A 72,089-nucleotide genomic window follows, 5' to 3' on the forward strand; every position below is an offset into this window, starting at 1 on the left:
GGTGATCAAGAAGTCAGTATAAATTTGAAAACTGAATAAATCACGGAATAATGTAGATAGAGAGGTACAAATTGACACACGTGCTTGGAATGACATGGGGTTTTATTAGAAGCAAAAAAAAAAGTTCAAAAAATGTCCGACAGTTGGCGCTTCATCTGATTAGAATAGCAATAATTAGCATAAAAAAGTAAGACAAAGCAAAGATGATGTTCTTTACAGGAAATGCTCAATATGTCGACCATCATTCCTCAACAATAGCTGTAGTCGAGGAATAATGTTGTGAACAGCACTGTAAAGCATGTCCGGAGTAATGGTGAGGCATTGGCGCCGGATGTTGTCTTTCAGCATCCCTAGAGATGTCGGTCGATGACGACACACTTGCGACTTGAGGTAACCCCAAAGTCAATAATCGCAAGGACTGAAGTCTGGGGACCTGGGAGGCCAGGCATGACGAAAGTGGCGGCTGAGCACACGATCATCACCAAACGACGCGAGCAAGAGATCTTTCACGCGTCTAGCAATATGGGGTGGAACGCCATCCTGCATAAACATCGTACGTTCCAGCAGGTGTTTATCAGCCAAGCTAGGGATGATGCGATTCTGTAACATATCGGCGTACCTCTCACCAGTCACGGTAGCAGTTTTTCTGTCCAGCGCCATCTGTCGGATATTTTGTGTTTTTTTTTGTTCTAATAAAACCCCATGTCATTTCAAGCACGTGTTTCAATTTTTTCCTCCCTATATATATTATTCCGTGGTTTATTAAGTTTTCAAATTTATACTGACTTTTTGATCACCCGATATATCTCTCACTCTCTAACCACACTACTTAGTTCATGATGAAGTCATAGTCTTTAAGTCGATTCACACGTGAATTTAAAATTCTTATCATATTTGTTTAATCCCCTTGACCATGCAGAGTTACTGTAAAAAGGCATGGTAACTAGCCCTTTCTGGTCAACAAGATTTATGATAAACTTTTATACTGTAAACGAATTTGGCCAACTTCAACATAACTTTTCGTTTAAAAAAAGACGCGTATCGGCAGTAACACCCAACCTCATGTTATACCAGTTCACAGAACACAGTTCCGTATTACGACATCAACGCAGTTGACATGATGTCGGACGGATCAAATGGTACAATCTTAGTTCGAATCGAACTGAGTAAGTACCTTATAAACAGCTCTGAGAGATGAAATAGTGAAGACAGCAGAGGATGAAGTAGGTAAAAAAACAAGGTCTAGAAGAAATCCTTGGATAACACAGGAGATACTGCATTTAACTAATGAAAGGAGAAAATATAAAAATGCAGCACATGGAGAAGCCGAAGGGAATAAAACGTCAAAAAAATGAGTTTGACAGGAAATGTAAGGTCGGTAAGCAGATTTGGCTAGAGGACAAATGTAAGGATTTAGAAACATATTTTACTAAGGAAAAGATAGATACTGCCTACAGGAAAATTAAATAGCCCTTTTGAGGAAAGAGAAGCATCCGTATGAATATGAAGATCAAAGATGGAAAGCCACTACTAAGCTAAGAAGGGAAATGTGGGAGGAGTATATATAATGTCTACACAACGGAAGTGAACTTGAAAGCAACATTATAGAGATACAAGAGGGCGTAGATAAAGATAAGATTTCAGATATGTTACTACAAGAAGAATTTGATAGAGCGCAGAATGACGTAAGTCAAAACAAAGTCCCTGGATAGACGACATCTTATCACAGCTACTGATTGCATTGGGAGAGACAGCCATGAGAAAACGGTTTGAATTGGTGCGCTTCAGGTATGAGAGATACGAAATACCTGCACTCTAGAAGAAGAGCGAAATGATTCCAATTTCAAAGGGAGCAGGTGCTGACAGGTGTGAATATTACTGAAATAACGGTTTAATAAGTCATGGTAGCGAAACAGACACTAATTCTTAACAGAAGAATGTAAAAGCTGGTGGAAGACAACCTGAGGGAAGGTCAGTTTTGGTTCCAGAGAAATGTAGTCACACATGAGGCAATATTGAACCTGCAACTTACGTTAGAAATTACGTTAAGGAAAGGAAAACCTACGTTTATAGCATTTGTTGACTTAAAGACTACTTGTGACAATGTTGACTGAAATACCATCTTTGGAATTCTGAAGGTAGCAGGTAAGCGGAAGGGTATTTACAACTTGTAGAGAAACCACGTGGCAGTTATAAGAATAGATGGCCATGAAAAACAAACAGTGGTTGAGAAGGGACTGAGACAGGTTTGTAGTCTATCCCCAGGGTTATTCAATCGGCACATTGAACATACACTAATAGAAACAAAAGAAAATTTTGGAGAAGGTATTAAGTATCAGGAAGAAGAAATAAAAACTTCGAGATTTGTAAATGACATTGCAATCCTGTCAGAGACATCAGAGGACTTTGGAGAACAGTGGAATGCTGTGTCTTGAAGGAAGGATATAACATGAACATCAACAAAAGTAAAACAACGGTAATGGAATGTAGTCGAATTACGTCAGGTGATGCTAAGGGAATTAGATTAGAAAATGAAACTCCGAAAGTTGTAAGTTACTTTTTTTTCTATTTGGGCAACAAAATAACTGATGATGGTCGAAGTAGAGATGATATAAAATGCAGACTGGCAAAAGTATGAAAAAAGTTTCTGAGGAAGTGATATTTGTTAACATCAAATACAGATTTAAGTGACAGAAAGACTTCATCATCATCATCATCATCATCATCATTTAAGACTGAATATGCCTTTCAGCGTTCAGTCTGGAGCATAGTCCCCCTTATAAAATTCCTCCATGATCCTCTATTCAGTGCTAACATTGGTGCCTCTTCTCACGTTAAGCCTATTACTTCAAAATCATTCTTAACCGAATCCAGGTACCTTCTCCTTGGTCTACCCCGACTTCTCCTACCCTCTACTGCCGAACCCACGAGTCTCATGGGTAACCTTCCTTCTCCCATGAGTGTAACATGACCCCATCATCTAAGCCTGTTCGCCCTGACTGCTACATCTACAGAGTTCATTCCCAGTTTTTCTTTGATTTCCTCATTGTGGACACCCTCCTGCCATTGTTCCCATCTACTAGTATCTGCAATCATCCTAGCTGCTTTCATATCCGTAACCTCAACCTTATTGATAAGGTAACCTGAATCCACCTAGCTTTCGCTCCCATACAACAAAGTTGATCGAAAGATTTAACGGTGCACAGATAACTTAGTCTTGGTACTGACTTCCTTCTTGCAGAAGACAGTAGATCGTAGCTGAGCGCTCACTGCATTAGCTTTGCTACACCTCGCTTCCAGTTCTTTCACTAAATTGCCATCCTGTGAGAATATGCATCCTAAGTACTTGAAACCGTCCACCTCTTCTAACTTTGTTCCTCCTATTTATCATTCTATCCGCTTATATCTCTTTCCCACTGACATAACTTTCGTTTTGGAGATGGTAATCTTCATACCATAGTCCTTACATTTCTGATCTAGCTCTGAAATATTACTTTGCAAACTTCCAATCGAATCTGCCGTCACAACTAAGTCAACCGCAAATGCGAGACTGCTCATTTTGTGTTCACATATCTTAATCTTACCCAGCCAGTCCATTGTTTGGAACATATGATCCATAAATAATATGAACAACAGTGGAGACAGGTTGCAGCTTTGTCTTACCCCTGAAACTACTCTGAACCATGATCTCAATTTACCGTCAACTCTAACTGCTGCCTGACTATCTATGTAAAGACCTTTAGTTGCTTGCAAAAGTTTGCCTCCTGTTCCATAATCTCGTAGAGCAGACAATAACTTCCTCCTAGGAACCCGGTCATATGCCTTATGTAGGTCTATAAAGCATAGATACAATTCCCTGTTCCACTCGTAACACTTCTCCATTATTTACCGTAAGCTAAAGATCTGGTCCTGAGAACTTCTAAGAGGCCTAAACCCACACTGATTTTCATCCAATTTGTCCTCAACTAATACTCGCACTTTCCTTTCAACAATACCTGAGAGGATTTTACCCACAACGTTGATTAAAGAGATACCTCTGTAGTTGTTACAATCTTTTCTGTATCCATGTTTAAAGATTCGTGTGATTACTGCTTTCGTTCAGTCTGATGGGACCTGTCCCGACTCCCACGCCATTTCAGTTATCCTGTGTAGCCAATTAAGACTTGAAATTCCACTGTATTTGATGAGTTCCGATTTAATTTATCCACACCAGCCGCTTTATTGCACTGCAATCTATTGACCATTTTCTCCACTTCCTCAAATGTGATCCTATTTCCATCATCATTCGTATCCCATTGTACATCGAAACATCTGAAATATTACTGATCGTATTTTCACCTACATTGAGCAACTCTTCAAAATATTCACTCCATCTGCCCAAGACATAAAAAGGATTCGCCGTCAGTTTTCCTGACCTGTCCAAAATACTTGTCATTTCCTTCTTACCTCCCTTTCGAAGTCTGCTAATTACACTCCAGAATGGTTTTCCAGCAGCTTGACCCAAAGTCTCCAACCTGTTTCGAAAGTCTGCCTTTAGATTTATTCTTGGATGCTGCAGTTATCTGTTTGACTTTCTTTCTTTCTTCAACATAACTTTCTCTGTCTACCTGAGTTCTAGTATGCAGCCATTTTTGATACCCTTTCTTTTTCCTTTTACAGGCTGCCTTGACTGTGTCATTCCACCAAGCTGTTTGCTTCATCCTAGTCTTTTACGAAAGAATTTCCTGGGGTTTAGCCGTGTGTGGAAGTGAAACACGTACGATAACTTAGACAAGACGAGAGTAGAGGCTTTTGAAATGTGGTGCTGCACAGTAATACTGATGATTAGATAGATAGATAACGTAACTTACGAGGTGGCACAACCTGATTAGAAAAAGCGATCGGCTGATAAGGCACATTCTGAGAAATCAAGGTATTACCAGTTTCGTAATGGAGGCTAATATGTGTGTGTGTGTGTGTGGCGGAGGGGGGGGGGGGTAAGTGGGAAAGAAATCGTTGAAGGAGAGGAAGAGATGAATACAGTAAGCAGATTCAGAAGGATACAAGTTGCAGTAGTTGTTCGGAGATGAAGAGGCATTAAAGACAGAATATCATGGAGAGCTGTATCAAACCATTCTTCGGACCGAAGACCACAATAGCATGTTACTATACAGAATTCAGAGTCAATATTGCGTTTGACAAATAAGGTTCTAAAATTTACGAGAGCTTAAGCGGAGAAAAAATAATGGTGTGAAATTCCACGGTAGACGCTAGATACAACATTCATCGCAAAACAACAGCGTTGGAATAGGTGGTATTCATTGAGAATGCATGTAATAAATTCACCTTGCGCACGGTATGCGACAAAATACGAGAAGCATCCTCATGCCGTGCGTCACATTCCGTTGATCCCACAGATAGGATGCCGGTTGAATATCGACCTCTGCTTTTATTTCCTAGCAAAAGCCGCTGAAGGAATTTATGTCACTAATACTTTTGTATTACCGAGAAATAGGAGAGAGGGTCACGCACATAATACAGGATTTGGGGTGGACATCATTAAAATTAAGGAGCTTCTCGTTGCGCCGGGACCTTCTCACGAAATTTCAACCACCAGCTTTCTCCTCCGAATGCGAAAATATTTTGTTGACAGAGGCCTACACAGGGAGAAACGAACGTCATAATAAGGGAAATCAGAGTTCGCATGGGAAGGTATAGCTGTTCGTTTTTTCCACCCACTGTTTGAGAGTAGGGTAATAAAGAATTGTCGTGAAAGTAGTTCACTGAAACCTCCGTAAGCACATAAGTGTGATTTGCAGAGTATCCATGTAAATGCGGATGTAGATAACGATATGCAGCAAGGCATAGTTTTGAATACCGTGTTAGTCATTCCATTATTTTGTTTCAGCTGTAACATTTACGTAAACCATTGTGAAGCTAATAGTTGTCGGCAGACTGCCTAAACCTCAGGAACATCTTCTGCAGCATTGTTCTATAAGGCTTACTGAAGCATGATGGGTTCTCTTTGATAGACGATTATTTTCCTAGCCTCTGGTGGGACCAAAATAGCTAACTATTCCCTCACACACAAAACCTGCAGTGGCGCGGGTGTGCCTCTGGTTGGTATGGACACTCGGACACCTACGAGAGCTTGACAGGCTAGGCCTCCAGACTACTCAGTGAAAGAAAGGAAAACTATCCGTAGTAACAGGTAGAACGGTAACAATATATAGTCCCTGTCATTACACAGAATAAATAAACTTTTCAGAACGTACAGACCTTTTTCAAACAAAACGCACTATAACCGGTTGCTATAGTCTGTAAAATGTCTCCAGAAAGGAACACTTTTTATGGAAAGAATGTAATGCCATCAAGCACAAGGAAGACTGAAATGTCGTGTGGCTAGGGCCTCCCGTCGGGTAGACCGTTCGCCTGGTGCAGGTCTTCCGAGTTGACGCCACTTCGGCGACCTGCGCGTCGATGGGGATGAAATGATGATGATTAGGACAACAAAACACCCAGCCCCTGAGCAGAGAAAATCTCCGAACCAGCCGGGAATCGAACCCGGGCCCTTAGGATTGTCAGTCTTTCACGCTGATCATTTTTTTTTAACTTATTCCATCTTTCGCGACTGCAACAAAAGTGTGTCTGCACAGGCGAGCAGTGCAGTGACAAAATCGCGCACAGCGCGGAATGCGGGGAGCACGTCTCTGTAGCAGCGAAAGGCTCAATGCGGCCGTGGTGGCATTACTTCATGAACTGCGCGCTCCCCCCCTTTTTTATTTTTTTTTATTTTTTTTTATTTTTTTTTTTCCAAATTAGAAAATTACAGCCGTAGCAACAACAGAACAAGAGTTTCTTCTAAACTATGAAAAAGAATTTGAAACTAATAGTGTGATGATAGATAATAACGAAAGAAAAATGTAACCAAATCCCGCACGCCATTCCATGGGCATGGCACCTCGGCGTACAGATGCCATGTTCCAAATTGTTACAACATTTCGCGGCGTGTGGAGCCCCATGTCGGCGGTCATCCTCTGCCCGGTACTCCCCAACTGTGAGGGGCGTTGTCGAAGACACTGCGCAAATAGTTCGCGAATAGCTGTCGGTATCGGGGTGTACACTCAAGTGTGCTATGACTGTCCTGGAGAAATTGCCAGTAATCAAGCACCATCTTCTCATCATCGCGAAAGAGGTAGTATATGGACATGCCTTTAAACCATGTGAGAGCGTGAGTCTTCGCAGGTGGGAAATAAGTATCCTCTGGACAAAGGAGGAGCCGTGGCTCAATTGTGCGAGGCGCGATACGTAGGTAGCAGGCGAGGATCTTCTGCACTAGCAGCCATACCTCTAACGCCGATCCACATGTTAAACGGTGTTCGTCAGTATCCACGAGGTGGCAACGTGGGCAAAGGGGGGAATCCGTCATCCCAATAGCATGCAGCCGTTCTCGTGTTACAACCTTCCCGTTCACCACCTGGTACCACGCGGCTCGTGCCCGCGTGGGGAGGAACGGCTTCTGGACCGCTCTCCACACTGCCGGCCATAGGGTCGTAGGGCTCTTCCTCTCAATCACATTCCGAGGTATGGACCTTAGGAGCAGTCTGTAAACGTCTCTCACCTTGGGAGTGCGAGTGTTGGGAAGGTCTGGGTGCGCGTAACTGTATTCCAGAATAAATGCCGAGAGGTGCGAGAGTGAAGGTGTAATGTGCGCAACCGTGACAGGTGGCAGAAGAGACGCCGGCAGCAATTCCTCTAACAGACGTCCCGTAAGGGAAGCATCTTTGTGGGTCCACAATTTCATCATTGTGCACAAGTATAACGCTGTAGCTCTTGCTCGTACATTTATAAGTCCCAGTCCGCCATCACGCGGAGGGAGGGTGAGTGTTTCGTAGCGGACTTTGAATAGGTGTCCGGCGGTAAGGTAATATCCAAACGCTGCTTGCAATCTGTGTGCCATCGCTGTCGATATCGGTAGGACCTGGGCCATGTGGATCATCTTAGTCGCCACGTGAAGGTTGAGGTATTCAACACGCTGTAGGAGGTCCATCCGTCGAAGTAAGTTCCGGCGAACTTCTGTGCGTATGGCCTGTAGTAATCGTGCATAGTTCATTGCAGCCGCGCGGCGCACATCCTGTGTAAATGTTATGCCCAAGAACCGGATCTTGTTAACTAGTGGGAGTGGGGCTAAAGCGTCCTCCTGTAGATCTCTCCCAATCGGCATCGCTGCCGACTTGGCCACATTCATGAGGCTGCCCGCTGCCAATCCATAGCGATTGATCCATTGTATCACCGATCGTACCTCGTCACCAGATCGGACAAGTAATAGCAGGTCATCAGCATTTATCCTGCAGTGAAAGGTGTGATCCCTCAGTGACATTCCCGAGAGCCTGTTTTTCAACCCTCCGACAAGTGGTTCGAGTGCGATCGCGTAAAGGATCAGGGAGAGTGGGCATCCTTGGCGAACTGACCGTCGGATCGGAAAGGGACCCGCAATCCGTCCATTCACCAGTACACGGGATGCAGCTCCACGGAAAAGGCGCTGAAAGATGTCGAGAAAGTCAGGCGGGAAGCCCATGCGGGCCATAACGGACAGAAGGAACTTGTGGTGAACTCTGTCAAAGGCGTGGTCGAAATCAATGGAGATCAGAGCAGCTCGAAGGCGACAGCATGTGGCGATGGCTATTAAATCCCTGCATTTGCTGGTTGCCGTTTGCATGTTGGTCACTCCGCCCTGTGTCGTTTGCTCCATTGAGAGGAATAGGGGCAGAACCTGCTTTATGCGGCTGGCGAGTAGGCGGGCGAAGATTTTATAGTCCGAGTTGAGCATTGTAATGGGCCTGTAGTCCTCGACCGTCCGACCTCTGGAAGGCTTGTGTATCGGTATAAGGAGACCTTCCACGAATGCAGGTGGCACGTGGGAACCGGGGGTCATCAGTTCTTGGTACATGCTGATCCATTGGGGCATCATTAGATCGCGGAAAGTCCGATAAAACTCGAGCGGCAGTCCGTCTGGCCCGGGAGATTTGTTGAGTGCTCCCTTGTTAAGCGCGTCCTCGATGTCGTCCCGTGTAACTCCACCTAACAGCGTCGCCGCTGCTGCATTGTCGAGGGTGTGCGAGACGTGCTGCAGTATGTCGTGATCGTCCGCGTCCTCTGCCTCTGTATTCACCTCGTCGTAAAACTGGCGATAGTGATCTGCAAAGGCTTCTGTAACCGCGGCCTGAGTCAGTACGACCCTACCACCTGGCAATACGAGGTCCGTGATCAGCTGCTGTCGGCGTCGGCGGCTGTCGAGCACGATGTGATGCATAGACGGGTTTTCTCCGTCCGCTCGGTCGTGACGTCGCGATCGCACGACGACCCCCTCCAAACGTTTCCTCGTAAGAGACAATATTTGACCTTTAATTCGGCGGCTTTCCATTTGTCGGTTTGGAGATGGTGGTTGGCCGTCGAGTTCGCGAAGCATCGTGTAATAAAAGTCCAATGTGTGACGATGCCAAGCTGCGATATCTTTACCGAATTGAGTTAGCACACGCCGAAACGCTGGTTTTGCACAGTCCACCCACCATGCTAGAGTCGAAGGATATCGGGGAAGATTCTCGCTTCCCACGCCCGGGTTCCCGGGTTCGATTCCCGGCGGGGTCAGGGATTTTCTCTGCCTCGTGATGGCTGGGTGTTGTGTGATGTCCTTAGGTTAGTTAGGTTTAAGTAGTTCTAAGTTCTAGGGGACTGATGACCATAGATGTTAAGTCCCATAGTGCTCAGAGCCATTTGAACCATTTTATCGGGGAAGACGACGTTCGTAATCCAGCCATGTGTTGGCGATAATTCGACGGCATTCCGGGTCTTGAAGATGTGCCACATTCAGCTTCCAGGGTCCTCGGCTGCGCCATATTCGCTGCTGTTGTAGAGTGAGTGTGCATATGAAAGCGCTATGATCGGAGAAGGCAAGCGGCCAACGTTCAGCGTCCAATACTCCCGGCGCTAGAGCTCGTGAGACATAAATGCGGTCTAGGCGACTGGCCGAGTGACTAGTAAGGTATGTCGGCCCGGGACGGTCACCGTGCACTGTCTCCCACGTGTCAGTGAGAAGCAGATCACGAACCAGGAGCCGAAGTTCTTGACAAGTCGAGAAGTGTGGGACTTGGTCTTTTGGGTGGAGCACACAGTTAAAGTCGCCGCCGAAGATATATTGATCGTAGCGGCTGATAAAGAGGGGGGCGATATCCTCCGAGTAGAACAGCGATCGTTTGCGGCGTTGGTCAGTTCCTGATGGAGCGTAGATGTTAATGATGCGTGTGCCCAGTGCTGTGATCGCCAGCCCCCTTCCTGACGGAAGGTAAGTCACTGCTTCGATGGCAATTCCGTCGCGCACTAGTATTGCCGTACCGCTGCCATTCCGGTCCGCCGGTGACATATGTGTCACGTAACCGTAGAAAACGGGGAGGGCCGCTATATACACTTCTGCAACAGGGCAATGTCAACATCCGCAGAACGAAGCATCTCACGCAGCAACTGGATCTTCACTGCCGTTCGTATCGTGTTGAGGTTAAGCGTGGCGATACGATATGCTTGTTGCCGAACCGCAGGTGTTAAGTTATCCATTAAGACTGGAATTGCCTATGACGCTTCTGACTCTATTGACACCTCCGCAACCCCACAAACCGCACCTGCCGTCCTTTCTAGAGAGCCGGCGCCAATGGCGTGGGCCCTGTTGGCGTAACTTGCATGGTTCCGTCGTCGTCGTGGTCATCCGCCCACGTCGGGGAACTCAATGCAAGATCTGCTTCCCTAGCGTCCTCAGGACTCGGCATGGGTGCTTGCACTCCAGAAGGTGGTGGGCAGCATCTGTCCTGCATATCGGCATCCGATGTTGCCACTGTAGGTATATGTGGTTTGTCCTCAGTTCCGTTCGGTGGTGCCACACTGCAGCAAATGGCGGCTGCCTCTGTGGTAGCGTCGTCATTGAAGGTGGAGTCTTCGCCCTCTGGAGGCTGCGTCGCATCCCGTTCGGAAGTTGCTCTACGCCTCCGCTTCCGTCGCTTCGGGGAGCGTTGGTTCCTGGAGTGTCCTTCAGTGTCAGACGACGGCAAAGATTCCCGACGTTCCGGCACAAAGGCAGCTGTAGGCACAATAAGCGAGTCTACGCCCATGCTATTGTCATGTATGTTGTTATCCGTCGACGGGGGTGGCGGCATCGGAATTGAATCCGTAGCTTGTGGAACGGGTGTGTCGTCATCGCCCTGTATTGGAGGATGGAGCCGCGACCCAACAGTGGATGTCGGCCGTCGTGGTGAAGTGGTAGCTGTCGTGAGGGCTGCTGCATAAGTCACGGGAAGCAGCGTCGGCTGCGATGGCGGGTCTGCGTCAGCTGGCGGCAGTTGCGTGATTTGACGTTGGAGACATTCTGATCTAAGATGTCCCTCCTTCCCACAACCAGAGCAGGTCTTTGGTTGCCCATCGTAGATGACGATGGCACGGCAGCCACCGATAGTCAGATATGAAGGTACATGTCTTTTAAGTTCTATTCGGACCTGGCGGACTCCATTCAGCACAGGATATGTCTGGAATTGCGTCCATTTTTCCGCAATATGATCATGGACCGTGCCGTAGGGGCGCAGCGCTGTCACGACGTCCTCCGCCGGTAATTCGAAAGGAAGTTCGAAAATTCTGACCGTGCGAAGTCCCATGCCAGAATAATCGACGTGTACAGTCCCCACATTGCCATCAGCATGGCAGAAACGGAGGCCCTGTTTCGTGTCCCGAAGGATCCGTTCACATGTTGCGTCGTTGATGATCTTGACATATACGATACTACTCACAATGGACAAGTGAATGCCGAGAATGTCGGTCGCCGGGATTTTAACTTCTTCTCGTAGAAATCGTTCGACTTCGAGTGCTTTGGGCCGTGCGAATTCGTTGCGGAACGTAAATTTGAGCGTCGATTTTCTGTATTGGTGCGCCATGGTGATCTATATGCTGAGTACGGCACGCGCGAAACGGCCGAGTACGATGTAAACAACACAAGTGCTCGCTCCGCGGCAGGAACACAAACAGCGCGTCCTCACCGCAGCACAGCCAAAGGCCAACTATCATTTAGCTACCGGGGTCGGGGACAAGCAAGACTGAAACGCAATAACTTATGGTTGGGTGCGTACTGCAGAATAATATTGACACAGAGAACTTACAGCATGAATGGTCTGATGATGGAGAGACGGAATTCAGAAATATTATGAAACTAATAAACGGCGCTTTCGAAAGAAACTTGCTCTTTCACAATAGACTCACATACCATGCCGGTAGGCATCCTACGTCTGACTCAATTTTTTGCGGTGCTTCAGCTGTGAACTGGATCTATACATGAAATTTGCACGTAAGGGACAGGCTACATATGGCAGCTGATGGTCCATGAAGCAAGTTCCTGGTCGCTCCAGTCAGTCAGTCCTTCAGACATATTACCCGGATCCTTGACTGCATTTATTTTTACGAAGAAAATATGACGGAATAAATCAAAATCACCGAGAGTATCTTGTAATGAAGCGAAGAATATTTTTAGCTCGTTAGAACAGCCCATCTTCATCATTCAGTGTCATAGTACAAGCAACGTGAAACCAAATCCTATAAAATGACAGAGAGACAAACTCGAAGCACAAACGCAAATAACTGTTCACGACAGAGTTTCTATTCCAGTAGCTAGCACTTACCTCTAGGATTCTTTTACAGTATTAAAAACGTACAGTCAACCGAAACAAAAGAACTGTCCGTGCTTGGCAGAACAAGATAATAATATAGAAAAGGAAAATGTTTTTAATACTGTAAAGAACATTGTACGCAGGTGTTCATGGCCACCAACGTCTCCACACAAGGAAAAAAATGTCCAGAGTCTACATGAAATCCGTTCTGAGCCCTTCGATCTTGATTGACTGTTGTCGTCAAACGAATTCGAAGCTGCAGAAACAATGAAATATGAAGTCTGCCAGCGGGAAACCAGTCGCTGCTCAAAAACTCCTGTCGAAGATATCGCAGTAGCGCGGGAACAACCTGAAGAACGTAGCGCGCATTGGTTACTTTGCACTGCATAAACACCAAATGTGACAGCGAGATGCAGCGTAAAGGCTCCAAGAGGCCTAGCATATGATGTGTGTGTGTTCGTCATTCGTATACAGACCAAACCCGCCTCGTTACTGAAGACAACAAAGCGCCATCCCAACCTCCAGTTAACTCTTTCATGTCGTCAGAGTATCAGTGCTCGGAGGTGTCGTGGTGTCGATGGCTGCCTGGCCAGAGCCACACGTGACCTCGCTACTGCCACTAGCAGACGGTTCCCAGTTGTCCTCGGTGACCCAGCAGGTCTAGCATGTGCTCGAATTAACTATATGAATTACATTCTGTCGGCCAACATTGATCGAACAATGCGTCTATCATGATGTGCGCCTGTGCTAGGTAGACGTTCAGAACCTGGTCTACAGGTTTGGAAAAGTTCCATAGACTACTAGGGAAAGCAGCGATACAGCACTGTGCTCATCATTTGCAGCAATCCGTCAATGCGTTCATCCAGATTCCTGCCGGGCAACGTCGAGGCCCCGTCCTAACGCCTACAGCTGTTCGACTGCCCACTCGGCGATGGGGCATGGTTGTACGCTAGAATGAATGTTACAAACACTGTTCACCTCTAAATTCAGCACAGTTATTTCCTGCAGAGAAATAGCAAAGGTTGGACAGACAAGCCTCCTGAGTGCTATCTGACAGCTGATGACCGTGACAAAGGAATCACTAACACTATAACCCCTCAGTATACACATATCATAGACTGGTGCGACTGAGAATGTTGCACTTTTTCCGTCAGTGTATTACTTACTACAGGTCACATGAGGTGTAATAACATTTTCCGATAGCATCTGAGTCGCTGATTTACTTATCACAAAGTAACAGAAAGCGTGACAATCCATCCAATGAAAAGTATATACGGGGTGGCCAGATACAGTTGGAGAAGTTTGTAGGGGTGTTACAGGATAGGTTTTCTGAGAAATAATTGTTAACAAAAAAAATTCTATACGTTCCGTCGTTTCCAAGATGATTAGCATTGACGTTTGCCTGTAACGCCGTACTGCGCGCATGTTCAAACGGCCCCAAGATGCAAACAGTGTCAAATGTTTTCGTAGCCTGGATGATAGCGCATCTGACTGCTCAGCCTTTGGATAGAGTTCAAACATTTCTACCGCCCCACGCCCAATTTTTGTATCGTCCTCTTCTTCGGTTTTGGGAAATTAAACGAAGCACACGCTTGGCGACATCGTCTCTGGCGGGCTGCTTGAATTTGCGCGAGCAACGGCTTCATTTGCTGACGTCAATGTTGATTAACTCGTAAACAGCGGACCGTATGGAACTGTTTTCTTAACAAATATTACTTAGCAAAATCTATGCTGCAACACCTCTGCGAGCTTTTCAGACTGACCTCTCTGTATAATTGCGGTATATATAGTACTTTGAAATAGTAGTCAGCTACCGAAACGGTTATATGAACCCGAGAAGTCTGGTTATCTCCTATACAACTGGAGACGACAATTTCGTATGACTGGTACGTGCCAATACACACTGTTAACCAGAACTACACCAACAAACTATCACAGATGACAGTATGGACAAAAAAAATAATGTAGTAAACATATGGTCCAAAACGCATACCTTAAGAGCTTTGAGCACTTATTCATCTTTGCTACTGTGCATCACATCTCTTCTACGGTACCGGTGCTCATAGCTCTTGAGGTGTGGATGCAGCCCTTGCTCCACATACGTTTTTTTCTTGTTTTCGTCCGTATCTCTGAAAGTATGCTGGTGAAGTTCCCGTTCACCCTGCACAGGAGTGTATGAGATAAAGTATACACGGACTTCCTTGTCTACATGATGGCCATTTACATTTGATTTATTAGCTACTATTCGTGGTATTCAACCTAGTGGCACGTCTGTGCCTCAGTACGGAGTGTTTCTGACAAATATTCCCGATCTTCAACCTCTTCCTTCAGTCTGTTGTATCTCCTTTCATGTTTCATGTCATCCAGATGTTGAATTCTTCTTCTTTGTCCTGAATTTTCTTTCATCTTCCCTTCCATGACGTCGAGTACAAGCCCCTCGTGTCCGATTCAATTGGTCCTCTGAAGAACTGTATTCAGGATATACACTGTAAGTATTAATTCAGAAACGCTTTCAGTCACAAATTTTATTGTTTCATTAAATACACTACGGATTTCGGACTTTGTCGGTCCATCATCAGCTGTAAATCGTCTTAGTACACGATTTATTTTTGCACTTGAATGAGGTGAAATGCATTTTCCTGTCACGAAAATGTTTCATCTTAGGTTATGAAATCTTTAAGTCAACTGCGGAAAATGTGCGAAAGAGTGGAAGAATAAACAACGTAAACTTACCGCACAATAAAAAAAGGGCTTTTAACTATTTATCACCGTCACACAATGGTTTCTCCACATGCTCATGCACCTTACTTCATTCAAGAGGCACTTTTGTACACACATTTTTGTAAACACGACAGGTGTTGTTTAACATGGTGCGATGAAAGATGAATTTATTCGTAGTGCCAGAAATCTAATTATTAAAAAGTTGACATATACAGGGAATAAATTAAGTATGAGTCTCTAAACTTACTAAAATGGCGGTGGATTGCGAAATCTGACTTTTCATTTAACACAGATTCTGGTATTCTGATTTTATGGAGATATATCTCCAGTTATTCTAACAGATTTAGGATCTTACCATTGACTTCATTGGGCAGTACTATCAAATTGTTTTGTAGACTGTTGATGATAATTTTTCGATTTCAACATATGTTGTGCAAAGCTGATATTGTGGTTGAGCCTGAAAGCATTTGTGTGTTCCCGAAGACTGGTTTGGAAGTTTTTGCTGTTTTTCCTACATAGTAGGCAGGCCGACTGCCACTGCTGATCAATTTTTGTGTATTTGATTTTATGTTACGAATGAGTAAGTTTCCTACTTATTATTAGTTGAGAATGCAACCCTTACACCTTTCTTTTTTCGAAGAGGTTCCCGATTTTTTGTGTTATGGGGTGCAAGTATGCGATACTTACAAATATCTCTCTTCTTTCGCAGTATGGCCATTTATTGTCTTTCTTTAGTGTATTTGTCTGCGTAAACTGTCAGTTATTTGAGCTGCGTAGCCCTTTATTGTGGCAATACTTTTCATTATATCTAGCTCGTTCCTAAGGATGCTTTCTTATGAATCGAGAGAGTGTACTCTGTGTAGCATGGACCTAAATGGAACATGTTTCTGTGTGGTGGGGTGGGATGATGAGAGGTCTAGCGTTAAGTTTGTGTATGTTTGTTTGCTGTGTGTGATGAACTTCTGTTTTTGTTAGTGGTTGGTGATTTTATGATCCAGCAAATTGATGCCTTTGTTGTCCTCGTCTTCTATTGGGAATATCACGTTTTTGTGGAAAGAGTTAAATAATGCTAATAGTTCTTTAGTCTCCTCTTTTGTTCCATCTAATAGTAGCGTGGTATCATCAACTTGTCTCCAGTAACACATTATTTTACTTTCAACTCTATTGTTTTCTTTAAAGAACTTAAGTTGCAGATGAGTGAAAAATATGATGCTAGGTAAGTTGAGATGTCACTTCCCACGGCAACACCCGTTTTTTTTTGGGGAAGCTTTCCCATAAAATGTAATGGTTCAACAGCTTTAGTTGCAACATGTTTCTCAATCCTGTTGTTTTTTAAATTGACAATTTCTTATGTTTTACTAAGTTTTCGAAGATTATTTCTGTTGTTTCTCCAGTTGGTTCATTTTTAAAAAGCTTACTTACATTAGAAGAGGCAAACCTGTCACCTGTAGGAAATTCGATATCTTTAAGTTTAGACGTTAAGTCATTTGTGTTTTTAACTGAGTATGACTTATTAAAAGTATAGTCCTGCTTCAGAATTTCACACAGTAATGACTTTGAAGGCGTGTGTATTTCTAAAATTAACAAAAGCCCCAATGAAACATGAAGTTTATAGGTCTTGGGTTGAGCTCAGAGTCTTGAGGATGTGGGATTCATTAAAATGCATGTTTTTGTATGTTTTTCTGTGAAGAGGAAACTGAATTTATTAACTATCTTTCTGATTTTATTTTTGAATTTTATGGTTGAATCTTGTTTAAATTCTATTATGTTGTTATCAGAAAAGAAAGTCAGTGTTTTAATGATGCATTCATCTTTTTTCATAATAACTGCATAATTACTTTTGTCGATTTTCAGAATCATGGCGTTGTTATTATTGAGTTTCATGTTTACCCCGTTTACTAGTTTTCTTTCTTGAAAATAGCTTCGCGTGTTTATTTACGGTTACTTATATTTTCTGAATAATTTTATTTCTGTTGTGAGCTAGGGCGGTCTGTTCACTGTTGTTTGGATCAGCTAAATCAACTGTTTGTTTTGTGTATGTTGAGGTATTTTAGGTTATTATCACTTAATCTGGGTTTTACATTGCGCTTTTCCTCTTTCCTAGGAAGAGTTGCTCTCTTTCACTGAAGGTGATGTCACTATGGCTAATGACTCTTTCATAAAACTGTGTTTCTTTGGCTGATTGGTTGTCCTTTTACTGATGCAGTTTTAATTCCATGATTACTAATTTCTTTTGGTGCTTGTGTGTCATTTCAGATTGCATTTTGGTTAAAATACTTTCAACATAAGTTTCAGCAGCTTTTAGTTTTAATGGGTGTAGTTTATTAGCAAATTCTAAATACACTTAAGCGCCAAAGAAACTGGTATAGGCACACTTATTCAAGTATTCAGATATGTCAACAGCAGAATACAGCGCTGCGATGGGCAACGCCTGCATAAGAGAACAAGTGTCTGGCGTAGTTGTTAGAACTGTTACTGCTGCTATCGTGGAAGGTTATCAAGATTTATGTAAAGCTGAACGTGGTGTTATAGTCGGTGCACGAGCGATGGGACACAGCATCTCCGAGGTAGCGATTAAATGGGGGTTTTCCTGTACATTTCACGACTGTGCCGTAAATATCAGGAAAAGCGATAAAATATCAATCTCCGACATCGCTGCGGTCTAAAAAGTATCCGGCAAAAGTGGGAACAAAGACGATTGAAGAGAATCGTTCAACGTGACAGAAATGCAACCCTTCTGTAAATTGTTGCAGACTTCAATGGTGGGCCATCAACAAGTGTCAGCATGTGAACCATTCAACGAAACATCAACGATAAGGGCGTTCGGAACTGAAGGGCCACTCATGTACCGTTGATGACTGCACGACACAAAACTTTACTCCTCACCTGGGCCCGTTGGACTGTTGATGATTGGAAACATGTTGTATGGTCGGACGAGTCACGTTTCAAATTTTAACGAACGGACGGTCGTGTACGGGTATGGAGACAACCTCATGAATCTATGGAGTCTGCTTATCAACAGGGACCTGTCCAAGCTGGTGGAGGGTCTGTAAAGATGAAGGGCACATGCAGTTAGAGTGATATGGGCTCCCTCATACGTCTAGACACGACTCTGACAGATGACCCGTACGTTTGCATCCTGTCTGATCACCTGCATCCATTCATATCCTTTGTGCATTCCGATAGACTTGGGCAATTCCGGCAGGACGATGCGACACCCCGCACGTCCAAAATTGCTACAAATTGGCTCCAGGAACACTGTTCTGAGTTTTAAACACTTCCGCTGGCCATCAAACTTGCCAGACATGAACATTATTGACCGTATCTGGGATCCCTTGCAACGTGCTGTTTGGAAGAGGTCTCCTCCCAATCGTACTCTTACGAATTTATGGACAGCCGTGGAGGATTCATGGTGTCACTTCCCTCCTGCACTACTTTAGGCATTAGTCGAGTCCATGTCACATCGTGTTGTGGCACTTCTGAGTACTCGCAGGAGCTCTACAAAGTATTAAGCAGGTGGACCAGTTTCTTTGGCTCTTCAGTAGATATGTAATAGCAGCACTGAATAATATCTTCTTTCTTCTTATGCAGAGATTTTACTTCTGACTTCATCCACAGTATCTTCCATTTCCTTTTGACAATCTGGGCTGCAGCAGGCCTGTTTTTTATCATCATTTTGTCATAATTAGGACGATAATCACACGCTAGACGTTATTTGGTGAACTTGATACTAGCACTGGATTTCATAACTTTTATTTTACAATTCCTATATGACTTTAGCGCTTTTAGTTCCTGTCTGGGCAAATTCAATTTAATTTTATCCAAAATTTGCGGCTGCAAACGTGACTGTATTCAGTACACTGGAAGTATTAATTAATAATCACCTTCAGTCACAAATTTTCGTTTTTTATTAAATAATCGACGCATTTGAAGCGCTGTGAGTCTATCATGAGGTACCACTCGTCTTAGTAAATGATTTGTTGTAGAAAACAGCCTCAGGCACGAGATAATTACAATAAAAAGCATTGCGATGAACAATGGCTACACAGCCAAGACAACTGACTATTTAAATAGACAGATACACAAAAAATAACACAAATAATGGCCTCGCGTGAAAGAAGAGATTTTTGCTAGTGTCCTATACCTGGGCCGCATATAACGAGCCGGCCAGAGTGGCCGAGCGGTTCTAGGCGTCTGGAACCGCTCTACCGGTACGGTCGCTGGTTCAAATCCTGCCTCGGGCATGGATGTGTGTGATGTCCTTAGGTTAGTTAGGTTTAAGTAGTTCTAAGTTGTAGGGGACTGATGACCGCAGAAGTTAAGTCCCATAGTGCTCAGAGCCATTTGAACCATTTTTTGAACCATATAACGAAAATTCGCGAACATTCTAAAAAAAGTTTAGGGCTTGCCTTTCTCAACTAATAGTGAATTAAGAAACTTATTCATCCATAACATAAAATCAAATGGTCAAAGTATCATGCCCTGTTGGCCTGCCTACCATGGAGGAAAAAGGGCAGAGACTTCAAAACCAGCTCTCAGGAACACATAAATGCTTGCAAACTCATCTGAAAAATCGGTTGTTCCAAAACATGTTTTGGAAACGAACTACATCACCAACAGTCCGTAAAACAATTTGGCAGTACTGCTCAATGAAGTCAGTGGTAAGACCCTAAATCTATTAGAATAACTGGAGTTATACTTCCATAAATTCTAAAAAACCGGAATCTGTGTTAAATAAACAGACAGATTTCGCAAACCACGGTCATTTTGGTATATTTAGAGACCTATACTTAATTTGTTCCCTGCATATGTGAACTGTTTCATAATAAGATTTTTGGCACTACGAATAAATTCATCTTTTATCGCACCATTTTGAGAAACTCCTGTGAAGTGTTTACAAAAATGTATATTCAAATGTGCCTCTTGAGTGAAATAAAGTGCATGAGCGGGTGGGGAAACCACTGTGTGACGGTGTTAAAAAGTTAAAAGCGCCTTTCTTGGTTTGTGCGGTAGGAGTACACTGTTTATTTTTGACTGTTTCGACGATTTTCTGCAATTAGCTTACGAAATTGATAACCTTAGATCAAACTTTTTCATGACAGGAACATACATTTCACCACAATAAAGAGCAAAAGTAAATCATATATTAAGACGATTTACACCTGGTGATGGACCCATCAGATCCGAAATCCATAGTGTATTTAACAAAAAACTAAAATCTGTGAGTGAAGGCGTTTTAAATTCATACTTCGAGTGTATTGAATACAGTCATACGTTTGTAACTGCAAAATGTGGATAAAATGAAAAAGTATTCAGAATAGTTTCCTTCTGTTTTTCTCAGTTCGTTGTCGTTTGCCACCAGATCTATTCACCTGATCGTCTCTATTCTTATCCAACACCGTATTTCAAAACTTTCCAGGTATTTTTTCTCCATTTTTCTCATGGTCGACTTCTCTGCTTCGTACAGTGAATTAGTCTAGGAGTAACACTTCACCAGTTTCTTCTTTACCTCTGAGCTCAATTTCTTGCTCAAGAGAGTCCTTGTTGAATGAGGCTTTGCCCATGGCGATTCTTGCTCGAATTTCATTTGTGGAATGGACTTCCTTTGTCAGCAAGCTCCTCTAGTGATTGAATGACATCTTCAAGACTGTGTGCATTACTGTGTTGATCGACTGATCCGACGATGGAGGTGTTGTTTGTGGATGTCACAACGGCTGCCGGTAACGGTAACCACGTCGGGGAAGAGAAATATTACCCCGTAAAATGTCTGAACGTTGAAACATCTGATCGCTGATCCATTATACCAGAAGAAAACTTTGAAATTCAATGTATATTTCAAGCATTTGTTCAACAGTTCAACAGTTAGGTTTGTGTGATAGGATATGACACGCAAGATACAAGGGGCGTTCAGTAAGTAATGAAACATATTTCTTTTTTATCCGAAAGCAGATTGGTTTTGTTCAGGATTCCAGTACATCATATTATTTCCCACTCATTTTTCAGTATAATCTCCGTCCAATGTGACGGCCTTACTCCATCTTATTGGGAGGGCCTGTATCCCTGGTACCACTCTACCACTCTACTGGTCGATGTGTGAGTCAACGTCTTACCGCATTAATAGCGTCCTCATCACCCACGCAATGATTCCCGTAGAGTGCATCCTTCACCGTGCCAAACAGATGGTATTAGGAAGGTGCAAGATCCAGACTGTGGGGTAGATGAGGAAGAACAGCCCAAAAAAGTTTTGTGAGCGTCTCATATGCGCAGGCTTGTGTGAGGCTTAGGGTAGCCATGGAGAAGTGGAAGTTTGCTCAATTTTTTGGCAACCGACACGCTTAATTTGTTTCTTCAGTTTCCTGAGGGTTGCGCAGTATACTTAAGAATTGATCGTTGCGTCGAGAAGGAAGAAAATCAGAATAACACCCCCGGATTTGCAGAAGACTGACACCATAGTGTTACAGTATGAAGGTGCCCCTTTGAACATTTTCTTCGGAGGAGAGGTGGAGTAGCCTGCCTATGGATTGTCGTTTGGCCTCCGGTTTGAAGTGACGCACCCAACATTCATTGACTGTGACGATATTCAACAAAACATTATCACGATGAGCCTCGTAACGGAAAACCAAATCCGTACAGGTGGTCGTTCGTTGCTCTTTGTTGTCTTCTGTTAGGCGGTGAGCAACTCAGCGGGCGCACACTTTTTGAGTACCCTAACTGGTGGACGACTGTGCCAGCACTACCAACAGAGACGTCCAGATGAGCAGCGAGGAGTTTTGTTGTCATCCATCCGTCATATAGAATGAGAGTGTCCGCGCGTTCCAGTACTGCAGAAGTCACAGCTGTGTGGGACCGGCCAGCACGCGGGAGATCGAGCAGATATTTTCCACTGCCAGTTCTCCGTAAGCTTTCTACAAGCGCCTATGATTATATGCGGTGCTGTGGTGTTTCGCCAAAAGTATCTCAATGATAGATCCTGCTCTGAACGCATCTCAGTTACATACGCCATTTTGGGGACTACGTACATCGCCGCTATCTATCTGAACTTTATGAAACTATGGGGACTGAAGCATGATTATCCCACAATGTTCCACAGCTAATTCTACTGTTTTCAACCGAAATTTTTCAAGAAAAAAAGTGTTGCATTACTTATTGAACACCCTTCATATATCGCATGACTGGTAACAAACCAACATCTGCAGTGTACATGTATAATAATCACTCCTGAGCTGGCCATATAAGAACTACTAATAAAATACCACTAATGATACGTGATCCCAGCCCAATCCATCAAGCCCGTCGCCATGTGAGGCGTTTCAGCCAACCCGAGCGTTCTCTTCACTCCGCCAGCCCCTCTTCCTTACGCCCTTCACCATCCCCACGCTTTATCCCGTCTCTGGTGTCGTCTTCGTCCTCTCCCCCTCCACCTTCACCCCACCCCCCCTTCTCCCCGACGGTACATCCAATTTGCGCGACCGGCCGGCAGCAGTTTTTAGATTGAACTGCTGTCAGCGCGGAGCACCGCTAGCGAAGACAGAATTAGAGGCAAGCTCCGTGCCAATTAAGCACAACAGACTCGCGTGAAAAACAATAAACGGTTTAATTAAAACGTCCGGCACGTTGCGCGCCGCCTGTGACGTTGATGAAATGCCGCTGAAATACGCTCGCATCGTCTGGAAACGAATTTAACGCTCTTTGCCTTTTACCACGCAGTTTGTTTCGCTGACGATGACTGCTGTCTGTTGTATTTTTAATCTCTGTGATACTCTTCTGAAGGAGAAAAGTTATGGCTTTGGCCGTTTTCGCGAACAGGCATTCAGCGAGTAATTCTGAAATATGACGTTAAAGCAATATAAAACGTGCATTTCCTGTGCACACTCAGTCTTGTCTAAGATCACCTTATATAATTCGAATTTTTCATCTTACTTTTGCAATTAAAATGCCACAAGTATAGGCGGATGTTCGGAACATTTCCATATTAAAAGATACAGTATGTCTATAACAACATAAAGACTACATCAATTCAAAAATTTAATACACGAGCAAATATATGAAATCTAAGACAAAATGAGATATATAAGTTTGACGTTTTAATGGCCTGGCTAAGACACTTCTATATGTTGAGGAAGTTGGATTAGGAAAAGACACATTAAATGTACTTATTCAGTTTTGCTACTTGAGCTGCAAAATAACTGATGATGGCTATATTAGGTGGACGTATAATGAAAAGTGCCCATGAGAAGAAAAACATTTCTGGAAAAGACCAATTTTTTAGCAGCTTATATAAAGTAACGTGTTAAGAATTATTGTCTGAAGGTAGTCGTTTGTAACGCAGGGGAACGTTAACAATAAGCAATTATGATAAGAAGAGAAGAGAAGCTTTTGACATGTGGTACTACAGACAATTACAGAAGATGAGATTGATAGATCGAATATCGAATGATGGGGTACTAACTTTGAGCTGAGGACAAAAGTAATTAATGGCAGAAGTTGATTCAAAGAAAGGATCAATTAATAGCACACAGCCTGAGGTATCATTGATTAGTCAGTTTGGTAAAGGAGGGAACTGTGTGCGTATAGGGAGGTAAAAATTTATTGTATGGGGAGACCAACGCATGTATATGATAAACAGATTCAAAGGAATGTACGTTTCAACGTAATTCAGAGAAGAAGGGTCCTGCATGGGATAGAAGAGCGTGGAGACCTACATCAAACTACTGTTAAGACTTAACAATACAACAAAAACAAAAGCAACTTATGGGCACCCCCCCCTCCCCCACACACACACACACCCATAGCACGAAGGATTCATGACGCTGCTCACTATCTTGTTATTTTCACTCTAACGTACTCTCTTCAGTGGTGGCAATGGTATCAACAATCCACCGCTTCATATCAGTGATGTTTTTATTTTCTTTTTCTTTCGATAAAGTATGTCTTTGAAATAAACGCCATGGGAAGAAGTCGAGGGTAGTGATGTTTGGTGAAGGAGGTAGGCAGAGAACTTGACCAGCATTTCCAATTCATCAGTCAGCCCATGTTTCATTATCAACTCACGAAGCAGCAGTGCCCAACGTAGTTGTGGACTATCTTGCTGGAAAATAATGGTTGGATGTAGGTCGCGTAGTAATGATGTAAAATTCCGTCAAAGACCTAGCTAAATATTGTCAACTATTGATGTCTCACTGAAGGAAAGCGTACCAGCGATGATAATTATAATCGCAAAGCACGCATTTAGCTTTGGACTATCGCTAATCCTACGGGTGTGTTCTGATACCCAGATTCTCACATTGTGTGTTCAGTTTCCGTGAAAGATGAAAGATTGCCTCATCATTGAGACAAACTCGGGTGGCGAATATTTCATCCACAGGCAGTCGTTCAAGCATTTTAACCACAAACCTCTTTCGTTTTTGTGTGTTATTTAGTTACAATGTCTGTAACAACTGCTCTTTGTAAGAGTGCGATGCAAATTTTGGTGTAGGACTTTGTATACTACTGAACGTGGCAGTTGTAACTGGCGGGCATCAGTACGGATGGGCTTATTGTGAGAACGACTGATGGCTTGTTTCGAACGATACATGTTTTCCTCATACGTTCTTGATCGTTTTCTCCTTCTTTAATCGAACTAGCCATTGAGCATGGAGTTCATGTCACAGAATTTCATGCATCTAAAGAGCATCTAAAAGACACGAATTCAGTGTGGTTGAAAATTGTGATAATCATTGACTGCATGGTATAGATCTCACGATTTCATCAATTGACTTCGTAAAATTGTTCGAAAATGTAGTGCGACTTCAGCCACTGCTAGTATTTTTTTATCCACGAAGAACAGCTGTTTGATGGTGACGCCGGACAATGAAGTTGTCTAGGAGCAGTTGTTGTCTGTAAAAGTTTATTACGAAATAATAATAAAAAAAGACTTGAATATGATGAAGACTTATCGGAACGGCTTTTAGCAAACTCCAGAAATGAGTGTACACAGTGCTAATTGGGGCAAACAGTAGGAAACGATTCATGAGAGGATAAGAAGCCGGCCTAAGTGGCCGTGCGGTTAAAGGCGCTGCAGTCTGGAACCGCAAGACCGCTACGGTCGCAGGTTCGAATCCTGCCTCGGGCATGGATGTTTGTGATGTCCTTAGGTTAGTTAGGTTTAACTAGTTCTAAGTTCTAGGGGACTAATGACCTCAGCAGTTGAGTCCCATAGTGCTCAGAGCCATTTGAACCATTTGATAAGAAGCAAAACAGTTTGTTTGGGCATCTGGCTGAAAATGCTATCATGCGCGGTGCACCCACTGGGATGTAGAGGTAGAAGATATTTGACAGTGTAGGTTTCAATGCTTGCTGGTGCACATGTGAACACGCCATGGAAGTGCGAAAGTTCTGTCTGTACTCTTGTTTTGGTGATATGGCGCCAGCGAGTCATTAACACCAGTGTGGCCGAGATAGATGTTGTCAAGATACATCTACATGGAATGCAGAGTGGAAGTAGAAGACCATCATGTAGTAGCGACAATTCCGTCCTTAGGAACAAAGACACGTCTTGCAGTATGCAGGGTGACCCGTAGGAAGTACAGATGTGCCCCGACTGTTTGTCGTTGTGGAAGGGTGGTTGATCCCAGTAGGCGGTTCCTGATAATTCCCGTCCACAGGATGAATCGCTGCTGACGGATTTCTGCCATCATGTCACTGAAACATACACTGTATTACTCAATGCATGGCCGGGACCAGTTAGTGCAAAGTCATAGTAGTCTAGAGTGTAGAAGATGCACTCTGAAGCGATTAAAGAATAACGACCACTGCACAGCAGAGTGAGTATTGGACTCATTAATTACGACACTTTAAGAACAGTAAGAAAGTTAGGCTAATTAGTTGTCAGTATTTATTATGTCCAATATGTTTTGTAACGGTGTACAGAGGATGTAATTGTGATTTATCGTGGTTACAAATGAAGTTCCTAGACACTCTGACAATTCTATGTCAGTGTACAATAGATTTAAGCTTGTTCCGCATGCATGCGTTTGAAAAAAGTTATTGTATTTACTGAAGTTGCATTGCGAGTTTTAATGTGTTTTTAACATGAATTATTTGCAATTAACTAGTGGCTAAATAAACGCTAGCATGTCATTTGATATCATGTACCGAGCAATCACTGTTGCTTTAAGAGTCATGCTGTGAGCATCTTACTCAGTATATTTCTAACACCAAGTGGCGACAACTTTGATTCATGACTTAATGTCGGTGTGTTGCATTCCAAACTCACTTCGCCGGCTTGGAACAAGGCTAAACAGGAAAAAAATATCATAAATAGATAAAGTACAAAAAAGGGCTAGAGCAGCAGCGACCACACAATGAGAAATAATCCAGCCTCCAGAAGGTGACGATAATGTCTGTGTAGTTTACTTTGTCGAGTTGCTCCCTTAATTACAGTCCAACTTTCTACTACGCAATACGAATTTTAGCGTTACGTAAAACAGTTACCTCGCTGTCTGCAGTTAGGAATAATATTCAGCAATTAACAAGGAATCTTAGTCTTAATTGCAACGGTTCAGTTAACTGTATAAAATTATTTTTTCAGTTGTTATCGTAGTAGCTCTTTACTTTCCGGAGTTGTAGAGGATATGAAAAGCGCAACTAACTCGCACTGAGACCGTCTAGGCCATTACACACGAGTTACTGTAGAATGACTTCATTTCAGGTTTTATGAGCTAATCAGGGGATTGGGCTTTACAGTATCATCATCCACACCACACTGCTAGCTATATCATCTGTGATGAAATACGAAATGAAAGGGGCCAGGCCCGTGACTCAGGATCTGGACGAGAAGAGAACTGAAAATTGCAGCACCGCGAAGTATAGCAAGTAAGGAATTGTGCATATACACAAAAGCAAGAAGAATACACGACTATATCTATAGATGATGTTGTGTATACGGGCTTCGAATATAGTACGAAGAGAGGGAAACTCTCGTAGCAAAAGCGGTATCGAGTCGAAATGCGCGTAGCTAATAGATACGGACACGTCTTTCCATGGATGACCAAATGTTTTCTTTCCATCGGTGACCTAGAGAGCGATCTGGGCAACGCAACAATCGAAAAGGCACTGTATGATGGCAGGCCAAGGAAGCACGGGCACATGACGCCATGATGATCATCATAAAAACCACGACATGGATATATCGGAGGTACAGTGCAGCAACCGGCTCAAAGACGTCATAAATATAACGGACACTGTCCAAACTACGCTTATGCCAACAGGAACTGATTGTGCTGTGCAGCAAATGGCGCTCCTTGCCATCACATTAGGTGCGGAGCCGGAATGACAGTGATGAATGCACTGTGGCAACGATTGTTCTCCTTGGAGCCCGCACGCGCTGCTTCGCGCACAATGAAGCAGTGAACAGTACTGGGAATCGTCTGGAAGGACGAAATTGTGTCATTGTTGTGTCACAGTGGTGACGTCGGGCGCACCAATGTCGGCTACCCTCTCTCTGCCGTCGCATCAGCGCCGCGCCTACACTCTGTGATGTTGCGGACGTCCCTACACTAACCGTCTGAATGCCTGTCTTGGTGCAAACAAACCATTTTCCGGACTCGAGTGGCTGTACGATCCAACACGTCCTAGCGAACAGTAGCCTCTGTCGGTCCTATCGGTTGGTCATCCACTTCGTGCCGTTGGATCCTGTTGAGCGTTGGGTGAGTCCTTTCTAAACCTGCTGACTTCATATTTCCATACAGTCGTGAGATTGACTCAGGGCATTTGACACAGTGCCCCACTGCACATTGTTGAAGAAAGTCCGAGCGTGCGGCTTACGTTCCCTAATAGTGTCTCGAAGGCTTTTTGAGTAAAGGAAGGCGGTCGACGGCGAATGTTCGTCAGAGACAAGGGAATCATTATGACTGCCCCAAGGAAATGTGATAGTACCACCTTTAATCTCTGTATACGTAAATGATTTGACGGACGGTATATTGTTATTGTTATTGTATTTTAAAGTTTTATAGACAAGATTAGCATGTATTCTTCGTTTACAAATGGTGTATTTAAATGTCCATTGAAAGTAAACTCGCCTGGTGTGTGTTTTGTTGTGCGATAATATGTTGGTAAAGAGGTGCTGCAGATTGCTTGATACTGTTGAAAGACGCCGTGTTTACATGCCGTTCGTGCGCCGATCTCCCCAACGTTTCTGCAACTCCACGTCGACGTAAGGATAGCTGAAATTTTCTAAAGTAATTAGAATGATTAGAATGTGCAGTATTTATGTTAGTCTCACGTAGTTATTTATCAGAGATGAGCATTCGTTTGTTTCTTCCTTAACTACAACTTTTACTATCTCAGCTGTAATACGTAACAGTCTCAGTTGTATGTTCCTTTCCTCTTTATCGAAGCAAGAACAAAATCCGAGTAATTAACATTACATTCAACAATAGAGATAATAAACATCAGAGATAATGTAATGATAATGTTCACTTTTCTTATGCGAGGATAAACGTTCGTACACATAGCTCAGTAACTGACACAGTTATTTCCGCAATAAAATGTACAGTAGGGCGAGCAGCAATTTACGGCTGTTGGCTGATGACTCACTTGTGTACGAGAATATGACGTCTTTGCAGAGCTGTTGGAATATACAAGATGAATTAAAGAAAATTTATAGTTTATGTTATGAATGGTGGCTGGCTCTAAATATAGAAAACTGGAAGGTAATGCGGGTGAGTATGTAAAACCGTCGTGTAACGTTCGAATAAGTATGGTATAGCGTGTACAATCGCTTTGATTAACTATCTAGGCTGAATGTTGCAAAGCGATATGAAATGGAAGGTCGGTAGTTGGGAAGGTGAATGCTCGACTTCGTTTCATTTGGAGAGTTTTGGGAACCTGCAGCTCCTCCGTAAAGTGAAGGCGTATCGAACTTTAGTGCGCCCCATTTTTGAGTTCTGTTCGAGTGTCTGTGATCCCCACCAGGCCGGATTGAGGGAAAACATCGAAAGAATTCAGAGGCGTTCTGCTAGTTTTATTACCGGTATGTTCGATCAGCTCGCAAGTATCACGAGGATGCTTCGTGAACTCAATGTGTTATACTGTGTTGACTAGTGATTAGCAAATTACTGCGATTTTTTGTTTTTGCCTGCATATCCTTGGGTAAGGCGGCTTCCTAGTGTAATTTTCCTGCTGTCAGACGGGCACGTCACGCCACTACGGTTAAATCTCGTGCTGGTTTATAGTTTAGATTAGTGCATTCTAGTTTGCATAGTTATTTCGTGCGGTAGCTTTCGGCTAAGGAGAGTTTCTATTAAAAGCTAACTATAGGTGCATCCATTTCAGTAGAGAAACTTATTTCTGTTAAGGCATTAGCTACCTCAGGGCATAGTGAGAAATCTGCAGAACAGTTTTTAATGTTTGTTTATTCTCCTCGTTATATTTTGCGGACATTCTAAACTCATTAGCGCCATTTGAGATCTTGTATCTATTTTTACACACTACGATATGGCTAGGAACAGCGCTTGTTGTGAGCGGTGACAAGAATAATTGACTGCTGTCCGAAAACAGCTGGAAGCAGCGTTTGCTACCGTCGACGGCATTGGATGCGAATTTCTTGACCTCCGCTATCGGGTACAGAGTTGCACCGTTCCTCTTACTAGGTCATGCGTGCATTACATGCAGGAAGCGGCTACTAGGGTAGCGGAGTACGTGTGGTGTGCACTTGAGGACTTTTTTTCTTTAAGTTAGGAAAACCTTCCCTTGGAATCAAAGACGATCTGCCTGATACATTAGCCGCAAGGTCCTCAGAGAAGAGTTGTCGTCGCAGATCAGAAATAGAAAAAGTTAATATGATTTTAGTAAACTGCGGGAATTTGCAAGGATAGGTCCCAGAATTAGTATCGCTTACTGAAGGCTACAAAGCACAGATAGTATTAGGAACAGAAAGATGGTTGTAACCTGACCTTCACGAGAAGAAAAAAAAATGGTCAAATGGCTGTGAGCACTATGAGACTCCACATCTGAGGTCATCAGTCCCCTAGAACGTAGAACTACTTAAACCTAACTAACCTAACGACATCACATACATCCATCCCCAATGCAGGATTCGAACCTGTGACCGTAGCGGTCGCGCGAATCCAGTCTGAAGCGCCTAGAACAGGCCACACCGGCCGGCAGTTAATGACAACGAAATCGCAAATTCGGATTGGAGTATTTATCGTAAGGATTCGTTAGTCGCCAATGGTGGCGGCGTGCATATTGCAGTACAGAGTTCGATAAAATCTGTCGAGGTAATCACGGATTCCGATTGTGAATTAATGTGCGTGAAGTATCAAAGATCGGTCAAAAATTACATTCATATGCTTTTATAGACCGCCTGGGTCAGCAGCTCTAGTGGTAGAGCGCTTCAGATGGAACTTGCAGAATATCGTTGGTAATTTTCTTGAATCTGCCTTTGTAATAGATGGTGACTTCATCTTGCCGGGTACAGACTAGGAGTATCATGTTACCAAAACTGGTGCCAGAGACATTGTTGTGGATGTCTTGTCGGAAAATTACTTCTGGCATATAATTAGAGAACTGACACGTGAGGGTAACGTCTTACACCACCTGGCAACAAACAGACCTGAGCTTATCCAATCAGTTAACGTAGAGGAAGGCGACCATAAGGCTGTGATAGCATTTATGACAACGGGTCTGACAAAGAATGTTAAGAAAGATAGGAAGATATTTGTACTTAGAAAGAGTGACAGAGTATCTGAGCAATTAGAGTCAAATATTTGGTGATGAGGACAAAGATGTGGAAGACAAACGGAACAAATTTGAAGCAGTCGTGGAATATGACCTAGACAAATATGTTCCGAGTAAGGCCTCAAGGGATGGAAAGATCCACCATGATATAATTGCTGTGTTAGAAAACTTCTACATAAAGAAAGAGAACTTCACCCCAGATTCAAGAGAAGTGAAAACCTAAGTAACAGAAATGAGAGAAGCGTTCAATGACTTTGAAAGTAAAACTTTGTCAAGTGATCTGAGTGAAAACCCTAAGAGGTTTTGGTTGAATGTAAAATCAGTAAGTGCTTCAAGATCATCTGTCCATTCACTCACTCAGTGACCATATTGGCACCGAAACGGAAGATGGCAGACAGAAGGCCGAAATATTGAATTTGGTCTACTAAATTGTTTCAAGGCGGAAGATAGAAATACACGGTCCCTCCTTCCAATCGTCATACGAACGTAAAAATGGCAGATATTCATTTAACCGGTCGCGGAATAGAAAAATAACTACATCGCCTAGTAGTGAAACAGCGTCAGGACAAGATAGCTATAAGATTCTAAAAAAATTATGCGAAAGAATTTGCTTTCCTTCTAGCAGTAATTTATGGTGGATCGCTTGAGCAACGAAGGGTACCTAGTGAATGGAAGAAAGAGCTGGTCGTCACCGTTTTTAAGAAGGGACGTAGTACAGATGCACACAATTATAGACCCATTTCCTTGACGTCAGTCTGTTGTAAAATTATGGAACATGTCTTATGCTGAATAATTATGACGTTTTTGGAGAAAGAAAATCTCCTTTATAAAAATCGACATTAATTGCGCAAACAGAGATCCTGCGAAACTCATCTCGTTCTGTTCCCACCATGAGATCCCTTGCGCAGTAGACAATGGCGCGCAGTATGATGCCGTGTCACTCGACTTCAGTAAAGCGTTTTTCTCACTGTCCTGCCCTGTCGTTTAGTGAAAAAAATTCGAGTTTATCGAGAATCGGAGCAGATTTGCTACTAGATTCAAGACTTCCTTGCCGACAGAACTCAACACGTCGCTTTTAACGGAACAAAATCGCCAGATGTAGAGGTAATATCCGGTGTACCCCAAGGAAGTGTGATTGGACAGTTACTATTCACAATATATATAAATAATCTAGTAGAAAGCGTCGGAAGCTCTGTAAGGCTGTTCACAGATGATAACAAAGTAGCAACGGCATAAGATGGTAACGATTTGAAGAATCACCTCCAGAGTATTGATGAATGGTGGAGGATCTGGCAGTTGACCTTGAACATAAGTAAATGTAACATACTGCGTATATGTAGGGAAAAAATCCACTACTGTATAGTTGTACTATTGACGATAAACCGCTCGAAACAGTATCTGCCGTAAAATATTTATGAGTAACTATTCGGAATGTCCTTAAGTGGAATGACCATATAAAACAAATAGTGAGAATAGTAGACACAAGACTCAGATTCATCGGAAGAATCTTAAGGAAATGTAACTCATCCACGAAGGAAGTGGCTTATGAGGCGCTTGTTCGCCCGGTTCTTGATCACCTATCTGGGATCCCTATCAGGTAGGGCTGATAGAGGAGACAGAGAAGATCCAACGAAGAGCGGCGCGTTTGGTCACGGGATCGTTTGCGTCAGTATGAGAACATTATGAAGACGCTCAACAAACGTTACAAGAGAGTCGTTGCGCATCACGGAGAGATTTACTGTCCGAAGAGTCGGAAAACGTAGTACTTCCCTCTACATACATCTCGCGTTATGACCTGAGGAGGAAATTCGAGAAATTAGAGCCAATATAAAGGCTTACCACCAACAATCATTCTTTCCAGGCGCTATTCGCGAGAAGAACTGGGTTGGATTGCTCAGTTAGTGGTACAAAACGTACTATCCGCCACATACCATTAGGAGGCTTGTGGAATTTCATGTAGATGTGGATGGGAATTTCTGGAGGGAAAACGACGCTGTTAACGCAAGTCATTATTTCACAAATTTGAATAATCGGCGTTTGAGGCCAACTGGAGAACATTCATACTCCCGCCAGCGAACAGTTTGCCTAAGGAGCATGAAGATAAGATGCGAGAAATTAGGGCTCGTACGGAGACTTTTAGACAGACGTTTTTCTCTTGTTCTGTTGGGAGTGGAACAGAAGAGGAAACGACTAGGTCCAGTTCTTGGTACCCTCCGCCATGAACCCAACGATGGTTTGCGGAGTATGTATCCAGACAGATGGAGATGCCAACCAACGATGGGAGTGGTAGCATCAAGGAACGAGGCAGCACAGTCTGGATACTCCGTAATCCCGCAGCTGTCAAATCCTGACAATTACTGGTCGGTCTTCTTGTTTCCTACGTATTCAAAACACGGCCTTGTCACGAACAACGAACATTAAAATCCAATTCTGAATGGGGAAGGGGCTGCACAATTTTCCTTCTGTACAGATGATATACGGCATTACTCCTACCTAACTGTGCTATTGCGCTTGCATATCCGATCACATCGTTCTACGCTTTGTGCAAATAGGATATTTGTTGCATGTCACCCTCGTGATGTTGCAATTTAGTGACAAGCGGTGTACTTCTGACAAATGTGTGAAATTAAATACTTGATAATCATCTTAGACAAAAACATAAATTGACACTAAGACGCCCGGTGGAACGTCCGATACGACTGTATCGAGTTTGGACTGTACCAGCCCAACTATATTGAACGTACATGCATTTTTTTATTTCCCCGTTTACAATAATAGCGCTGTGTAGGTGCATTAAAAACGTTGGCTGGGTGAGGGGTGGCAAGAGTGGAAAACTTTTTATTGCTGTTTGTGAAAAATATGTTACGTGTCAACGTGAAAGAGAGGCTATGCAGAAACACTTGCTGGGCAGCTAATTTCCAACTGACCAATGTAGAGGCACTGGAGGCGCTAAATACTGGTCAAAATGCAACATTGCGCTACAAACCCCCCTCCCCCCTGTCAAAGTTTTGAGCAGATTAAACAATAATATATCAATGTAATAGCCTTAGCGTCGTGCCAATTCCTAGCTGACATAGTACTTTTAGTTGTGCCTGGCCACAAAAGCAGCTGGTATTCAGCTTAACATTATGTGACTTACAAAAAAAAAGTTCAGTATGAGCATTACTGAAGGGCGACGGGTTCCTGACTGGAAGGTAGGAGAAACGATCTTATGAACCTGTGTCCGAAAATGCATCCCTGCCACGGTAGATGGCGCTGACGAATGACAATTCCTCTGACCACGTGCCGTGTGTTCATTGTTTGTTGCAACCTGTGTGATTGACGCAGCACAATGATGGTTGGGTATTCATGTCGGTAACAAACCGAGATGGTGTTTGTGTTCTGCCAAACAGATGCAAACGGCCGTGAGGCAGACCGGCTGTACCAAAAACAAGTACCCCCATAGACACAAACCACGTCATAACGTTTCAAGCTCTTTATGGGCTTTTGTGCTATCATGGATTCTTTCAGACGCACGAACTTGCAGAGGGCGGTAGACTGGGCGTACTACAGATTTGGAGGACCGGATTCTACAGATATTTGAACGAATCGTAGTACAAGTCAAGGCAAGTAACAAGTACGATTCTGTGTATCCCGCATGACAACCAGTACTATCACCTGCAACGAATGAAAAGACTATCAATAGCAGATATCCCTCTACGCGAAAGATTTGGTAAATAGTATTGCATGAGACCATCACAATTATGGCTTTACTGTCATCAGCCCCCTTTATGGACGAAGCATCATCAATCTGCACTATTATCATGTGTTGCGAATCGCTTCAGCAAGGGTTTTTGGCGACCACGTACTTGGACCTGCTATTATTCCATAACGTCCCGACAGAGGAATGTATCTAGACTTCCTAGACGGAATACTCTGCCTGCGCTGCTTCAGAATGTGCCTTTGGCAATATGACAGGTTATGTGGTTTCTGTATGACGAAACACTACCCCATTTCTACATTAAAAAATAATATTATAAGTAATTAATTATTTTCTGTAAAGAAAACTCATGTTAAAGTGACACGCTCTACATCATTACGAAACTTCGTATTCATGATCTATCGAACAAGTATTAATGTATGCATGTATGTACATATTGTTGTTCTCAGACACATCATCTTGGATAGGTAACGGACGCCGTGTAGCATGGCCTGCTAGATCATCGGACTTTAATCCTCTGGGTGCATCTCAAAGGCGATTTGTATGCTGAATTCGTTCCTGAAATGCAGACCCTTCAATAATGTGTTCAAGATGCGTGTGATGCTATTCGGAGAGAGGCCGGAACATGCGAAAGCGTGCTGCAATCCATGACGCGACGCAATGCATCTCATGGAGGCCACTAGGAACATATGTTGTGACGTAAATGCAACGCAGCCCTGTGCTGTGTTCCAGAGATTTGTTATCGTTGGACACACACCACCAATTTCCGGGAACAATTTCATAGGATGTGTTTCCAGTCAGTAATCCGTCCCTGCAGTTTATCTGTTTTATTAGTGTTCACCCTATACATTAACGAAAATAATCAAATTTTGAAAACATAATGTAACTGGATGGATAAAAAAATCTACTCTAGAAGCGGCGGCCGGAGAACACACATATAAAGATATTAAAATTTGCAAGATTTCGAAGCCAGTGGCTCCTTCTTCTGGCAGAAGTCCTCTCCGACCCGCGGTTCTGACGGCTTTTCCGACACTCGTCATTTCCTAAATCGCTCCAATACTTTTCTTCGTCTTTCTCCCTTCCCCTTTCACCGTTCTGCCAGAAAATGGGACCTTTGTCTCTGACAGCTCCCAAATTTTAATTCCCTTAAATGTGTATTCTCCTGCCACCACTTGGTGAGTAAATTTCTTATCTATCCAAACACATGGAAACGTTAGATATCACGAGGTGCAGTGAACGTAACGTGTTTCCAAAGAAATGTGCTGAAGTTGTTTTATTCCAGAACTCTTCAATTTTCTTAGTGTACTGAAAAGTTACGAGTGAATGTGTGCTGTCTATTTTCCATTTATTCAATGCAATTTCGTTTAACAACTATCCTGAGTGTGGGGAGAGAGAGTAATTCTTTGCATGTGAAAAATTACTCCTTGGAACTGTTATACCCACAGATCCATTTTATGGTTGCAAAACTACCATAGGCTATCATAGACCATCATAAATAAGCATAGACTACCATAGGCTATCATAGTAGTTTTGCCCAATTGAGATCGTAACTGCGTTACCTGTATGTTATGCATATTGACTACCTACTAGGCGATACTTCATTTCCATCTCTCTGCTTATGTTATCAGTGCCTGACCAGCTTCCTCTAAAAGCTGTCTAGAAACTGAATGAAGGTACATAAAGGGCTGCTTACCCTGCGGAACATCGTTGTTCTATGTAGCTATCTTCTTGTCTCTTACATAAAAATAAACAGTATTTATAGCAGAACTGAAACTGTCTATGTTTAATTCAAGCGTTTTTCTTTTAAATTGTTGATTTGCTACATGAAACAAAGGGATGTTGCGGTAAAAATTTAAAAAAAATACAGATTTATCATGTATCAGCAGAAAATGCATCTTCCTAAAAAGATGTACAATTAAAAAACCCACAATAAAAAACATATCAAACATCCCTTCAGTACTTCGTCGAGATTATATAAAATATATTTACGCTACTTACAATAAACTTTCATACTTATCACTAATCAGGAACCTCTTGCCTTTGATCAAAACGAAGAACGTTCTATTAAGTACAAAACAACAACAATAATTATTCAGAGGTTTTTAAGTTTGTGCCTGCAAACTTTACTTGCATCAAAAGCAATTCCTTCGGTTACTTAAAAGCGCAGAAGTTACGCGAGCGACCAATTTTTATTACTCATAAAATGTGATTTATATTTTGTAAGGTTATAAAATACACACTGGAGTAACACTGAATGGTGTGCTTTCTAATTATGTGCAAAACAAACAAAAAATAAATGTAATTATGGTATGACAATTCTAATTAGGAGACCCCACCTAGGAATATTTGGCAGCCTGGTGCAAGTCTCTCTGTTTGACACCACTTGGCAACTCGCTTGTCGATAATGATGACATGATGATGAGGTCAACAGGGTACTCAGTCCGCTAGTGGATAAAATCTAGGACCCAGCCGGGAATAGAAGCTGCGTGCTCTGATGGCAGTCACCCACGCTGACAACATTTCCTCCCGTTGTTGTAATCTGGTCTGAGCCGATGTCACATGACACCTCTTCAAGTTGATCGTTGAATGTTTCACTCAGTTTTATTTTATTGCAGAGTGCATCCAGCCCTCTGACGATACCATTCATCTACAGAGGTTGCAAGAGAAACGAATTAAAAATAAGGAGAAGTCACGGGCTCCTAGTCTCTCTCACACATACAATTGTGGTTCCTTCCCTAAAAATGCTACCAACGCCACCCGTAATCCAGCCTTTTATTACATTTCTGTAGTGCACCAAAACTACAGAGCGATAGTTCTAGTAGAGTACAACTCTAGTCTACGTTTATGGTAGATCTTGGTTTATTGTAAGAATTTCGTGTGTTTAGGCAGTCAAATGCTAATTTAGGACGCCAGTATGACTTCATGTACTGCATACGTTGTTTACGGGGATTCTAAGTTACGCATTTTCGTTATCGAAAGTTTGTCGGAGATAGATTACCAGAGCGGATATTTAGCTGAAAACGAGTGCTAGGGAACCGGAGGTTTAAGTTCTGTAAATTGACTCCAGTTATTTATAAGACTAAATAAAAGAACAGCCACAAGATTATGCACAGCCTTTCTTTGTGCTCCGTGCTTGCTAAGCAGTAAGTAACGAGCCACGTGCTGTAAAACATGGACTTGTGGCTTCAGCGTGCGGAGACTTCCTCCATGCGTTTGTAGTCCTTTCTCCGAAATCTAGAAGCGGAACGAGTATCGGGCGAGGGGAGGGTGGGGGGGGGGGGGGGGGGGAGGCGAGCGGATTGCGAAGCGAGCGCAGCACCGCCCCCCTCCCCCATCCCATTCCTTCCATCGCTTCAGCCCAAGGGTTTCAGGCGAGCGCCACAATCCGCCGCCCCCTGGTGTGTAATACCTCTGGTGCTGACAGTTCTCAGCCCAGAGAGCGCCGATAACAGACACAGAGGAGGGGCGGGAAGGGGGGGAGGGTTCGCGTCTTCATCCCGCGGGCCTCAAAGAAGCACCGTCGCCCAAGATTGGCCGTGGACCGCCTGGGGCGGAACCACCCCCCGCCGTGCATACGCACATCGCGTCGCTGAATCAGCGGCAGGGGGAATCCAGCCTCTGGCATACGGCTCAGGTCCCGTGGAAAGCGCCCGCCTCGTTGCTTTCATTCAGATTCCTTTCTTTTCCTTCCCTTTTCGCTTTCAGCACTCAACAAATACCGCGAAGTGTCTTGCGCTCTGTTACATTTAAAAACTAAAATTGTCACCAGTACCCACAGCTTAACTTCAGTTCTTCACAGAAAAGAGTAAAGTACGCAGTAATAAAAACGTTTGACCACATCTCTTGCAAATTAACGTGTTCTCGGGTAACGAAAGTTTTAATAACGAAGTAAAAGCACTTCTACTTGGGGTTTCCATCTACCCCGTAGATGTACAGGGAGAAAAATATTAAATTCGATAAACTGCAGGGACAGATTCCTGACTGGAAATGGAGGAAAAAGGTCCTATGGTAGAAACCCATCGTCTGACTCGATACTTTTTGCTGACTAATAAAAGTTTCTCTGACCACATGCCGTGTGTGCAGCCTGTGTAACTGACGCAGCGTTCTGTGAGCAGGAGTTTTTAAATGTAACAGAGCGCAAGACACTCTAACGTCGATCAGTTGTAAAATTTTGGAACGCGTATTATGTTCCAGTATAATGACTTTCCTGGAGACTATAAATCTGTAGGAATAGGCATGGGTTACGAAAAAGACCAATAGTGTGAAACCCAGCTCGCGCTATTCGTCCACGAGACTCAGAGAACCATAGACACGGGTTCCCAGGTAGATGCCGTGTTTCTTGACTTCCGCAATGCTGTCGATACAGTTCCCCACAGTCGTTTAATGAACAAACTAAGAGCATATGGACTATCAGACCAATTATGTGATTGGATTAAAGAGTTCCTAGATAACAGATCGCAGCATGTCATTCTCAATGGAGAGAAGTCTTCCGAAGTAAAAGTGATTTCAGGTGTGCCGCAGGGGAGTGTCGTAGGACCGTTGCTATTCACAATATACATAAATGACCTTGTGGATGACATCGGAAGTTCACTGAGCCTTTCTGCGGATGATGCTGTCGTATATCGAGAGGTTGTAACAATGGAAAATTGTACTGAAATGCAGGAGGATCTGCAGCGAATTGAGGCATGGTGCAGGGAATGGCAATTGAATCTCAATGTAGACAAGTGTAATGTGCTGCGAATACATAGAAAGTAAGATCCCTTATCATTTAGCTACCATATAGCAGGTCAGCAGCTGGAAGCAGTTAATTCCATAAATTATCTGGGAGTAGGCATTAGGAGTGATTTAAAATGGAATGATCACATAAAGTTGATCGTCGGTAAAGCAGATGCCAGACTGAGATTCATTGGAAGAATCCTAAGGAAATGCAATCCGAAAACAAAGGAAATAGGTTACAGTACACTTGTTCGCCCACTGCTTGAATACTGCTCACCAGTGTGGGATCCGTACGAGATAGGGTTGATAGAAAAGATAGAGAAGATCCAACGGAGAGCAGCGCGGTTCGTTACAGGATCATTTAGTAATCGCGAAAGCGTCACAGAGATGACAGATAAACTCCAGTGGAAGACTATGCAGGAGACACGTTCAGTAGCTCGGTACGGGCTTTTGTTGAAGTTTCGAGAACATACCTTCACCGAGGAGTCAAGCAGTATATTGCTCCCTCCTACGTATATCTCGCGAAGAGACCATGAGGATAAAATCAGAGAGATTAGAGCCCACACAGAGGCATACCGACAATCCTTCTTTCCACGAACAATACGAGACTGGAATAGAAGGGAGAACCGATAGAGGTACTCAAGGTACCCTCCGCCACACACCGTCAGGTGGCTTGCGGAGTATGGATGTATATGTAGATGTAGATGTAGAGAATAGTCCGGTATTCATGTCGGGAACAACACGAGACGCAATTTTTGTACGGCCAAGTTGATGGTCTTGTGAGGCAGACCAGCTACTCCAAACATGGACCCTCATAGACACCAACCAAACACATAATACTTGAAGTCTTTTTACGTGCTTGTGTCATAGGTCCTTCATGCAGACGAAGCAGGGAGGCGACGGACTGTGCGTACACCTGATCTGGAGGACAAGGTTCTGTCTCTCGACCGTTTTCATCTGCTAGGTGGTACAAAGACACCGTCTCGTCTTGCTGCCAACGTTATACCAAACCATTCTGCTGCTTACAATACGCTGCGTGAATCAAAAGACCTGCAACACACGAGAAACACACGGCACGTGGTCAAAGTAACTTTCATTCCACAGTGGCAACCATTCATTTCCGGGAACGTGTTCATAGGACCTTATTTCTTCCGTTTACAGCGAAGATTCCGTCCCTGCAGAGTCGGTTTTGTTAATGTTTACCTGTATATCTTGTGAGACAGCATACATGGCGTCTAAACAATGGTGTCACATATTCCAAAAGAAGGTAAAATTGGTCAATACAAGACGAAAAATTCTTATAATGGTATGAATGGAAATGAGTAGGTGAGACATGGGCTCTTGAAGTTCCGCTCTTCAAATCTTGTATTGTAAATAGCTGGCATTGCTGGGTATGTATTTAATTCTACTAGTCCATCTTCTTCTCCCTCACTATGTCTATCCTCTCTGCCCTCCTCCCCCTCTCTCTCCGTCCACCTCCTCCACCTCTCATCTGCCCATTTCCTCACGTTCCTCTCTCTGTCCATTTACTACTCCCTTTCTGTTACTTCCATTCTCTCTCCACGTCTCCTCCTGCCTATCGCTCTGTCCATCTGCTCGTTTCCCTCTCTATGTTAGCTCTCCACCACCTTTCTCTGCCCTTCTCCTCCTGATTCTCTGTCCTTCTCTATCGATTTCTATTCCCCATCCCTCTGTCCACCTCCTGCTTCCAGTTCTCTCAGTCCATCTCCTCCTCCACATTCTCTCCGTCCATCTCCCACTTCTTTACCCATCTCCTCCCCTTTCTTTGTCAATTTCCTTTTCTCCTCTCTCTCTCTCTCTCCATCTCCTTTTCCCCCTATCCATATCCTCTTTCTCTATCCATTTCCTCCTTCCTGTCTCTCTATCCATCACGTCCTCCCCTGTCTTGTGGTATACTTCTTCCTCCCTCCCCATCTCACCATCATTTCCTTGCCTTTGCTTTTTGATATGTCTCCTCCTCTACTCACTTTCTGCCCACATCGTCATCCCTTTCTCTGTTAATTTCCTCTTAGCTCTCACTTTGTCCATCTAATCCTCAACATGCTTCATTCCATGTCCTCCTCTCACCTCTTTGACTCCATGACCTCCTATTCACTCTTTGTCCATCTCCTCTCCTCTCTCTCTCTCTCTCTGTCTCTCTCTCTCTCTGTCTACCTTCTATCAGTTCTGTCTATTTCCCACTCCTCTTCAACATGTCAATTCCTTTCTTTACCCTATCTGCGTCCATCTCCTCCTTTCTTCTCTCTGTCTGCCCACATCTCCTCACCACCATTCTCTCTCCACACCATTACCCAGAATATTTTTTTTTTTCCAACAGTAAGTAGTATGTGTACAAAGTTTGTTTGACATCGATACAGGGGTTTAGGACGAGATTTTCAGCCTGGCTTCGTACAAATGCGCACGTCACAAATATTACATATGTATTTAATGTACTTCACACATGTTGGTACACACATTTCTCTGCATCTCTAGCAAATTTTGTCCTGCCGTTAATGGCGACATACGTCCTGAACTATATGTTGTTCAGTGATGTAAATTTGTAGGTACCTTGGTCTACACCAAATTTTTTGTGAATAAGTAGCAAAGAAGTAACAAATTTAAGAAGATATGAACGGCGTGATCGGCTTTCACAAATCTCATTGTTTATAACATCATGTCTTCTGAATTATACCCCATAATGTGATATTATCATGCAGATATTCGTAGATTCAGTGCTATGAAAATAGTGTCTGCAAAAAGTATCGTGAGTGCAGTTAGCAAAAAATAAGTAATAAATTCAAACATCATGACTGATGCAACACATTTCTCTATGAACATCGAAAATATAGTGAGTGATAATTTTTTTCCTTTCATCATTTTTGGGAGTTTTTAGCAACAAACAGTTTCCTAAGGATTCGAAATTATGTGTAAATTTCTTTTCAACTTGTAACACCTATTTTAGACCTATTTTGTACCTGTATCGATATTTCTATGTCAGTATGTAGTGTTGCTCATGTAGAATGTTGTACCTGTCGTGGAAATTCTTTGACTACGTATACATATTTTAGTTATGTGAAGTTTTTGAACGATGTTTTTTAAAGTGTGCTTGCCGTTTTAAATAAGTACTGGAATGATTGTTATATAATGCATTGTAAATAACTTGGTCCATAGTAAGGGCACTTAGGAGTCAATGTAGAAGATGTAGGGAAGCCCCGCAGCTAAGGAAGTAGCCTGGCGGAGTGGGAAAGGTGTAGCTGGCGCGCGAGTGGCACCTCGTCCTTTGTGACGGGCGAGGAGTCTGGGCTGAACTGTGCTGTGGTTAACATCTCGCTAGCACTAGTGGATCATTGTGACTCATTTTCTTGGAGTTTTGAGGCCAGATGAGCTTAAGAGCAGTAGTTATGAGCCTCAGAAGCTGAATTTGGTGGTACTATTATCATGGCAAAGTTTTTGGCCCTGTAAAAAAATTATTACAACACTAAGAAGATCTGTAACAGGGCGAAGACAATAGTACTGCCATGACTTCGTCACCGCCATGAAAACGGCCACTGAAATTGCGCCATCAGTGCCACTAGCCTTGCACTACATTGCTTGTATTTAGCACTCTTAAATGGACCTTGTATTTATGAAATTTGATTGATTTTAATAATAACCGTGGTGTTGCAAAAAACTGTGTCTTACACCCCTGATTATCCCAAATCACAAGCCTGGATACGAACCCTGTCCTAGTGGATTTAATTCCGAGTGTCCTAATTTGTTATGGAAAGACTTATTTGGCAGCTGTAAAAATAGTTGCGATTGCTTCCTAATGTGTGGACTTATAGTGTTTAAAGTACAGTTTTATAGTTTCAGAAATACTCCACTCCCAGTGCATTTTTAAATCAATCTGGAGTCATTTTGTTAAATAGTTTATCTTACTTGAAAATCTGTCTAAAAATAATAAAGTTGTTAGTTAACTGACCTGAAGTGAAGAAGATTATTAATTGTTTCATTTATCCACATTGGTCGGAATTACTTATCAGTGTTCATTTTATGTGAAAGTGAACTTGAATTTAATGTTGTGTTGGGATTTGCACAGCCACCTATATTTTGAGTAGGTTAAGAGACTGCTCACCAAAGCACATTCATTATTTAAAGAGATACTGTTTGTTGTGCTTCTCATAAAGACTTGTGTAGTTTTTTTCACGAGCATGGTTCTTCCAACGATGAATGTTTAAGGGCCTTCATGTGCTAGGCTAGCTAGATGATGAAGCAAAGCAAAAGATCCTTCAAAGCCAGTGTAAAAATGTTGTCGGGTCAAACAAAAACACGGATCGGTGGTCTTGACAACCGAATGGCAACCCAAGGTAGCAATCTCTAAAGCCAGCTTAAAACAAAGGCTAGAATCTCAAAAGTCCAATATAGTTTCATAACACAAAAATAGGTCATCAGATTGAATAAGTAGACCAAAAAGTAGGTACTCTAAGTTCTACTGTCGCTGAAATGAAAAATGTATTTAATTCCATAAAAAAACTTGGCTAATATACAGGGGCCAATTAATGATATTAATGAAACGTTTGATGTAGAAATCATTAACATCTAGCGAAAAATAGAACCTTTGAAGTGACGAAAGTGGACGAAAAAAGCTTTTGATCTGAAAACGAATATAGTAGGCGAGTGCAAGAACGAAATCTCACGTCTTAAACGAACAGTTTCAGACACCGTGTAAGTTTTCGAATGGGAACAGAAGTGACTTCAAAACACTTCGGAAATTGAAGGAAAAATTTCTGACTTCGAATGCAAAATACGTGGCACGCCTGGTGTTATTAGTAACAGAACATCACTAAACAATTTGTTGGAAGGCGAGTACCAGTCTGATCCCACCAAGAAACATAACGGATGGATCTGTTAGGTTTCATAAATAATTGTGCAAGAATTTCCCTGATTATTTGTCTGACCAGGAAAAGATAAATGTGATGATCAGCGCCTTGGTAGCAGATAACTAGCACTGAGGACTTATCCTGAATACTGAGCATATGACATAGACGAATTTAAACAAAAATTCACAGAAGAATACTGGTCTGAACACAAGCAGGATTGCTTACAGTGGGTAATTATCAGGTCTAAGCTCCCTTGTAACAGGAGCAGGATTTGTTTATAAGATTTCTCCGGATATGGGTATCAGATGTTGACACACTTAAGAAGTAGACGATCAGAATCTGAAATTATCTGGGGACTATGGAAAAAGTTCCCAGAAGATTCTAAAAGATATGTAGGAAGCAACCACCAAAGCTACTTAGCTTCTAAGAAAGTGTGGAAGACGAAGACCACTGACGAGGAAATAGGGATAACTGCCAGATTAATACTATCAGAAGCATAATCATGTTGAATGAAATGACGGTTATCACATCCATGTGATTAAAAGAGGTAGAGATAGGGGCAGAGAAAGAGGAAACTCTGCCGATCGCAGTAGAGGTTTTTCCACGTGAAATGCACACCTGACTGATAAGGAAAACTGATTACCGCCGATTTTTAGGGCCAAACTGGCGCATATTGAATTTGCTGGCCCAAAAGAAGTAGCTTTGACCAAAATAGTCACTAAATAATCAAACAGGAAAACCGTACAGATAGTAGTGTAACTGGTGAAAATGAGTTTTCAGAGCTGACAGAACGGCGAGTGCAAATGGACAATATTTTCAGGGACCGCACACAATGCGAATGAAGGATTTTAAGAAAGCGTATGCTGCTAAAAAGTTAATTCAAGGTAGGAGAGATAATAGGGACATAATAAGGAAGAGGAAATAAAAAGCGCCACACAGAGTTCGCGGCAGTCAATAATAAGGTCGTTATGGATATAACGATGGTGGAGGACGAAATCCTCAGCATTAATGGTGAAATAACTTCTGGTAACGATTCGCAAACAGTACAAACTGATACCAACAGGCACGATTCTGAAGATAATGAATATATAGAAAATTTTCCACGTGTTCTGGAAGGCCATGGAGATTATACGAGGTACGAAGTAACTGTGGACGTTACTGGAGCTAATGAGGATGCTAGCTAATACGAAGAAAACCGCAAGCCCAAATTAAAGCCTGACGCGAATTCAAAAAACGTAGTGCCTGTCTTAGAAAAGCTTTCATGCTAGATCCAGAGAGTGAAATAGAATGGTCAGATTCAGGCGCATGCTCAGATGACGAAAGTTTCGCTGTACCTGAAACCAATGAAGAAGCAACTAACTGCAATGTTGTACCAACCAATGATGATGTTTGGAAAAAAAAATTCTAATGGCGTTTTTGAACAAAGGAGGAAAGAACCATTGATGATATGGTACCATTTCAACTAGGAGTTCAACTATTTAAAAACTTTGAACACCATAAACCGAAGAAGCCACCTGATATACTTGATTTGCAGGAGTAGGACATGTCTTGTGGTGACATTATGGTCGACCAAGATCTATTGTGGGAGGAACGAAATAATGAAAATAATATAACCACCAGACAAACCACAATCCTGTTTGACATTTATAATGTCAGTATACAAATACTTCTCGATACTGGCTCTCAGATAAGAGCAATTTGTCAGTCATTTTACGAATACATATGTGATAAACCTGGACTGATTACGATGTCCGTTAGTGGCATAAAAATCGTAGGCGCCACAGGTAAATCTAGTAAGCCAATAAATTACCAAGTATTTGCTGAGTTAAGTATCAAAGGCCAGGTGTTTGAACACGATTACTTGATCGCACCACACTTAAATACTGAAATGATCCTGGGCATAGATCGGTTGAAAATGGAAAAAGTAATAACCGATTGTAGTCAGGAAATGGTTAAGATTAACCGTGAAGCAAAAATTTTGGAAGTGAAATTTGAAGAAAATGAGAGCATGTCGGACGATGGAATTTAATTTTTGATAACAGAAATAGATAAAGGGAATGATGATTTCACAAATGTTTACGAAATGTTCCATGTTAAGAGCACCTTCTGATGATGACAGGCAGGGGCACGATTTCAAGGGAATTGTGGAAAAGTTAATACACAAAACCTCATAACCGAAAGCGGAATTGATTAACATCATAGAAAACAACAGTAGAGCATTTTTGGATAAACCAGGAGTCGTTCTAAATTTTTAACATTGTAGTGGACTTTGGATCACGATCTCTTCTTTGTAAGACTATAATCGATACCTTTATCTAAGAAACAGCCCACACAGAATGAAATAGATATCATGATACAATAGGGAGTGATAGAATGCAGTAACAGCGAATATAACGGTCAACTAAATCTTTGTAAACAAGAAGAACGTGGGAGTACATTGGTCATCGATGCACAAACTCTAAAGAAAATTGTAAAATAGTTCAAATGGCTCTGAGCACTATGGGACTTAACATCTGAGGTCATCAGTTCCCTGGAACTTAGAACTACTTAAACCTAACTAACCTAAGGACATCACACACATCCATGCCAGAGGCAGGATTCGAACCTACGACTGTCGCGGTCGCGCGGTTCCGGAATGAAGCGCCTAGAACCGCTTGGCCACCACGGCCGGCAGAAAATTGTAAAAAGAGAGGTAGACAGACCTGAAAATCTGGACGAAATGTTGCAAAAATGTCATAAAGTGAGGTATTTAACCACCCTCGACATGATTGATGGCTATGGGAAAATTCCAGAATCCTGTAAATATACAGCATTTCTGTTTTCCGGGAAACGTTACCAACGCAGAACAGTTCCATTTGGACTGATTCTCTCTGTGGCTTTGTATTAGGGCAGGAGTTGACTCCAGGTTAACTATTTACGTACATGATTTTTTAAGCACCACTGAAGATTGGTAAGAACACTACGAACTGTTGTAGAAGGTTTCTGTTGCTCTTCAAGCGGGAGGCATGACCTTAAAATTAAAGTAGTGTGAATTTGTAAAATTACAAATGAAATTTTAGGGCCATAGTGAGCCAAAGAAGTGTCTAGATCTGGCTAGTGTTATAGTGATTGCCAATAGTGTGAGTAGAAAGGTAACATAACTTATTAGGTCTTGTGACATCTGCCAGGGATGTGTATGGCACCCTCCCGAAAAGTTCTGGTGACTGCACACATAATTTAGTGATTTTGGAAGTATTTTCTAAATGCATAAAATTGTATCCACTGAAAAAGGCCACAGCAACATCAGTATTCAGTAGGATGACTGAGTATTTAGAGCCATTGGAAAATTCAAATCAGTACTTTCCAATAATGGCCTCAATTCAATTCCAAAATTTGAAAGATGCCATGGAGCAGAATGGCGTAGAAGTTAAATATATTTCTGCTTACCATCCGGCCAGCAACCCTCTTGGACGGTTTATGAGGGAAATAGGTCAAAACCTTCTGAAAAACCACCGTTCCCCCCAATTCTCTTGAATAAACCAATCATGACCCAACAGTGGTTACTGTGCCAATCATATTTTCTAGCAAGGAGACTGGATCTCCTTCAACCGATCTCTGCAGTGCTATATACATTATGTTCTACAAAGAAATAACATTCAATACCTGGAGGTTCTTCAGCCAAACCCCCAGCGCATTTTGCAAGATGCGGGAAGCTTTCTAGTGAAAACAAGCTCCATCTCGTGTATAAAACGATTTTATGTTCGCTATTTTGGCGAGAAATCCAAGAAACTCAACATCCAGAGAAATTCGTCTTCCCGTCTCACAAGGTACACTGTTCTTGTAATGAACACATTAGCTGGGCGCCAGCGTGACGCCGCTTCATCTGGACCTACATATGGTATAAGGAGACCAGGCTCCCACACCACGTCCACTCAATATTAAAGCAGTTAGACCAGCGCCAGGATGCCCGGCGCCATCAGTTTCTTAAGAAGTGTCATTTCGCATTGAGCCACGGCGTTCCCACGTACTTGCTTGGCCTCTATCGGAACAAGGTCATCCGCCAGAATGACGGTCGAAAAACCACTGCCCTGTGTGGTCCACGCCTAGTTTTGGTAACTACAAATAAATGCTGCTCGGGGAAGTTCTAAAGATGCCCCTAATGCAATGTCTACCTCCAGCGTCCAAAAATCTGTCCCATTAGCCGTTTAATTCTGCTACTGCAACTCAAGACAAACAAGTACAGTGAGATCGATCAGTGTTTTACCCTAACTCTAATAGTCAATCAGATTAATATCAATCAATGAAAATTTAGATACACCCTGACGGGTATTACCACAGCAATAGACTTCCCAGAAGACATAACCATCTTTCAATCTGAAGCGAAATTGGATTTGTGCATATAATTACAATGTTTTATCAGTGTTCATTTCATGAGAAAGTGGTTGAACTCGAATTTAATGTTGTGTTGGATTTGCATAGCTGACTATATTTTGAGCAGGTCAGAAAACTGTTAATGAAAAAACATTTGTTATTTAAAGAGTTATAGGTTGTTTTGCTTCGCTTAATTAATAATTATTGATGAGAATACTTACCATTTCTCATACATATTTCCGTAGTTTCTGTAATGCGTTTGGTTCTTCAAACGATGAAAAATTAAGGTCTTCATGTGCTAGGCTAGTTAGTTAATTATGCAAAGCAAAGGTTCTTTCAGAGCCAGTGTAGTTTAATTGCTGCAAACTGAGCTTAAGAAAGAAATATTTACTATGTTAGCTATGCTATCGCAATTTGGTGCCGGCCGGAGTGGCCGTGCGGTTCTAGGCGCTACAGTCTGGAGCCGAGCGACCGCTACGGTCGCAGGTTCGAATCCTGCTACGGGCATGGATGTGTGATGTCCTTAGGTTAGTTAGGTTTAATTAGTTCTAGGTTCTAAGCGACTGATGACCTCAGAAGTCGCGTAGTGCTCAGAGACATTTGCAATTTGGTTAATGTACAGGCATAGGGACCTTGTACTAAGCAATGATTGAGTCAGAATCATTTCAGCTCTTCCCTGTGTATTATTGCTATTAGTTTCATGTATGCTGGTGATTGGTTTTATTAACTGCTGAGGTACATGTTGCTGAGAGGCCTATGTCACTGTTTGCTATCTGATTGACTATTTGTTTGTCTGACTTCCAAGTTAGTAGTACTTTTATCTGCAAGGTTAGGTTACTATGTTGTATAGTGAACCGCTATAAGGAGAGTGATTAGTGTGTGTCAAAGAATGTTAGGTTAGCCTTCTCCTTTATTATATTGTTTGACACAAGAATACCTATTTACTGTCGGTTATACTCTGCTGGAGTGTTTCGGAAACGAATTCCTGTCCGATTGTTCTGTTCCAATTAGATTATCTTACGGTCATAACTTCCTCAATAATTACTTGCACAGGTTTAACGTTGGCACCGACTTTCGTTTGAGGAGGTTGGTGTTCGTGTTACAAACTCATTAAGTGCTCTCATTCTCAAATAACGGATGAATAATATCTGGGTGGTCTTGCATCATGGACTACACTCCCCCCCCCCCCCCCTCCTCCCCCTTCCGTTTGATAGACAGACGGTTCTTACGCCCAGAGCGACTTCTTACTTGCAATAAGTCGAGTGGTTTAGAAGAAGATGTAGCATATATATAGATACACACATACCTACATCTATTTTTTATTGTATGTTAGGGTGAGGTAGGATTTACAAGAGATGGCACAGTATATTACCACAGTATCCAAGTGTAGGTAGATGCAAGTGCTCGAGCACTAATAGAGACGACATTTCAGTGTCGCATCGTATCAATGTATGGGATGGGATTCATAGGGCCATAGACTTCATCAGACCGATTAACGTAGTAGGTACGTAACAGGCAAGTTTAGTTCACCATCTTGCTGTGCACGGACAGGGCGAAAATGAGCGAATATAAGGTTCAAATGGTCTCTAATGAAGTTTTGTTTAGTGAGACTCTAGAGGATCTACAATGAATATTAAGTGATTGAAACCAGATTGGTAAGTACTCAGAGAGCACACAGGATAAGGTTACAGTTGAGGATGGGGCCGCAAACAGTTACTGTGAGTTGCACACTCAAACACACAACTTTATTTTTCTAAGAACCACTTATTTGTACATTGATTTAAAGATCACAATTAACAATATGGCTGAAATCCTACTTAAAGAAAACTTGATATGCTTTCTGGGCTAAAGGCCCAAAACAACCCCCAAAACAAGAACGGCTGAAGGCCTGGCTTAGAAATAGAAGGTAAAATTAAACAAAATACATGCAATTGAAGCAAGTAGCGGCTGAAGGCCTACACTACACGTATGAAGGACAACTATAATTAAAACCCATTAATAAACAATTTTGCTAACCAAGAAATTTCCTTTTAAACTTACAACACAACGGCCAAAAGCCTAATTAAAGAGTTATTAACTTATTGCATGGCTGAAGGCCACAAACGAATTAGAAACAACGGCTGAAGGCCTGAACAACAAGTCAGACAAACAATTGAAATAAACCCTTCCTTCTTACGAAAAAAATTTTCTTTAAAGAATACACACGGTTGAAGGCCTTATTAAAAGGGGTTCACGTAAATCCTCGGCTGAAAAGCATACATAACACATCAAACAACTAACGGCTTATGGCCCGCATTACAAAAAATTTCACATAGAACCAATTTCAAGGAAAAATAATATAATTTTATAAAATAAAATGAATATCGGCCGAGGAAGAGGATACAAACAGCACTACGTCTTCAGAAATTGGCGTTTAAAAACAGCATTGTAAGCAAAATATGAACCAAACAACTTAAAAGGCTGTCGAACAACACAACATCAACACGACGAGGAAACGCACACTGCCGTTGTTTCGAATTCTGCCTCGGGCATCGATGTGTGTGCTATCCTTAGGTTAGTTAGGTTTACGTATTTCTAAGTTTTAGGGGACTGATGACCTCAGATATTAAAATCCCTAGTGCTCAGAGCCATTTGAATCATTTTTTTTGTCCGAACCTCACTGCTGCTCCATCCAGACTGAACTCCCGATACACAATGACCCGGACAATACACCTGGGCACCCGACATCCCTGCACCAGGAAGGGACCGACCTAAGTCCCGCAAGATTACCAATTCAAGTACCATTGGTAGCTCAACAACGAAAAGAAGTGAGATACCCTCTCGAAGCCAAACAGGCAGAGGGAACACATGCCGCTAGGCAACCCGACATCCCTGCACTGAAGAAGGTACCGAGATAAGCCTCACAAGATGACCAAGTACTATTCGAAGTTGACAACGAAAAGAACTACCAGAATTTAAGGCAATAAGATTATATCTAGGAACTAATGCATTAATTGTGCCCGCACCCTGTCTAACTGATTGCCACTAGGTCGAGTGCCTTGCAAAACATAGATGGTGTCCTCAAGGCCCCTAACAGCATTAAACAAAACTCAATGGCTATTTCTGTCGCACCCACCACACCCAGCGTGACGTCAACAGGGTGAAGAACGGTAGCACGCAAACGGGTCACTAAGTTTGGAACACTGCCCTCAATAGACCGACGCCTTATCGCCAACTCATAAACAAGGTGGTCCTTCCTCAACTGGCTGATCCCTGTGCACTGCTTGACCGCCATTAAAATAGGTCAGCTGAAACAATCAACAACCAAGACAATATTGTGCAGCACTAACAGAAATACAGTTCAAACCAACAGTAACTGTAGTGACAATATTACAATGGTAACCACGTTCTGTTACCATTTGAAACCAGATTGGTAGGTACTCAGAGAGCACATAGGATAAGGTTACGGTTGTGGATGGGGCCGTATACAGTTGCTGTGAGTTGCACAATAAAACACACAACTTTATAAGAATCACTTATTTACACATTGCTTTAAGGTTTACAATTAACAATAAGGCCTAGCTAAATAAAACTTTGGATGTTTTCTGGGCTGAAGGCCAAAAACCACACCCAAAACAACTGCGGCTGAAAGCCTGGCTTAGACATCAAAAGCAATTAAAAATAGAAACTAAAATTTAAATAAGAAACCATGTAATCGAAACAATTAGCGGCTGAAGGCCTACAATACACGTCTGAAGGACAACTATAATTAAAACACATTGATAAACAATTTTGCTAACCAAGAAATTTCCTTTTATACTTACAACAGAATGGCCAAAAGACTAATTAAAGAAAACTTATTGCATGGCTGAAGGCCGCAAACAAATTTGAAACAACGGCTGAAGGCCTGAACAACAAGTCAGACAAACAATTTAAAATAAAGCCTTTCCTACTTACAAAAAAATTTTCACTTAAAGAATACACACAGCTGAAGGTCTTATGAAAAGGGGTTCACATAAATCCTCGGCTGAAGGCCACACATAACACATTAAACGTGCACGTGCATCCTTAGTCTTTCCAATGTGGTTCATGGCTCCAGGTTTAGAAAGGCAGTCCTGGTACTAATATCTGTAAGAGTTGATTTCAAAGCTGATGTTGAGGCTGTACCACTTCATCCAACTACGATTAAGAATCCATTTATCTCCATGGTTGTGTGTCGTCCGTTGTCACTGCAGGCTTGTACCATGGGAAGCAAGGAGAGAATGTTGATTAGTGGCCGGTATCCTCTTTCTATAACACATCTGCTCGCTTGTATTAACAGGGTTCTTTATTAACATAATTAGAGCTCTACTTATCTTAAAGCAAGTTGTTGTGTTGCAAGCTATTCTGTACTAGTCCATGTTGGCCTCACTGCTGGTGAAGTACACATCCCACTATGCACACTACTCTGATCGCTATGTGCTGCCTGAGGCTGAGAATCTGCTTGTGACTGCGACTGCCTACGACAGCAAGTGATGGTCTCTGTAACTCACTGGATGACTGCCTGGGACCTCCGGTCCGTGGTGGCGACCTGAATACTGGCGGACGAGAGGGCGTTAAAGGTGCGTTTCTTGCAAGTCTGTCGGTGGCCTCTATCGTGATAGGTTCGCTTGCTCCGGTGCCTACTGCCGATCTCCTCTCAGTTGTATACGCCAGGAGAAACTCAGGTCTCCTCTCAGCCTGTTTACCGATCGGAGTTCTGCACCGTTGTCATGTAGTTATGCTGCGAACGACAACTGGGAGTGAGGGGGGCCGCTAGACGTAGCTGCGGCGGATGACCTAGTCACGAGCCTATCCCGCCCTCTGGTTCGTGAGGCAACAGGAACATCCTCCAGAAAACTGCTGCCAAGGCACACGTCCAGGCCTGAGGGCGTGTCCTGAGGCGATGACGGCGACGGCGCACTGTCAAAGCTAACTACACTGTTCAAAATGTTCGAATGTGTGTGAAATCTTATGGGACTTAACTGCTAAGCTACATCTACATCTACATCTACATTCATACTCCGCAAGCCACCCAACGGTGTGTGGCGGAGGGCACTTTACGTGCCACTGCCATTACCTCCCTTTCCTGTTCCAGTCGCGTATGGTTCGCGGGAAGAACGACTGTCTGAAAGCCTCCGTGCGCGCTCTAATCTCTCTAATTTTACATTCGTGATCTCCTCGGGAGGTATAAGTAGGGGGAAGCAATATACTCGATACCTCATCCAGAAACGCACCCTCTCGAAACCTGGCGAGCAAGCTACACCGCGATGCAGAGCGCCTCTCTTGCAGAGTCTGCCACTTGAGTTTATTAAACATCTCCGTAACGCTATCACGGTTACCAAATAACCCTGTGACGAAACGCGCCGCCCTTCTTTGGATCTTCTCTATCTCCTCCGTCAACCCGATCTGGTACGGATCCCACACTGATGAGCAATACTCAAGTATAGGTCGAACGAGTGTTTTGTAAGCCACCTCCTTTGTTGCTGGACTACATTTTCTAAGCACTCTCCCAATGAATCTCAACCTGGTACCCGCCTTACCAACAATTAATTTTAAATGATCATTCCACTTCAAATCGTTCCGCACGCATACTCCCAGATATTTTACAGAAGTAACTGCTACCAGTGTTTGTTCCGCTATCATATAATCATACAATAAAGGATCCTTCTTTCTATGTATTCGCAATACATTACATTTGTCTATGTTAAGGGACAGTTGCCACTCATCAGTCCCTAAGCATACACACCACTTAACCCAAATTATGCTAAGGACAAACACACACACCCATGCCCGAGGGAGAACTCGAACCTCCGCCGGGACCAGCCGCGCAGTCCATGACTGCAGCGCCCTAGACCGCTCGGCTCAGCCGGCCGGTGTAGCCGTGCGGTTAAAGGCGCTTCAGTCTGGAACCGCGTGACCGCTACGGTCGCAGGTTCGAATCCTGCCTCGGGCATGGATGTGTGTGATGTCCTTAGGTTAGTTAGGTTTAAGTAGTTCTAAGTTCTAGGGGACTGATGACCACAGAAGTTAAGTCCCATAGTGCTCAGAGCCATTTGAACCATTTTTTTCGCTCGGCTCATCCCGCGCGGCTACCTACACTGTCCAAGCACTGGAATTTCCTGTCCGTTGTAAGCAGTGAGGTGCTTGCTAGATTTAGAAAGGCGTGCTGAATCTAACTGTTCGTACGTGGCACGATTAAGCAAAGTTACTAAGGCACCAGCGTCTAACTGAAAGTTCGCACGACGACCAGCAATTCGTAAGGAGACCCATAGTTCGTTAGATGATAGTTGCACAGCACTAAGGCAAGAATGAGGCACCAGTTTAATCTTACTTTTGTCAGAACTACTTTTAGATTTGTAAAACACAACGGTCACTGCATGATAACGAGACTGTTGTTTCTCAGAGCGGGCAAAATTGTGCGTTTTTGTACCGTTTGCAAACAAAATGCTGGAACATGGTCTTTTTTCCATTACTGAAACACGTTGCTTTACGTGAAGGGCAAAATTGTCTTCTATGGTGAGGAAAACATCTGCTCCAAGCCTTCGCTAAGCTGACCGGTCTGTTTACCCGTCTACGTGGCCGTCCGTGCGGCTTTGTATGCACTCGTTGCTCTGACTGCCTGGAGCGGTCTCGAGGAAGGGGCGACTTGACCCGACAAATCGGAACCTGGTCAAACTTATCTGTCGCTATGGCACCCGAACATATTGCTCTAAGATTTGCAATACTTGAGGAAGTGATGGATCTGAGTACTTTAAAATCTGTTCCCATATATTACTACCGGGAGCATTGAATATTATTGCATCCCTAATCATTAAATCACTGTAAACGTTGCCACATCTACACTTAAATTTAGACTTCCTAGTCATACCCGTTAATTATGTGTACCACTAACGGTACGTCTGTTCAGGCTTTTTTCTGCAAGCAAAAGAACTGATTTATGGCTACAGCTACTTGGTGTTGGTGGTCACAGTATTTGCTTAATACAGCGATTACTTCGTGATAACCGAGTTCGCTGGGAGACGCAGTTGGAAGTAGTTTTTGTATTACCCTGAACACTGGGGTTCACAAGAAAGGTACATCGGGCCTAACTGAAGTTCCAGAGGTATGCATGAAGTGTGAACCATTAAGAATCCAGTCGCTGGCAGCCGGTTCAAGTCCTGCGGAATGCGCTTGCTTCACTTCTTTCTCCCAAATTCCTTTCTATTCATTCCATTTTTAATTTCAATTCACAACAAAGCTTTAAGTACTGGATCGATTGTGTGTAAATGTGGATTTTGATTTACTCTGTTACTCCACTTTTTTGGAAGGTTTTTCTGAGACAGATTAAGGAGAACAGATAATTAGCTTGAAGTGACCACCCAGGAATTGGAGGTTAGACTTTTACATGTCCAACCCTCTTAGCTACCAGATAAGATCTTATCCCATTGGGTGTTTTTTGTAACAGCTATTCGCGGCTGATTTATATGATCACCAGTGGAGAACATAGAGCTAGATGCTGCATAGAAAGAGCTCGTCTCCTACGAATCAAATGCTTTTTGTCTGACCATATCATGGTTTCGAACCCAGGTTCCTACCCACAGTTTATTTTTCTCTTGCTCCCTTCTGAAGCTTCCAATGGTTTTTGGTATACTGGAGGAAAATAAACTGTGGATGTAACCTGGGTCTGAACCCGTCATCCACCAAAGCAACAGAACGTCGCATTCATAGGACACAAGGGCTAACGGAGCAGCTGGCTCCACATTCTTCACAAGAGCTTGTGGCAGTCGGTTGTTCCTGTATCGTTTCTTTTATCTTTTTATTCTTTCATTTATTCTCCTTTTACCGGTAATAGCAGCGTCGAACCAACACCTTCTTAATGGTATCTGCAAAGGAAATAAATCTATTCTCAATCGCTGGATGAAGTAATATAGCTCAACTTCAGCTTCGCAATCAAGCGCTCGAGATATGAGTGCTTGGGTTGCCGTTTTAAAGCTGTAGTCGTGAACCATACTGAATGATCTAAGATCTTCTCAGCACATGAACGCCACCGAATCATAAACAGGGAGCAATTTAGTTGAAGGGATATAATACTTCTTTTGTGCCCCGTTCTCCTTTGAATAATTTCTTATGGTGGAGGTAGAATAAAGAAGTCTATGTGATCGCCGTAGGCTTATTGACACCAGTGCTTACTAATTTAAGTTATATATTACAGCACTGAAGATGGTCACTAAGTGACCGAAAATCGATTTTGCGATAATAAACAAAAATATACGACCAATGCTGTCTCTCCTTTCAAGTGTACCCATTATCTGGTCGTAGTGCACAGGACACTATGGAGTCGCCAATCAATAGAATAAAGAAGGTTACAACCTTTCTTTTGTACCATACAATCTTTGTACGTTTGCTTTCTGCAGGGTGGACTATAAATTTTTCGAGGCGTCATTCGCTCTCTTCTGGAGCTCATTTGCAATTATATACGTTCTATCACTTAATTTTCGTTTTACATCCTCTACAGTCTCAAAAAATCCAAACTTCGTTAGAGGGATTTAGTCTTGCCTCTAAAAGCCCTATAAATTTTTCACAACATTTTTGTGACACCTTGCATATAGAAAGTATTAGCGGTGCAAGTGCAGAAATTGTAATCATTGATACCTAGTGTATAGGAAAAAATAAACTATTATAACGCTCTGCGGACTATTGTACCAGATCCGATATGTCACAGAGCCTCACAAAATCACTGAAACAAGATAAGTTCACATCGGAAATTTAAATAGTTGATTTACAATTATGAAAGATAAGTTAAAATCAATTTGATAAGTCAAACACATCGTTGGTACCCAAAAACCTTTGGAGGCTTTAAAAAGTTTCTGCATAATAATGAACTGTGGATGGAATCCCGTGGCCGAAACCGGCAGCCACCAAGCCCTTAGAGCACAGCTTTTCTACTCAGCGGCTAACTCCATCTACACCACTGGCGATCATGGCATTCAGTTGCGATCAATGGATAACAAACGACATTGCGACACGGTCCGCCTTTAGTCCTCATGGTTGCCGCCGAAGGTGTAGTCTGTTGACAGGCGCCGCCGCCTGTAAATGAAACGGTTTCTAGCATCATTGGATGACATTTCTGGATACTGATGCCTGTCCCTGATTTGTTACTCAAGACACCCTCTCCAACCCTCAGAGTCTGTAGCTACAGCCGACCTCTGTGGCAGAGCGGTTCTAGGCGCTTCTGTCCGAACCGCGCTGCTGCTACGGTCGCAGGTTCGATTCCTGCCTCGGGCGTAGATGTGTGTGATGTCCTTAGGTTAGTTAGGTTTAAGTAGTTCTACTTTAGGGGACTGATGACCTCAGATGAGCCCCATAGTGCTTAGAGCCATTTGAACCATTTTTTGTTACATTTATGGGACACCATGTATGTACAGTGTGTTAGAGCAGATATAGATAATTAGTGCATTGAAATGCAATTAATTCAGCATGATAGATGTTTTTCTTCTCTGCGTCTAACGGACGTCAGTCAGACACATCACATAATTTACTACATGACATTTTGTAGACAGTCGTTATTATACCATTATGTGTGCAGCTCTTGTCAATAAAGGCTAACCATTTTGTGTCCACACTCAATACCTGATCTTCTGCCCATGGGAAAAGATGCACTAATGGCTTGCTCTTGCTACATGTACATGAAGGTACATACTAGCCAACCTAAAAAGAAATTCCTCGTAATAGCTACAATTATTAGTCTGACGATGAAGTAAACATTGATTTAGTGTTGTTCAGTACACTTTCCTAAACCATCACTAAAAATAGCTGCAATTATACTTATTCCATGATACTTATGCCTTCTCTCTCTCTCTCATCTGAGGAAAAAGAAAGTAGTACGCTTGGGAAGACGACGTCGACTTTGATCCAGTGATGGCATGTGCCACCTAGGGATTAGTAGATGTACTAATAATGGTTTCAACGTCGTCCACCAACAGATAGAGCAATGGCATAGCCACCAGTGCACCACCTGTGTCTAAGCTTTAACAGTGTGGTGCAAACATGTGAATGAATCAGGGAACCATGCCACACAGATGCGCTCATTCTTCCTACATCCAGGCGGCGAGTTTGAAAGGGGTCAAATTGTGATCTTCCCAGTGACGGAATTGTTCTTTTGGAGAATTGCCACACAACCTGTGGGTGCTGTGTCAGTTGTGCAATGATGCTGGTATCATTGGTCACGTGAACATTCAAACACTCACAGACGTAATTCTGCACGTCTACGGAGCACATACTCCCTTCACAATAGTCGTACTATACAGCACCAGTGACAGATTGTACATCTAGAACCGCAAGGATAAGAGAGCTAGTGAACCAAGAAGTGTCAATGCAAGCTCTTGCGAATCGGTTATTAGCTGTGAGGCTACAGGCACGCACACCTCTAGCCCACCTTCCACTCACGCCACAGCATCAATGTACACGGCTCGACCGATGCCGTCACAGGATCACTTGGAAGATAATGTAGCGCCTCGTGGGCTTCAGCGATGAAAGTAGATCCTGCATGCACACAAGTGATGGTCGTTTGAGCGTACGACGTAGAACTGTTCACTGTTGTATCATAAAGTGCATTCGTCGAAGACACAATGGCAGCTCACCAGACTTTATGGTATGGGGCGAGGGCTACGATAAGCTACAACGCTGGCTAATCTTTGTTGTTGTTACGTGCAGAATGTTGTTACATTCATTGCTTTGCCGTCAAAGGAACACAATGGTTGTGTGTTGTTCCAGTAGGATAATGGTCGCCCACACACTGCCATGGAATTCCACGTGCTCGGAAAGACCTCCAGCACAATATCCGGACTTGTCTCCCATAGGGCACGTGTGGTATACGATGAGAAATTACTCGTGCGAACAGTCAACCAACCGTGTGAACAGGTCAAGTAGACGTGGAATAACGTATCCCTGGTCAGTATTCGCCATCTGTACGATCGAGTGAATGTCATAGACAACAACTGCACTGCCACCCTTGTAGGCTGCGCTACGAAATACTGTGGACGATTCAGTATGGATAGATGCACGGTATAGATACACGGTACCTCAGAACGGCCTGTGCTATTGACTTCTAGATGTAATCATTTCATGCACTCCTTATGTACTGTTACAACAATAAATCTTGAGTGAATGGGAAACGACTGAACGTGCTCCGAACTGAACTCAACCCCATGCGAACAGGTTCAGTAAAGCCTCACTTACCGAATGCCATGTTATCCTCTGCTGGTAGCTATCACTGGATGCGGATGTAGAGAGGAATGTGGTTAGCGCAACCCTCTCCCGGTAGGTTTTGTGAGAAGAGCAGCTACTTCTCACAAGGGGAAGGCCTCAGACAAGACAGTTCGATTCGTCTCAAATTTGGCAGGTCACTTGTGTACATCGTAAAGCGAAGGATTGTAAGATATTTTGGCACAACACCCTTCAGTTTCTGTGAAAATCAACCCTAAAGGCATGGTAGCTTAGCGTGTTCGGTCAGAGAGTTAGGTGGTCTCTGTAATAAAAAAAAAACTGAGTGAAGGGATCATAAGGAACTTCAACGGATGTTATGTGACGTACGCTACGACCAATTACAACGAGCAATAAGGAACAAAAAAAAAAAAATAGCATAACGGCCAAAGTAGCTGGCTGGGAAGTGGACAATCCGGGATCGAATCTCAACGAAACTGAACAGTTTTCATTTTTCTAAATTGTAGTTTTCCGTATCAGGATTCGTAGGGACAGGAAGGTTAATAAGGTTCGCAAGTCAACGCGGAATAATAATAGTAATAAGGTAGACAAACTAATTTCCCAGACGACGTGAATTAGTAAAGTATTAAACTTTTAAGCCTTGTCACATGAAAACAACTCCGAGTAAGAGTGCTGCGAGTTCCTCACGAGGGACCACAGATAGCCAATCGCGCGATGCTTCTTTACAGCGAGGCACGAGACAGAATGCACGCGGGGAGAGTCATGTTGTCCCGGCTGCCTGTTCGTCATATCATCGCTGTGAACCTCGAAGAGTCAGGGTGTCCAGCACGAACCTTGTAGAAGTCAGTCGGAAAGGGTAGTTCTCCGTCATTAGGCTGCCGCGAACCTCGAGGATACATGTAATGATCTTTATGTTTTGTGAAAAATCACAGTGATCTTCCGTAAGTACATATGACTTGTACGGTACGTAGTTTGTAGCAATTAGTTTTCTGTTTATCCCATACTAACTAGTTATTGTTTGTTGCGTCAGATCTTTCAGTTGCATAATCTAAATAATGGGGGATGTACACCCTTCGACCAGCGCTGAAATATATAGTTGGGATCCTGTCACAGACGACGGCAAGTTACCGACGCTGTGTTTTGGTTTATGAAAGTGTTGCAAGACGGACGTATTATCATTGCATTATCGGCAGTTCTGTTCCTTGGAGTTCCAGATTGATAGGAGCGGCTGTTGTTGAGCTGACGAACGAAATGACTTTTGTTGGTACTGAACTATACCATGAAGGCGAAGCAGAAGGTGATTCATTGGAATATATCAACACTAGTGAATCGCCAAATGGTCATAACACTATGTAAATGTCCACTTCGCAGGCAATCTGTGCTTCATCAGTTCCCGATGAGTATTACGAACTGGTTACTAAACGATTAGCCAGCCGCTGTGGCCGAGAGATTCTAGGCGCTTCAGTCCGAATCCTGCCTCGGTAATGGATGTGTGTGATGCCCTTAGATTAGTTAGGTTTAAGTAGTTCTAAGTCTAGATGACTGATGACATCAGATGTTGAGTCCCATAGTGCTTAGAGCCATTTGAATCCTTTGAACTAAACGATTGAACTACGGCGCTAAACCTCTTGAAGTAAAAGTAATGGCGGTAGTGCTAGCCAGGAATCATCCGAATTAGAACCTAGAAACACTGCAAAAGAGTGGAGCAACAACATCCCTGAAAAGGAAGGACCTAAAATTGTGGGAAAATGATATTGTTAAAGGAGTGGCAAAATGCGACACATACCAGGCGATAAATAAGTGGACGTGTGACCGATTTGTCGAAGGTAACAAGAAGAATACACCAGGGGTGGGCTGCAGGTGCTGCGTTTCAATATACGACCAACAATGAGTTTACGTTTGCTGCATCATTATCTTGGGCACCTATTGCTGGTTTTAATCGTGATTACATGATCAACACCAATCAAACAGCATGCGAATATTGGGTGAATATTCGATCCACGTTGTGGCATAAAGAAGAAAAAAGCTGGTAGTAAAATAAAAAAGGAGAAAAAAAGAAAAAACCGACACATTCGTACACGGTGCAATATGGTATCACAGCCTCTGGAAAAGCGTTGTCTTCGGTTTTCCTGTGTTTACAGGAAACGAATGTTACATTTGGTCCTCGAGTTAGAGAAGGGGTCCATCACTTAACCGGCTAATTTGAAAAAATGTTTACATTACTTGCTCCAAATCCGGGAAATTTACAAAAGCGAGCCGATTAGTATCAATAAATAACCAGCGAAGGGCCGCGAATCCGCGGAGGTGGCACTAATTATCTTACGGCCGGACGACTTTCCTCGAGTTGCGATAGTAATTTAGATACTCTATAATCTTAGTGTTTAATCGGCTTAAATGTTATGAAAAACCGTATCAAAATCCCTGCCTTTATTCTTGATTATAGTATTCGCATAGAGACAAAAAACCGCGACGGTGAATTTCAAGTTGTGTTATGTACAGATAGTCGTCATATCCAACCGCTGAGACTGTAGCGGCAATGGCCGGCCGAAGTGGCCGTGCGGTTAAAGGCGCTGCAGTCTGGAACCGCAAGACCGCTACGGTCGCAGGTTCGAATCCTGCCTCGGGCATGGATGTTTGTGATGTCCTTAGGTTAGTTAGGTTTAACTAGTTCTAAGTTCTAGGGAACTAATGACCTCAGCAGTTGAGTCCCATAGTGCTCAGAGCCATTTGTAGCGGCAATGCCGTGAGTCCTCGGTCATACTTACGAACTCGTGTACTGGCTCTCCTTTCCGTGTTGGTATCGAATAGTTGTACCCACCAACAGCCTCAAGTGACATTTTGTCCCTTACATGGGTACCGGCAGAGACTCGTGGATCTTCGTTTTCGAGCGTACAGAGTAAGCCAGGTAGGATATGATGTAAGGGACCCTCTGACGGTTGTTAGGACTGTTTTTTTTTTCTTTTTTCTTTTTGAGTCATCAGGACTGTGACTGGTTTGATGCGACCCGCCATGAATTTCTCCCCTGTGCCAACCTCTTCACGTTAGAGTAACACTTGCAACCTACGTCCTGAATTATCTGCTGGATGTATTCCAATCTCTGTCTTTCTCCACAGTTTTGTTTTTACTCTCCACAGCTCTCTTTAGTAAATGGAACTCAGTCCCTGAAGTCTTACCAGACGTCCTATCATTCAGTCCCTTCTCGCGGTCAGTGTTATCCTCATATTGTTTTCCTCTCCGATTCTGCGCAGAACTTCCTTGTTCCTTACCTTACCAGCTCACCTAACTTTCAACATTCGTCTGTAGCACTACATTTCAAATGCTTCGATTCTTTTCTGTTCTGGTTTTGCCACAGTCCATGTTTCACTGCGACACAATGTTGTACTCCAGACGTACGTTCTCAGATATTTCTTCCTCAAATTAAGGCCCATGTTTGATACTAGTGGACTTCTCTTAGCCAGGAAAACCGTTTTTGACATTGCTCCGCCTTGCTCCGTTCATCATTGGTTATTTTATTGCCTAGGTAGCTGAATTCCTTAACTTCATCTACTTCGTGACCATCAATCCTAATGTTAAGTTTCTCGCTGTTCTCATTTCTGCTACTTCTCATTACTTTCGTCTTTCTTCGATTTCGTCTCAATCCATATTTTGTACTCATTAGATTGTTCATTCCGTTCAGCAGATCATGTCATTCTTCTTCACTTTCATTCGGGATAGGAATGTCATCAGTGAATTGTATCATTGATATCCTTTCACCTTTAATTTTAATTCCACTCCTGAAACTTCCTTTAATTTCCATTATTGCTTCATCGATGTACAGATTGAACAGTATGGTCGTAAGACTACATCCTCGTCTTACACCCTTTTTAATACGAGCACTTCGTTCTCCGTCGTCCACTCTTATTATTCCCTCTTGGCTGTTGTACTTATTGTATATAAACCGTCTCTCCCTGTTGCTTACCCTTACTTTCCTCAGAATTTTGAACATCTTGCACCGTTTTACATTATCGAACGCTTTTCCAGGTCGACAAATCCTAAAAAAGTGTCTTGATTTTTCTTTAGTCTTGCTTCCATTGTCAGTCGCAATGTCACAGTTGCCTCTCTAACGCCTTTACCTTTCCTAAAACCAAACTGTTCATTACCTAACACATCCTCAATTTTCTTTTCCATTCTTTTGTATATTATTCTTCTCAGCAACTTGGATGCATGACCAGTTGAGCAGACTGTGCGACAATTGTCGCATTTTTCATCTCTTGCAGTTTTCGGAATTTTGTGGACGATATTTTTCCGAAATTTAGACGGGATATTGTCAGACTCGTACATTCTACAAACCAACATGAATAGTCGTTGTTTTGTGCCACTTCCTTTAATGATTTTTGGAATCCTGCTGGCATGTTATCGATCCCTTCTGTCTTATTTGATCTTAAGTCCACAAAAGCTCTCTTAAATTCTGATTCTAATACTGGATGCCCTATCTCTTCTAAATCCTGTTTCTTCTTCTATCACATCAGACAAATCTTCCCCCTCATAGAGGCCATCAACGTCCTCTTTCCACGTATCCGCTCTCTCCTGTGTATTTATGAACAGAATTTCCGCTGCACTCTTAATGTTACCAACCTTGCTTTTAATTTAAACGAAGGTTGTTTTGACTATCCTACATGCTGAGTCAGTCCTTTCGACAATAATATCTTTTTCGATTTCTTCACGTTTTTCATGCAGCCATTTCGTCTTACCTTCCATGCACTTCCTATTTATTTCGTTCCTCAGCCACGTATATTTCTGTAGTCTTGTATTTTTTGATTTACCTATGGTTTCTTCGCAGTTGCCTTGTTTTTTATTTCCAGCTTCTATGATTGCCCTTTTTAGAGATGTCCATTCCTCCTCAACCGTACTGCCTACTGGACTATTTCCTATTGCTGTACCTACAGCCTTAAAGAACTTCAAGCGTACCTTGTCATTCCTTAGTTCTTACGTATCACACTTCTTTGCATATTGATCCTTTCTGACTAATCCCTTACACTTCAGGCTACTTTTCATCACTACTGCATTGTGATCTGAGTCTTTATCTGCTCCTGTGTACGCCTTATAATCCACAATATCATTTCGGAAGCTCTGTGTGTCCATGATGTAATCTGACTGAAATATTCCCATATCACCCGCTCTTTTCCAAGTATACCTCCTCCTCTTGTGTTTCTTGAACAGGGTATTCGCTATTACTAGCTGAAATTTACGACACAACTCAATTGTTCTTTCTCCTCTCACATTCCTTGTCCCAAGCCCATATTCTCCTTTAACCTTTTCTTCTACTCCTTCCCCTACAACTGCATTCCAGTCCACCATGACTATTAGATTTTCATCTCCGTGTGCGTGTAATACCCTCATCTACTCCTACTTTCTCTATCTCTTCAGCTAGCGACGTTGGCATGTATGGCTTAACTATCGTTGACGGTGTTGGTTTGCTATCGATTCAGATACGAATAACACTATTACTGAACTGCAAATAGAAAGACTATCCCATACCTTCCCATTCATAATGAATAGTATTCCCGTTATACCATTTTCTGCTGCTGTTGAAACTACCCTATACTCATCTGACCAGAAGTCCTTGTCCTTTTTTTATTTCACTCTAATGGCCCCTACTATATCTAGTTTTAGTCTTTGCATTTTTCTTTTCTGAGTTTCTAGCCTCCGTACCACATTCAAGCTTCTGACATTCCACGCCACGTCTCAAAGCACATTATTCTTTCGTTGATTACACTAGTCAACAGAAATTTTTTATCTGGGATGTGATACATCAACTAGTATGTATTTTGGTATGTAGAAACCGAATATACCTTTCAGAATGTTCTAGCACGTACCATTTTCGAGTTTTTAAAGGACTTTATTTTTAGTATTCATTATTTCTCTTTTTGCTGTACTTCTGTTTTGAAGTTTAATTGTTTGTTTTTCATTTGCAGAGGAGAGCTAGAAGATCTACAAGTCATCAGTAAATGGTTGGTGTGGTAATTCAGTGGTGTGAAAAAGATCCTCACTGAGTGTTTGCTGTGAAAGTTAATTGCAAAGTTTTTGTGTTCAAAACTCACACTAAGAAAAATGACGACTAGTAAATCTCGTTGCTGTCCAAACCACCCAGGCAACTTTTGTTATGTGTGTGGGAAATTCACTCCAAAAGCGCAAAGAAAACCAATCACTGATTTGGTTAAGAAGGCATATAAATTGTGTTTTGATTGCCCTGTATAACGGCAATGCATTTCCATCGGTACCTGTGGCTTACGCAGTAGACATGAAAGAAACGTATGAAACCATGGCCTTGCTGCTAGAGGCAAACAAATATAAGGATCATGAATGGTAGCTTTCCTGTAATTTAAACGTTGTTGCACTCGTTACAGGTTACAGGCTTCATTCACGCAATACTGCTGTTTTTGTGCCTTTTGGACAGCCGTGACACCAAGAGCCACTATACAGTCAAGGAATGGCCTATAAGGAAGTCATATGTTCCTGGAAATGTAAACGTGAACAATACCACATTGGTTGAGCCCAATAAAGTCATTTTTCCTCCCCTTCATATCAAGTTGGTTGTTATCAAGAACTTTTTAATAGCTCTGGATAAAGAAGGTGAGGTCTTCAATCGCTTAAAAGAAAAATTTTCCAAGTTAAGTGAGGCAAAGCTGAAAGAGGGTATATATGTTGGATCACAAATGAGAAAAGTGTTGAAAGATGCAACACTTGATACGGAACTCGTAGATATCAAATTACCTGCTTGGTTTTCTTTTAAAACAATTGTGAAGGGATTTTCGGGTAACAAAAAAGACAAAAACTATGTTACCATTGGAATGATCGGTTGGACAACTATAAGAACATGGGGTGTAGAATGTCGCTTAAAATTCACTTTTTACGTTCAGACCTTCATTTCTTCCCGAAAAATTTACGAGGCGTAAGCGATGAGCATGGTGAACGCTTTCACCAAGACATTCTTGCCATGGAATACCGTTACTAAGATAGTTGGATCATTTCGATGGTGGGTGACTACTGCCGGGGGTCTTGTTTGGGAGAGTGATGAAACGGCAAACAAAAGAAGAGCTCCGTCGTCACATTTTTCAAAAATCAAAGACTATTAAAGATGAAAATGTCCTCTGAACTAATTTGGATCTTTCATTGACATCATGTCCATATATACATACAAAATAGCATTGATTTGACACGTTCTGAATGTGTATTTTTGTTTGACTTAATTGTGTCAATTTTCGCTATTACCATTTTTTATTCTGCTGTGTATCTAGGAATTGCGACGTCGTAGAGAAAAACTGATTTTTACCAGTGTATTCAGCACCACAAATTAGGTAAATCCACCCATTTACAAACCAGATGCAGAAAAAAGTTATTTTTTTGCTAACTATTGTTATTGAATCCTTTTCTCATTGACGCCTCCGCCTTGGCACTCACCATCTGGAGATCCGAATGGTGGACTATTGCGGAATCCTTTGCCAGTGAATGGATCATTATGATACTTTTTCAGTTACTGGCCACATGTCCTATGGATACAAGTAATGTGTCTTTAATTCAGAGGTTTCCATTGCCTTTTGCATCCTCAAGCCGTTGATCGGTGCTGATTTTTCCGCCTTTGGGGGCAAATGAGTGACCTGACACTCTGTCCGCTCGTCGGCCCTCTTTCACAAGGCCGTTGGCGGAATAAAGATTTCTTATGCCGGAAGTCTTTGGCAGCTAAAGCTTATTATTTATCAAAATGTAAGCGGTGGCGGGTTTCGATCAAATGTGCGAGTACATTTTAGTTGTCAATCAGAGACACTACTGCTAAAAACCATGGGTGCAAGGCTATTTGCGGAGCTCATTTATATCTTCGAATTACCAGCACTATTGGACGAAGTTACCTCTGCATAAAGACAACGAATATGTCTGCAGCTCGTGATCTACTGCATAGCGTTGCTGCCTTTGGAGCTCTGGATCTCGTGTTCGATTTCCGGCCGGGTCGGGGATTTTCTACCCCCGGGGACTGGGTATTAGTGTTGTCCTCAGCATTTCATCATCATTCGGAGGATGCCGAGAGTGGAAATGGAAAGATTTGGAACTTGTACGAGTGCTTATGGCCACGATGTTGAGCGTCCCGCGAAGCAACATCATCATCAAGACAACGAACATGGTTTATGCACGATGGGGCACCGAAACATTTTCTGTCGATAGCGCTACAGTACGTCACCGTAACGTTTCATAAATGTATAACGAAATAATAAGCAACCAATTGTATAAACGAAATTTAATTACTGTACCGGTTTCGGGCACTTAGCGCCCTTCTTCAGAATGTCTGTCGCATTATTTGCGAGTGTGAACAATAAGATGCATACAGCAAAATGTTGTAGTCATGCAACTCACAATCTCTGAACAGAAATAATGATACATTGGTCAAGCAGGTCCAGTAGTAAGACTTCCCCGTTCACTGGACATGAATCCATTGAATTTCTGCTATGGGGACTTTTAAGACTATAAGGTGTATGCCGAAGTCATCGACACGGGCAAACGTTACACTGAGGTGTGATCAAAGTATATGATGCAACCTGAATGGATCCAGATATATTTGAAAGAGTGCCTGATTCAGTGCGGAGAAGGAATGAAGGATGTCTCAGAATGCATGGTAACCATATGCAACACTACCTACAGCGTCTACTTCTACGAAGCAGACAGAAGACATTTAGAGGACTGGCAGATGTTTCAAGAGGTATTAGTGTCTGGGCTTATCATCTTAGGAACTTTCCTTCTACACTTCGCAACGGAATTAATAGATCACTTTTTCGCAACGCCACAATTGCCTCTCATAATAACGCATAAGTTTGAAATTTTGGACAAATGTATGTCATAACCTTCCTCTGTAGAGGTGTAAAAGCGTGGCGCCCTTTGGAGTCAAATGGTTCAAATGGCTCTGAGCACTAAGGGATTCAACTGCTGAGGTCATTAGTCCCCTAGAACTCAGAACTAGTTAAACCTAACTAACCTAAGGACATCACAAACATCCATGCCCGAGGCAGGATTCGAACCTACGACCGTAGCGGTCTTGCGGTTCCAGACTGCAGCGCCTTTAACCGCACGGCCACTTCCTTTGGAGTCACCATCGTGCTCAGCGACACTTGAAACACGAGGGCGTCACAAAATGCAAAAAAACGGCCGTAGCTTAGAAGTCAATGGGAGCTTTACGGTAGGTTAACGGAGATATATTGGCACCACGTATCACCACGATTCACCCCAACCTCAGCGTGGACGTGTCTCATATTTCATCCAGCTGACCTTTCCAGTTGCGGCTTCTGCGAATTAGGTCAGAACTGCGGCATCCGGAGTTGAAATGACACGTTTTTTTTTTTTTTTTTTTTTTTTTTTTTGGATGGCCCAGAGAAACATTTGAGACACATCGCTGCTCAGAATCGATACGAACAGGTCTCAGAGTGTCGCATAAAGGGCATCAATGAAACCACCTCTTCCATTGTTGCGCTGATTCCAGATGGAACCCTTCTTAGATGGAACCCTTTGTCATTTTATTGACCCACATGATAATGTAGTAGCATTCTCCCTCCCCCTCCCTCCATCCCCGCGTGATGACGCCACAGGAGGCCGCGGAACAGGGGTGCTTAAAAGGTATAAAACCCATGTGCTGCTTCGGATCACGTTCAAATGTCTTAGACTGACTTTGAACGGTCTGTATACCAGAACAAAAATTGCGCTCGCACCACACACCAAAGGGGTGAGGTCACGTTCAACGGGGTTGCAGCACCTCGATGTCTTCAAAGTAAGTTTGAAACGCTCAGAGGCTGCCGGCAGTGTCTAACGCTGTCAGCTTGTTGGTCATCGCACTGCGTACTGTCGTTTCCGACGGCGAGATGTGTGGGAATCATCGCCCTATGGGAAGGGCTTGTTTCATTGACGCCATTTATGCCACACTCTACGGCCTTTTCATGTAGATCCTGAGTGGTGGTCTACCTGAAATGTTTGCCTCTGCCACCCATAAGAAAACCGCACGATTTCAACGCAAGATGTCTCGGTTCTGACTTCCATCGCAGAGGAGGCGAAAGAAGGTGTGAAATGGGTATAAGAAGGGGTGTGACGACCTTTCCATCGTATGACGTGTCCACGGTGGTCATAGGTAGATTTATGGCCAATTTTGGTGCCAATGTGACATCGTTAATACAGCTTCAAGCTCACATGAACGCCTGAGCTGCTGCATTTTGCGCCATGTGTGTAGACACCTTCTGTTTGAAGCGTGCTTGAGCGCAAGGGTAATGAAGCAGGCTACCACGCTTCTGCATCAATACGCAGGAAGGATGTAGGCATCTTCGAGCCAAATCTCAACATTATGCGTCAGAAAGGAAGAGAGTTGCGGAGTTTCTCATAAGTCATTGTTAAGCACCATCCTTTTGACCAGTACTATCTCCTGTTGCAATATGTGATACCTTTTGTCAATCACACTACACTAGTGGTTCATCTATATTTATATTATAGCTAGTACTCACGAATATGATCGTCAAAAAAGGCAAAAACTAAATTAAACTGGATTCCTTCCACACTTATCAGGACTGAATCAACATCTCATATTTTGGTAACTATATACACAATAACTGTGGTCCCACTTGTATTAATTGATTTATTTATGACTACTATGAGTAGAAAGACTTGTTTTTAAATCTCTGTTATGCCGATATTTTAGTTAAATTATTAGTGCTCGTACTTTATGGCTATGCCCCTTGTGGAATGAAAAGTGATATACTTGTTTGACTCGCCTTCTTGGGACCCGTACGTTAACGATATGAGACGATTGTGATTAATGAGATGAAATCATAACATTTTTAACGAGAGTTTTACGAATTCTTAAGTACCAGCAGCATAAAAACACTGTGACTCCCTGACTTTTACTGCTTGCATTACTAGAGGTCTCGATCACTGGGCTATAAAGATACTGCTAATGCTTCCAAGGGAACAAGAACGGACGCTCGCACGTGCACATGCACATGCTGTATGTTTGCACATTCAAGAGGGTCTCCCCCCACCCAAAAAATGGTTCAAATGGCTCTGAGCACTATGGGACTTAACATCTATGGTCATCAGTCCCCTAGAACTTAGAACTACTTAAACCTAACGACATCACACAACACCCAGTCATCACGAGGCAGAGAATATCCCTGACCCCGCCGGGAATCGAACCCGGGAACCCGGGCGCGGGCGGACTCCCCCCACCCCTCCGCAAACACACACACACACACACACACACACACACACACACACGGGCGGCGAACGTGTCCCTGCTTTCATACACAGGTAGGCCCACGATTACAATCCTAGCAGTCACCCTTGCTCTCTACATTCAGTTTAGATATGTTAGAAAAATTTGATAAACAGCAAAAAAGCAATTTTAGAAGAAGTATGTTACTGGGTGATCACTGAATGACAATAAGATGAATCAAATACGCGAGAAAACATTAAATGCTCAAGATGAAAGACCACACTCTGTTGTTGTTGTTGTGGTCTTCAGTCCTGAGACTGGTTTGATGCAGCTCTCCATGCTACTCTATCCTGTGCAAGCTTCTTCATCTCCCAGTACCTACTGCAACCTACATCCTTCTGAATCTGCTTAGTGTATTGATCTCTTGGTCTCCCTCTACGATTTTTACCCTCCACGCTGCCCTCCAATGCTAAATTTGTGATCCCTTGATGCCTCAAAACATGTCCTACCAACCGATCCCTTCTTCTAGTCAAGTTGTGCCAAAAACTTCTCTTCTCCCCAATCCTATTCAATACCTCCTCATTAGTTACGTGATCTACCCACCTTATCTTCAGCATTCTTCTGTAGCACCACATTTCGAAAGCTTCTATTCTCTTCTTGTCCAAACTGGTTATCGTCCATGTTTCGCTTCCATACATGGCTACACTCCATACAAATACTTTCAGAAAGGACTTCCTGACACTTAAATCTATACTCGATGTTAACAAATTTCTCTTCTTCAGAAACGCTTTCCTTGCCATTGCCAGTCTACATTTTATATCCTCTCTACTTCGACCATCATCAGTTATTTTACTCCCTAAATAGCAAAACTCCTTTACTACTTTAAGTGTCTCATTTCCTAATCTAATCCCCTCAGCATCACCCGATTTAAT

This window comes from Schistocerca nitens, chromosome 1 (genome assembly GCF_023898315.1).
Source record: "Schistocerca nitens isolate TAMUIC-IGC-003100 chromosome 1, iqSchNite1.1, whole genome shotgun sequence".
Lineage (NCBI taxonomy): Eukaryota > Metazoa > Arthropoda > Insecta > Orthoptera > Acrididae > Schistocerca > Schistocerca nitens.